The 72,089-nt window shown below is 42.3% G+C and overlaps 2 protein-coding genes, 2 long non-coding RNA genes and 2 pseudogenes across 4 annotated transcripts in view; 2 read left to right on the forward strand and 4 right to left on the reverse strand.

Moving 5' to 3' along the window:
• Positions 1-1,565: 1,565 nt before the first annotated feature.
• On the reverse strand, positions 1,566-14,600 carry LOC147302981 (uncharacterized; annotated as a pseudogene).
• A 560-nt stretch (positions 14,601-15,160) lies between these two features.
• On the reverse strand, positions 15,161-16,154 carry LOC147302982 (uncharacterized). The gene is made up of 4 exons (XR_015127096.1): positions 16,044-16,154; positions 15,857-15,967; positions 15,542-15,640; positions 15,161-15,449 (listed from the first exon to the last, which is right to left on the reverse strand). It is a non-coding gene; the product is annotated as an uncharacterized LOC147302982 (long non-coding RNA).
• Positions 16,155-16,456: 302 nt separating this feature from the next.
• On the reverse strand, positions 16,457-22,254 carry LOC147302983 (uncharacterized). The gene is made up of 5 exons (XR_015127175.1): positions 20,202-22,254; positions 17,231-17,346; positions 16,849-16,890; positions 16,665-16,736; positions 16,457-16,510 (listed from the first exon to the last, which is right to left on the reverse strand). It is a non-coding gene; the product is annotated as an uncharacterized LOC147302983 (long non-coding RNA).
• A 123-nt stretch (positions 22,255-22,377) lies between these two features.
• On the forward strand, positions 22,378-23,140 carry LOC147302984 (uncharacterized). Its single transcript, XM_086283331.1, has one exon. It carries the CDS (start codon positions 22,428-22,430, stop codon positions 23,034-23,036), a length of 609 nt encoding a protein of 202 aa, XP_086139457.1. The 5' UTR covers positions 22,378-22,427; the 3' UTR covers positions 23,037-23,140.
• Positions 23,141-41,608: 18,468 nt separating this feature from the next.
• LOC147302985 (uncharacterized) lies at positions 41,609-45,243 on the reverse strand (annotated as a pseudogene).
• Positions 45,244-65,388: 20,145 nt separating this feature from the next.
• The window catches only part of LOC147302986 (transmembrane protein 47-like), a 17,430-nt gene continuing 10,729 nt past the window's right edge, over positions 65,389-72,089 (forward strand). The window contains exon 1 of the mRNA XM_086282520.1: positions 65,389-65,799. Within this exon, the coding sequence (XP_086138646.1) occupies positions 65,571-65,799 (229 nt within the window). The 5' untranslated portion in view covers positions 65,389-65,570. The remainder of the gene's footprint in view (positions 65,800-72,089) is intronic.

Raw genomic sequence — 72,089 nt, forward strand, 5'->3', positions numbered from 1 at the left:
ACGGCTGATTCCAAAACCTCCGCCTCAGCTAAAGCCGCTGCAACTTCTTTCTCTTGCTTCAGTGTGGCCAGAGCAGCCTCCATGCGTGCCTCTTCTACTCTCAACTGGGCTTTTTCCACCATGAGTTCAGTTTCTTTTTTGACAAAGGTGGAGCGAGCACGCACTGCTTCAGCTCTTGCACGTGCTTTAGCAGCTGCTAGGCTGGCAGAAGACTTGCAGGAGCTGTTAGAAGAACTAGCAACAGATCTGGTCACATATGACTTCACAGATGTTCTTGGAGAGCTAGTCTTCTGTTGATCTTCTGTATCTGGCTTATTGTCCATGATGACTATTCGGCATGCAAGGTACAACTAAACAAGGCAGGAAGACTAATGAGCGTTAGCGGTCTCTGCTATCCAGACTTGCTGTATTATCCCTGGTGTGATGCTGTTTTTTCACTATTCTGTCCCCTGCGTGCGTGGTTCTGGTACACGAAGTGACAGATAGCTAAACATATGCCGTAAGCACTGAAAGCGTTGAATGATGAGTCAGGCGTGAAAGTAAAGTTGAGGGCTGTTTACTTGTTTGTCTTCATCAACGTACAACTTACAGTGATTTCCCAGAACTTGTGAAAAAACAAAGCTTCTCCATGGCATAACACAGGTGGATGCTTAAGGATTAAACAGGGAGACTTCTGGTACGCCTCATTGTGCAAATCCCAATACTAGAATGGCTTCCTGCATTACCCCACTCATGTGACTGTAAACATCCAATAGGAAACTCTTCCTGTATCACCCCACTCATGTGACTCTAAACATCCAATAGGAAACTCTTCCTGTATCACCCCACTCATGTGACTCTAAACATCCAATAGGAATACAAGCCAAACCACATAAAAATTCACTTGACCGCAGTCTCCAAGCTAACCACTAGGAGATGCTAAAATTCTCAATGTGCACATAACATTACACTTACTGTGCACTACACAAAATTAAATTTAAAAACGTATGTTAACACTTTTTGTCATTTGTGTTTGGTCAAAGTGATTATGGAATACACGCTGAGAAAAATATATCACAACCCTGCACACCCAGGGGGTTTAGGAGGTGTAAAGAAACTCGATATTGCTGTCAGTGAGGCAACAGGCTCTTCATAAACCTGCAAGGATACATTTCCCCAGAAATGGAGTTTTGGTTAACGGGATTGACAAACAGTTTCAAGCTGATTTGGTTGACATGTGTGAATATTCTGTGGATAATGATAATGTTAGGTATTTATTGACATGCATAGATGTGTTTTCGAAGTATGCATGGGTTAGGTGCCTGGAAAAACTCCAAACAGATTTAGGAAAGGAATTTTATAATAAACATTAAAAAAAAAAAACTCACCTTAAAGGGGAAAATGTGGAAATACTTAACATCAGAGAGCGGCCATTTGGCTTTTCTACCAAAAAAACCCCCCGCCTTCCAGCCTTTTAGCGAATATCCTTAATCACCTGTGAACTGCTGATTTTGTTATGTAAATAAGGTGGGGCCATGCTGAGCCACAAGGAAACTTGTGTTTCAGTTTGCCATCTTAGGGAGAAATCAACACACATGGGTGTATTTCCTTTGTTGCTGAGATTCATTGATAAAAACAGTACAAAAAAAACAAAACAAAAGGGTTGTCTGAAGCAACTGTTCTTTTCTTGCCTTCTTCCCAGCCATATGAGAGTTAGCCAACTCTCTTGCAAGCTCCACCAGGAAGTCCACCCGTCTTTCCTTCGTCCCGGTGCATACTTGATACAGCACATGTGCATTCAGTGCTGCCATGTCAATCATGTTATAGAACACGGCAACTGGCCAGTGCCGTGTTCCTCTGCGGACAGTGTAATCCCGCACCATCTGGTCCATCACATCCACGCCACACTTTGTGGTGTTGTAAAGGGTGACAGTGTTTGGCTTCCTTTTTTGTGGTGTTATCAGTCTGAACCACGCTGTGCATGCTGCTAAGAATATAGACTGTCTTCTTCCGTTTGGCCACATACGCCATCAGCGTGGCAGCAGTGGTGGAAAACACCTAAGAAATAAGAAATTATTTCCATAACACTTTTTTACACAAAATGAAACACAAACATCCATCCATCTTCATCCGCTTTGTCCGGGGCCGGGTCGCGGGGGCAGCAGCCTAAGCAAAGAGGCCCAGACCTCCCTCTCCCCAGCCACCTCCTCCAGCTTATCCGGGGGAACACCAAGGCGTTCCCAGGCCAGCCGAGATATAATCTCTCCAGCGTGTCCTGGGTCTGCCCCGGGGCCTCCTCCCGGTGGGACATGCCTGGAACACCTCACCCAGGAGGCATCCTTGTCAGATGCCCGAACCACCTCAGCTGGCTCCTTTCGATGTGGAGCAGCAGCTGCTCTACTCTGAGCCCCTCCCGGATGGCCGAACTTCTCACCCTATCTCTAAGGGAGAGGCCAGCCACCCTTCGGAGGAAGCTCATTTCTGCCGCTTGTATCCGCGATCTCGTTCTTTCGGTCACTACCCACAGCTCGTGGCCATAGGTGAGGGTAGGGACGTAGATCGACCAGTAAATTGAGAGCTTCGCTTTTACACTCAGCTCCCTCTTCACCACGACGGACCGGTGCAGCGTCCGCATTACTGCAGCTGCAGCCCCAATCCGTCTGTCGATCTCCGGCTCCCTTCTCCCATCACTCGCGAACAAGACCCCAAGATACTTGAGTTCCTCCACTTGGGGTAGGAACTCATCCCCGACCCGGAGAGGGCACTCCACCCTTTTCCAGCTGAGAACCATGGCCTCAGATTTGGAGGTGCTGATCCTCATTCCCGCTGCGTCATACTCGGCTGCGAACTGTTCCAGTGCAAGCTGGAGGCCCTCACCCGATGAAGCCAACAGAACCACATCATCCGCAAAAATCAGATGAGATTCTGAGGCCACCAAAGCGAAAGCCCTCCGCCACTTGGCTGTGCCTAGAAATCCTGTCCATAAAAATTATGAACAGAATTGGTGACAAAGGGCAGCCCTGGCGGAGCCCATCACCCACCAGGAACGAGTCCGACTTATTGCCGGCAACGTGAACCAAGCTCTTGCAACGGTTGTATAGGGATCGAATGGCCCGTAGCAATGGGCCAGACATCCCAAACTCCTGCAACACCTCCCACAGGACACCCGAGGGACACGGTCGAATGCCTTCTCCAAGTCCACAAAACACATGTAGACTGGTTGGGCAAACTCCCATGCACCCTCAAGTATCCTTGAGAGGATAAAGAGCTGGTCCAGTGTTCCACAACCAGGACGAAAACCGCATTGTTCCTCCTGTATCCGAGGTTCAACTAGTGGACGGACTCTCCTTTCCAGCACCCTGGCATAGACTTTCCCAGGGAGGCTGAGGAGTGATTTTTTTTTTTTTTTTTTTTTTTTTTTTTTTTTTTTTTTTTTTTCCCCCTGTAGTTGGAACACACCCTCCGGTCCTCCTTCTTAAAGATGGGGACCACCACCCCGGTCTGCCAGTCCACAGGTACTGCCCCTGATCTACACGCAACATTGCACAGGCGTGTCAACCAGGACAGCCCTACAACGTCCAGAGCCTTCAGGAACTCTGGGCGGACCTCATCAACACCAGGGGCTCTGCCACCAAGGAGTTGTTTAACTGCCTCAGTGAACTCGCCCCTGGAAATTGGTGGGTCATTCCCCTCATCCCCAGACTCTCCTTCCTCCTCGGAAGACGTGTCAGTGGGATTAAGGAGGTCCTCGAAGTATTCCTTCCACCGCCTGACAATTTTCTCAGTCGACGTCAGCAGCGCTCCGCCAGCACTATACACAGTGCAGGTAGAGCACCGCTTTCCCCTCCTGAGGCGCCTGACGGTTTGCCAGAATCTCTTCGAGGCGGTCCGAAAGTCTTTTTCCATGGCCTCTCCGAACTCCTCCCACACCCGAGTTTTTGCTTCAGCCACTGCCCGAGCCGCATTCCGCTTGGCCTGTCGATACCTGTCGACTGACTTTGAACAGCTTCTGAGTACTGGGGCAAAGCAAGTTATTTTGTGCTTTATACATTATCTGTGCCATTTTATATTCAACTAAATCATAAAATTTCAGGGTATTCAGATTAACAAACAAAATGTTAGTTGGTTCTATATAGTTTAATTGGTTTATAATTCTTATAGCTCTTTTTTGTAACTTGAAAATATGAAGAGTGTTCGTTTTATATGCATTACCCCATATCTCCAGACAGTAAGTCATATATGGAAGCAACAGAGTACAATAAAGTGTGTATAATGATTTTTTTGTTCAGGACATGCTTTGTTTTATAGAGAATAGCAATGGTTTTTGACATTTTTGTTTTCACGTGGTTTATATGAGACTTCCAACTCAGCTTATCATCAATTATCACTCCAAGAAATTTATTTTCGTACACTCTTTCAATTTCAATTCCATTAACCCTGATTTTAGATACATTTTTCATTTGTCTAGTGCCAAAAATAATCAATTTTGTTTTCTTTATATTTAATGATAACTTATTTACATCAAACCAGTTTTTTAATATATTTAACTCCTTTTCCGCTGTAGTCAGAAGCTGTTCTAGGTTTTTACCTGAGCAGTACAGAGTGGTATCATCAGCAAACAATACACATTTTAACAGTTTGGAAACACTACATATGTCATTTATATATAATATAAATAATTTAGGGCCCAGCACAGAGCCCTGAGGAACACCACAAGTTACCTTCAACTGCTTAGATTTTACATTATTGAATTCGACATATTGATATCTTTCATCCAGGTAACTTTTCATCCACTTGTATGCTATCCCTCTTATGCCATATCTCTCTAGTTTATTCATTAATATAGAATGATCAATTGTATCAAACGCCTTTTTTAAGTCTATAAAAACACCAACAGTATATTCCTTATTATCTATTGCATTAGATATCCCTTCAAGTTCCATCACTGCCATTGAAGTGGACCTTTTCACTCTAAAGCCATATTGTTTATCACTTAGGAGATTATGCTTCTCAATATATTTATCAAGTCTATTAACAAATAACTTTTCTAAAATTTTTGAGAACTGTGGGAGTAGTGATATTGGCCTGTAATTGGTAAACTGACATCTCTCTCCGTTTTTATGGATTGGAATAACTTTTGCTATTTTCATTTGTGAGGGAAACACACCAGTTTGAAAGGACAGATTACAAATGTATGCGAAAGGTTGCACTATATATTCTATAATACTTTTAACTAATATCATGTCAATACCAAAACAGTCAGTGGACTTTTTATTTTTAAATGTCTTCACAATGTTAATTATTTCTCTATGAGTTACAGCACCAATAAACATGGAGGACACATTCTGAGTAATATGTTTATTTAGGTCGTTATTATTTCTTGACTCTGGAATTTCTTTTGCTAAATTAAAGCCAATATTTACAAAGAAATCATTAAATTCATTTGCAATGTCTTTAGTTTTATCAAGCACAATATCTTTATCTTTTTTAAAATCTGGATAATTCTTATTTTTTTGAGCCCTTTTTGATTATACTGTTTAATATCCTCCATGTTTCTTGTGTGTTACTTCTACTTTGCTCGAATAATTTGTGGTAATATTCTTTCTTACTTGTTCTTATAATATTTACTAATCTATTTTTATATAACTTGTACTTTATTTCGGCATCTTTTGTCCTCTGTTTTATGAATCTCTTATATAGATTATTTTTCTTTTTACATGCATCTTCTATCCCCTTTGTGATCCATGGCTTATTTGATCTGTGATGCTTTCTAGTGATCTTCATTAAAGGACAATGTTTTTCATATAGTGAAATTACAGTTGATAAGAATGCATCATATGCACTATTTGAATCTTCATTTGCAAAAACCTCATTCCAATTGTGTTCCTTTAAGTCCACCTGGAGGGCAGCAATGGCTCTTGTTGTTCTGTCGTATCATATCAAATATTTGATTCTTTTGTGTAGTTTTAATCCCAAAATAATTTTGAAAAATTGCAAAAACAGGAAGATGATCGCTTATATCAGTTATAAGAAGTCCACCTACTATTTCATGGTCAATTTTATTTGTGAATATATTATCTATCAATGTAGCTGTATCAATTGTTATTCTACTTGGTTTTATAATTACAGGGAAAAGGGAGTTACTATACATTGTATTTATGAAATCCGTTGTTTTCTGATGTCCATTTGGGTTTAGCAAATCTATATTAAAATCACCACAAATTATTTGCACTTTTTTATCATTTAGGTTGCTAAACATAGCAGCAAGTTTTTCATTGAATATCCCAAGGCATGAACCTGGTGTCCTATAGATGCAACTTATAATTATATTGTTAGCTTTTTCAACATGAATTTCAATAGTGACACATTCCAATATGTTATCTATGGTGCTTGACATACATTCAGACTACATTTCAAAACTTTATCTACATATAAAGCAACACCGCCTCCTTTTTTATTCACCCTGTTCATTGTAAATAATTCGTATCCTTCCAGTCCCATTTCACTTTCTCATTATCGAGCCATGTTTCTGATATTGCAATTATATTAAACTTTTTTAACTTACTTAAACATTCTGTAATTTTAGAAAATTTTTTATACAGGCTTCTACTATTGAAATGTATGACCGACAATGCATTTGCCATTTTAATATTCACATTGAATTGGTCATCTGTATAGTACTCACAAGTATTATTGGTGTTATTGTAGAAGTGGGTATCTGGGTCAATGTTACTTTCAGGGTCATGCATGTTGTGCTCTGCATAGTTAAACGTTTTGAAGTTCGTTTTCTCAGCGTGTGTGGCAAAATAACCACCTTGACAGTCCTTTTCATAATCAAAGTCTTCCTCTTCAATATCTCCGAATGGAAACCTATAATCTGTGTCCAAACTTGTCATTTATGTGTTTTTGTTGTTGTTGTTTCCATTGTTTTTGAGCCATAAGGCCAGAAACACTTTCCATACCCATTGTTCATTATCCAATCGTCACTTTTCCAATAGATTCCATAGCAGATTCCTGATTATTTATATTGCTCTAAGTCTTTGAGTTCTCTTATCATCACAACTTTCGCTTCTTCGGGATTGCCATTTAGTCTTATCATTACTTTGCAGTTCCTCGTCCATGTCGCTTGTATCTTATTTTGTTTTCTCAGGCCTGTCTTGCAATTTCAGCAGTCTTTTTCGTTAAATGTTCATTTAAATACACACCAGTCCCTTTTAGCTTCTTACCCTGTTTCAGTAACTCAATCTTTGTTTTGTGACTCACAAACCGAAGAATGATTGCTGGCTTTGTTTTACTGTCTTTTCTGGGGAGCGTGTGGCATGCTGCAATATGATGGCTCTGAATACTTACATTCTTCGTTTGAAGGAATTTTATCACTTGCTGTTCAAGCGTTTGCAGCTCCTCTACCGGGGCATCTTCACCGTCTTTACCTCCGCCAGCTGTTACTCTGGCGTAGGTTCGGTGTTGCGTCTCCAGACCACTTATGACTAAATCATCCATTCTTGTGTATTGTTCAAGGTCCTCGATTCCAAGTCGTCTATTTTCTTGTCCTTGTCCTTTATGAGGTTTTTTAGTTGTTTTATTTCATCCATTAGGTCATGTAGCATACCTTGTTGTTTAGCCACTTTGCTCAGTTCATCAGACATGAAATTAAGCGATTTCCTAATCTCCTCCAACTCCTCTTCAACTCCTGGGTTTGCTTTTTTAGGTGACATTTTCAAAATGATGAGATTGGTATTTCCTTGTGATGGCCCGTTGAAGTCACTGTTGATTTACTTGTTGGTGCCTTGCTAGAGGAGCCTGGGCCCAGTGGCTGCTGGAGGATCCTACCTTGCTCAGGGGTACCTCAGGGTAGCCGTTCAGTGGAGTCGAACCCCCGACCTTCCGATCATGGGGCCACCACTCTACCTACTGAGCTATCCCTGCACTTATGGACACTCTTATACTCGAACAGGGTGTTCGTTATGGCCAAACTGATTAGCACAGAAGTCCAATAACAAAACACTGCTCGGGTTCAGATCAGGGAGTACCCGTTCCTCCCAATCACGCCCCTCCAGGTCTCGCTGTCGTTACCCACGTGAGCATTGAAGTCTCCCAGCAGGACAACAGTCTCCAGGTGGAGCACCTTCCAGCACCCCCCAAGGGACTCTAAGAAGGCTGGGTACTCCGAACTGCCACTCGGCGCATAAGCGCAGATGACAGTCAGGACCTGTTCCCCGACCGCAAGTCGCAGGGAACAAACCCTCTCATCCACCGGGAAAAACCCCAACGTACCGGCAGCAAGCCAAGGGGATATTAGAATACCCACCCAAGCCCGCCGCCTCTCACCAGGGGCAACTCCAGACTGAGACAGAGTCCAGCCCCTCTCCAGGAGACTGGTTCCAGAGCCCAAGCCATGCGTAGAGGTGAGCCTGACTATATCTAGCCGGTACCTCTCAACCTCACACACCAAGTCGGGCTCCTTCCCCACCAGAGAGGTGACATTCCATGTCCCTATTGCCAGTCTTGGCAGCCGGGGGTCAGTCCGCCAGGGCTTCCGCTCCTGGCTGCCACCTGGCACACAATGCACCCGACCCCTATGGTGCCTCCTGCGGGTGGTGGGCCTGCGGGAGGATGGGCCCATGTCTCCTCTTCGGGCTGTGCCCGGCCGGGCCCCATGGACTAAGGCCCGGCCACCAGACGCTCTCCCTCGGGCACCCTCCCCGGGCCTGGCTCCAGTAACCCTATCCCGGACAGGGTAAACTGTTCCTTCAATGTTCTTTTCATAAGGGTCTTCTGAATTGCTCTTTGTCTGGTCCCTCACCCAGGACCAATTTGCCATGGGAGACCCTACCAGGGGACAAAAGCCCCCAGACAACATAGCCCCTGGGATCCCTGGGACACACAAACCCCTCCACCATGATAAGGTAGCGATTCAAGGAGGAGAACCACAAAAGACCTGCAACATACCTGAGTGGTGAATTCATTGCGATCTGTGTGTCCAGCGGATTGAGGAATTTCCCGGCGAATCTTGTTGACTGTGCCAAGGATGGTGGTTTTCCGTCAAAGACGTTTTTGCGCAAGTGAAAGCGATGTGAAGAAATTGTCCGTGGTAACATTTCTGCCCTTGTCTAGGATCAATCAGCCTCATCACTACATTTTCAGACAGTCTCTCCCCACTGGATTGGGGTCCTTGCCAAGATATGGGAGGACATTGCAAATGTACTTGGATTTTAGGTCACAAGCCACCCAGAACTTGATCCCAAACTTGTCAGGTTTACTTGCAATATACTGCAGGAAACTGCACAGAGTCTTTGATGGGAAAAGCTGTTCATCAACAGTGATATGATCTCACTCACTATGTATTAATAGACCTCTCTGCATTGAATCATATCTGTTATTAACCTCTGTCTCTCTTCCACAGCATGTCTTTTATCCTGTCTTCCTTCTCTCACCCCAACCGGTCGCAGCAGATGGCCGCCCCTCCCTGAGCCTGGTTCTGCCAGAGGTTTCTTCCTGTTAAAAGGAGTTTTTCCTTCCCACTGTCGCCAAAGTGCTTGCTCATAGAGGGTCATATGATTGGTGGGTTTTTCTCTGTATCTATGAAGCGCCTTGAGGCGACCTTTGTTGTGATTTGGCGCTATATAAATAAAATTGAATTGAATATGTAGACCAGGGTTGTAGCACGTGATGCAGTTGGTGACAAATGATCCCCACACACTGGAAATTGCAGCGAACTTATCAGTCTTTGCTCAATCACCGCAGGTGGACCTGTCATCAAAAGCGTAGGTGTCGCATGATGTCTTGGAAGTGGTTTCGTGCCATAGTTCCAATTATCTGTGGGTTTCCCAGGTTTAGGGTTGCCAACTCCCTGAAAAATAAATAAGGGACACCTCGTGGCCAGGGCCGGGCAACCCAGTTGTCTTCACCCTTCCCAGCAAGGCTGGACTGGGACAAAAAATCAGCCCGGGCATTTTGACTAGAGACCGGCCCACCAGGATAAAGATTGAAATGTGACGTCATTCAGGGATAAAACCGCAAAGGATTCTGGGAACTTGTGGCAAGAGGTACTAGCGCACGCAGGCTTTCAATTGAACTCAGTTACACAGCGATAAAAAGAAACCCAAAAAATGGCAAGAAGCTGTTGTATTATTAACTGCAATAGCCGGTCGCATGACAGCCACGGGAAGCTGATGGGTAAAGAGATCCTTTTTTTTTTTTTTTTTTTTTTTTTATCGGATTACGTCGTTGAAGTGAAAAATTTTAAGCCATGTTTCCGAAGTAAGAGCCGACGGATGGTCTGGATATACCAAATATAACATCTCAGAACACTCCAGCTCACATGTTAGTCTGATCCAAGCATTCCCACAAAGGTCAGAGTTTTGTAGTAGTTAATGCGTCATTTTTCTTAACATAATTGGTGATATAGATTACAAGCAAGTCTGGCGCTGAACAGAAATTGTCGCGCTATGCTCCTTTGTTTATTGTGCATAAATAGTGAATTGTCCTGACACAATATTGCGTTTCGCTTCTGTTATAACCATGGTACACTGACAAAACCATATACTTTTATTCACAAGATAAAACAGTTGTTTTGTATCACTAATTGTCCATTGCGATTACAACATACAATATTATTGTCACTGCTACATTTCTGTAATGCTACTGTAACCGGTTTCTGCTTCATCCCGCTGCAACAGTTCGGCCCAAACAGACTCCTCGACTCTGCGTTGTGTAGTGTTTTTAAAAAGACAAGGAGTCTCTGATCGATCGTTGCCACTTTATTTCCTGAATGGAAACAACGGTGTATTATCAGTGCACAGGCTCGCCATACACCACTCCGCACAGCACACTCTCGTATGGCTACGGCAGACTGGCAGCGATTACTGCAGCAATATTACAATTTCTAATATACAATAAAATAACAGCAACAACAAATGATGTACCTGAATGGAAACAACGGTGTATTATCAGTGCACAGGCTCGCCACACACCACTCCGCACAGCACACTACGGCAGAACATCTCATTAGCATTCCGCTTTAGCATGCAGTTTCACACATTAATAAACAAATGAAAAGTACATAAAACTGGTGTTGGACATGTGTCCACTAAGCACTTATTACACTCGGTGCTCGTCAGCTAATCAAACATGTTTTATGTGTCTGTACTACTTAGCTATATTGTGTGCGGAACAATACAACTCACCTCTCGTATGGCTACGGCAGACTGGCAGCGATTACTGCAGCCAGCCACACCGAGAGGGGGGGCGCTGTTTCCCCATTACACTGATATTTGTGGCAAGTGGAATAATACCACAAACACTGTTACACTACCAGAAATTATTTCCACTACTAATTAATTACCGTTGAGCTCAAAGGTCCTATTAATAAACTGTTAATGAATGTGTATTTATGAAGACGATTTGTGAGACTGGTAAACTTATGATACGTACAATAGTCTTTCGTTCTACACGGTGCGTTTCAAGGTCCTGTACCCATCCGTCGGTAAACTGTACCTGGGCTTGTTGCAGTGACCTGAAGTTACTAAACTTCATGAGTGTATGCACTCACTCCAAGAAGCGTATAATTATAAATCTGAGCGTGGTGAAAGTTGGGCAGCACGCTGACGTCTTTTGTCCACTCTTTCACTCCTTTGATTTTTTCCTCGTATCTTTTCTTTGTCTTTTCGTCGAGTCTGTCTTTGTACGGACCGGCATTGTTCTCCTTTTGTTTTGTACATTCCTTTTTTGTGCGGCAAAGGAAAAAAAAGAAGGTATTGGAACCGGAGAATGAACGTTTTGCGGTGCTGCAAATGTTTGCATTTGATGCGGTACTTGGATTGTTTTGCCACGAGTTCCCGGCATGCAATGCGCGAAAATCACGTGATTGCTAAACAAGGGGGAGGGTGCATCCAGCCTCCTCGGCTGTAATTGGTCCAGCCCAGAGTCGATCATGACCAATTGGCCAATCCAACACCTTTCATTATATATACCCTTCCTAAAAAATAAAAAAATTAAAAAAATTAAAAATCCATCGGCCCATAAAAACAAAAAATCGCCAGCGGCCCACCGGGCATATGCCCGATGGCCAGTCCAGCTATGCTTCCCAGTGTGGTAGCTCTTTTTTTGTGTGTGAAATTATTTTTTTAACCATTTGACTTGAAGTTGATTTAAGCAGATGCATATTCTTTGTGATATGAACACATGGGAAACAAATGATCATTTAGCCATTTATTTTTAGCTCAAAATGACAACATTAACACAGTAAAACAGGTCTCTTTCTTAAACAGAAGCCTGTCATGCTTAACTTTTGAGAATATAAGTAAATCTTTCTTTAAAAGAACTCTGTCCTGCTTAACTTAAAATTATATAAATTAATAGAAAACAATAGAAAGAAAAATATTCTTGTAACTGTGCACATATAGTGCATTTAGTACAATTGGCTTCAGTTGAGGTATTATTTCAGCTTTTCTAATGCTAATCAGCTGCTCCTGTTTGTAAACCCGCCTGTTCCCATGATTACGCATCATAACTCATCATCATTATTCATCTATGTATTACTTTTATGTATTAGTCATCTATTTGTTGTAATCATCTATCCTTGCAGATGTTTATTACACAAAATAAGTTATATTATCACACTTCTGGCCACATAGCGCTGATATTCACTGCACATGCCCATATTAACTTTTTCCAGCCAGGTGTTTTCCTTTTCCCATTCCTCCCTGTACTTTTGCAGCCTTTTTTTTTTTTTTTTTCTTTCTCTGAGGGGAACAAACATTGCTGCTCTAATGCTGGGCTCACACTGTGCGGTTTTTGGCCCATTTTGAGATGATTTTTGAGTCGTGCGACCGATTTGGTGATCGGCCCGATTTTGGCCTTCATCGTGCGTCGTGTAGTATACATGGGGTAACGAGAAGCGATTAACACCTCACGACCAGCTCCCGATCATCAATCGCTCGTGAGGGTGTCACCACAGCCGCTCACACTGCGCACGCGCAAACACGTAAACGTCGGTGAAAAAGACGGAGCAGCACAGCTGTGCAGCGTGTGATCTGGACACAAGCCATGGAGGCACAACTTGTAGAACTTTAGAAAGCTCATCCGAGCCTTTTCGATGTGGCATCACAAAATTATCACGACCACAACAACCGTGAAAACAGTTGGATCTACACTGCTGCTTAATCACAGCTGCCTGATCAATGTTTTTCATTAGCAATTTAGCAAAGTTGATGGTGGTGGTGGTGGGTGTGTGTGTGTGTGTGTGTCTGTGTGAGTGAAAGACAGAGAGAGAAAGATTGTCTGTTATAACCTTCATGTTATGGAGGCACAGTGTGAGCTCTCAGGTCGCATCAGAGCATCGGGCGGTATAGTGTGAGACCTGCATCGTGACCTACCAACTTCTAACCCCTGCGAGTCAATCGTGCAGTTTGAAAATCGCACAGTGTCTGCCCAGCTTTAGGTGTACTGTCATCCGAGACTTGCACCGCAGTGTCGGCGTTTGTTTCCCTGTTGGCCATGCTTGTTGTTGTGGTCATCTGTTGTCTTCCGGTATTTTCTCTGTAAGCGACCTTTCCTCGACCAATGAGATAATCTGAATTGTCATACTCGAATTGTCATAAGTGTGCTGTCAGCTCATTGGTCACAAAGCAGGAGAGGGGCTGGGAATTGTTTTCAAACAAAGCGTTAATTCCATTAACATTTATAGACTACTTTTGATTCTCACTGTATTACGGGACAAAGTGCGTCCCTTATTAGCTCAATACGGGACGTGTACTTTTGTTTCGAAATACGGGACGATTCCGTATTTTAAGGGACGGTTGGCAACCCTACCCAGGTTTGCTGACCAGCAGTCACGTAGCGATGGAACCCTAGTAACCCCCCGCAAGATGACAATTGCAATAAATGCCATTAGTTCAGGGAGGTCCATGAACCAATGAACATGCTCCGTTTGCTGTGCATGTTGAATACTCCATTCTTGAATGCTATGAAGCATGTCAAGAGTGATGAAACACAGGAAGCTCTGAAGGCGACTCGAGATACTTTTCTTGGCCTTAGCCATTGGCTCTCCATCTGCAGAGTACGCTTCTATTGGGGTGAAAGGGAGACAGGGCCCCACCTGTTCTTCACGCCACACTGTGCCATCTTTCGCTGTCTCAGTCACCAAACAAGCTCTCTTTTTAGGTTGAGAAGCAGTCTCCTCATCTGCAGTGTGAACAAATTCAAATTGTGAGCAGTGGGAAGGTCAAACGAAATCACAAATGCATGCATAGAAACTAATTATAATTCCAGTATCTCCTCCTCTGTATCGGAATAATGTCTGAAATATCTTACTTACTATATCCACTTACTTGTTTGAAATGAAATGGGGTTAGCTAGTAACCTTAACACCTAACCCAGCACACACAAAAAGTGGAAACTATAAAAAAAAGGTAGAGTAGATATTTCTGTCACTCTGCTCTGCTTTTCTTTTAGTATTTTTCACTTGTTTGACATGAAATAGGTTTCATTTCATATTATTTCCTAACCTGAAGACTGATCAGACAGCTCTGAAATTCTAGGTCTTCTCCATCCGAGTCACAAGGGTTGACTTCACTCAGGATCATTTCCAAGGCCTGCTGAGTGGTGAGTCTTCTCTGCATTTTCTGTCCTTGGAGAGGAGGGTCGTGTGTTGTCTTCGTAGCGCTTGTTAAAAATAACACGGCATCCACTTATGCCTTGCGAGCTACTGCCCCAAACATTTTATTAACACCATTCATCCTCTCACACCACAGACCAGTCTTTTATGTGCTCCCCTGGAGGCATTCATGAGCTTTCTTAAATACAGCGCCCCCCTGCTGGTAAACCTTATCATTACATGAACACCTACATATCAACACATCCCCTTTCCTCTGAATTATATATAACATAGGTCTTATAAACTAACATATACACATAATTGTTCTACATTAATATCTGTGTGTGTGTATAGAGAGAGAGAGAGATCGAGAGAGATCTATATCTAATTTTTATTTATTTATTTTTTTAAAAGAAAAAAGAACATTCAGAAAAACAAAACTTTATTTACTATGTAAAATCTGTTAAAGTAAATGAAGATGCACCACAGAATTCGTCAGGGCAATGAAGGATTCGGCTAGGTGCAGTGAGATTGTATCCACTGTTCTGACAAAACGTCCTACCGTAGCGTAAATTTATGGTCTTGTCTATCAATCCGTGCTACCTTATCAGAATATGCTACCTTACGTAGTTAATGGCTCCGTCGTATGGGTAGGACGTTCAGATGGCCAAATCACACTATTAAAACGTGCCTCCAGCACACAATCATCTAATGTTGACAAAGAATGCAAAGAGACATAGAGGGGAAAAGACAGCTGTTTTTATTAGAAGTTGTTATGTGTTTTCCTTACATATTTTTGCATTTATGTTCTTGGTTGCTCTTTATATTTTGCACATGCAAAATGTGCCCATCTTTGGCAAGATTCACACTGCACCTGGAAAGGAAAAATAAATGGCTCATATGTTTGGTGAATACTATTAGTCAACATTTTAAACATGATTAGCAAGTAATGATACTAAGACTTACGTGTTTCTTTTGTTTGGTTTTGTTTTACCATTTCAATCATGCTGCGGTCAGCGTCCGTATCTAACATAGAGCAAACAATGCAGTAATCCTCAGCGTTCCCTGAAACACATTCATGGTTAGGTTTTACTCAAACATTATTTATTGATTAATTAAAAAAATAGTAGTAAATTTGTTCCACAAATACTTCATGGCAAATTAGTCCCCTGAATTTTTTTTAATTAGACTTAAAGAAGGGTCTTATTTGAAAGTGTTTAAAAAGCACTATTTAAAATGGAAGTACACACTCTAACGTGATAAGGACTTTACTGGACTTACCTCGATGTTCAAGTAGGGTGCAAGCTATCTGCATTCGCTCCAGCACAACTGCTTCTGTAGTGGTTAATACTTCACTGACCTCTCTCCAAAAGCAAGGTAGTGTTCTGCAAACTGAGATTTCTCATTATTGTAATATAAAGTCCTAATTGTAGCTAACAATAAATGGAATCATTTGAATAAGGGTTACCTTTAACAGCAAAACTCCGCAACTGCTGGAATCCTGTTGGTTGTTGTGTTGCATAGTCTGTAACTGCCACTCCATGGTGTCTTCATGCCCTCTCATCCTCAGAAAATTCCTAGTTGAACAAAAATGTTTGTAATGAAACAAGAAATGTTTTATCTAAGAATAATACCTCAGTATCATGCATACCTCCAGTTGCGCAGAATTTTCCTGTCATAAACACCTTCATTCCCCATGGGGTCTATGAGCAGTATTTTCTGTGCAGAAATGTTGACAATCTAAAGGAAAAAGTTAATAAATTAAAAATCACTATAGTTTTTGCCACTGAAAACCTATTTAAGAATAACACTGAGCAAGAAACTGCTTCACAACAAATTACGCAAATTAATAACTATATGAACACATACCACAAGAATCCAGTGCGTACCAAAGTTCACAGGGCACAACCACATGTCTTCAACTGGGAACTTCATCTGTGGGATTGGAAGTGCAGAGTAATTTCGATTTACTTGGGTACCATGCATCTCAGGGTGTTTTCAAATATAGTGTTGTTTAAAGGAACTGAACTCTGTCCTCAGAAATAGAAATGAGTCAACTTTTTGGACCACTTCTTAACTTTCAACTTACCTTGGTGAGGCATCTGAACTGCCCAGAAAACAACGAGCTTGCAACTACTGAACAGAGCAGGTGTACAGCATTCTGTAGAAGTATACAAAAATGTTACAGAACAGTAAATACATTTTTATTTATTTATTTATTTATTTATTTATTGTATTTCAATATAAGTGGGCAAAGGACATTTCTTACTTACCTTTCGTCTCTCAATGACACGGTGCAGGTATGCATCAATGACCTGTTTTGAAAAGTCAGAGTTTATAAACCAGCAGCAACAAATTCTGAAGTAACTGCTTGAGTGCTGTACACAAAAACTTGGAAAGGAATATAATTTCTGATAAAGGTTCTTTCTGCATAAACTGGGTATTATGATGTCACAGATGTCACAACATCTGTGTTGTTGTTGATAACAATCGTTCCTATTGAAGTGAGTGGGTGAAACTTTATCAGAGTTTTGCTATATAACCCCCCCCCCCCCCACACACCTACCTGCACATTTTAAACTATTAATGGTGCTTCAGATGCTTCAGAAGGAGCAGCACTTCAAAATCAGAATCAATAATGATAAGTTCTCTTACCTCATCAGAAAGCCACCGTGACCCCTGCAGTGTTCGTAAAGAGGAATCAAATAACTTGTATGGTCCAACAACTGACTCCAAGCGCCCAGTATCCTTTGCACGCCATAGCCTCTTTACTAAAAGAAAAATATGATAAGTTAGCTCAGTAGGGATGGGTATTGATAAGATTTTAACGATTCCGATTCCATTTTCGATTCTGTTTAACGATTCGATTCTTTATCGATTCTCTTATCGATTCTTTTTTTTTTTTTTTTTTAAAAAGGAGAACACTAAGGTCGATTAGCTCAGAGCTTTGTTTTATATCTTCTCTTTGAACAAGATAGAAATTTAGGAGTAACATGGCCTTACAAACCCAACAGTGAGATCTTGAGAGATCCAGCCTACGGCTCTTCAATGGGGTGTCACAGGGTCCCCAGGAAAAAAAAATTGTAAATGTAAAATGATAAAATAAATATTCTTGTGAGACATATCACATATTGACGGGGTCGGGTTATGTTAAAAAGTATAAATTGTTATACTTTGTTCATTGGTTCAAAGGTACCCCACACTTCTTTTTTTGTTTGCTTGTTTGTTCTGGTGTATTTTTCATTTGAACTGTTACTCTGCCAGAGTACTCATATTTACAAGATGGCATTGAACGCCCCATTGGTGTATCAGGAAAACTATTTTGTACGTATGTTCCTTGAAGGGGATTGAAGTCGTTCTTTTTTCCACCGCAGCGAAGGGCTAGGAGTAGGAGAGGAGCTGCTGTATGTTTTTGTTATCGAATCGATCTGATTGTGAAATAAAGCATATGCAGTGAGAAAGCAACTCCAGGAGTCATCCCTGCCTTAAAGCTGCAACATTCTTCTGTAGCAATAACAAAGTATAACATAAATTGTTCTGTGGCAATTACACAAGAATATCCAGTAATGTCCCTGCCTACAATTAAACACATTCACTTACCAAAAATCGGGGACATCTGCTGTGGCAAATGGGTGCAAGCCTTTGACCACAAACTTAGACACTGCTCGGTGACATTAGTCTATCCTGGCCTGAAAGGAGACGCTACCGGTAGACTGCAGCGAGAACTGCCAGCGAGCGCCAGCCAGACTCTGTCTGTCTCTCTCATCATGGTCACCTACATGTACAGTAATGGCAGGTCTTGTAATAAGGCAGATTGCGCTAACATAATATGCACTGTTAGTTGATTATTTACCTGCCGCATTAACGGGAGAGGACGTGCAAACGTTAGCGCTGCTGCTGGGTTGAGAGTCACGAGTCCGGAGCGGAATTAAAAACGCGTGTCACATCGCGTGTTTTGTGAGCAAATGCTTTTGCATATTCGTAGTGTTTCCTCCCTTAAATGAAATATCTACTTTGCAAGTTGCCCTGTTGTCATCGGTTCTCATAAAGTATAATCAAACTTTTGAGCGTTTGAGCCGCTTAGGCGCCATGTTTCCTGCCAGGTAAATGACGCTCCGCAACGTGGTGACGTCATTCGGGGCGACTGGAATCGATAAGGGAATCGTTTGCAAAAATGGCAAACGATTCCAAGGAATTGAAACAGTGGGAACCGGTTCTCAACAAGAACCGGTTTTCGATACCCATCCCTATAGCTCAGGCATGCATGAGATTTTTAGTGGAAAAGCCGGGTAAAGGCCAACGGGCCACAAATGGAAAAAAGTCAACACAATAAACATGCATTTTCACGCAGAGAAATAGGAAAGGTACAGCGGGTGGGCAAAAGAGAAAATTACTGACAGGCAGATCCATTTCCAGACTTCCACAAGCTCAGTGCATGTTGCATGTTTCTTTACATCCAATATGAGTTGAAGACTGCAAAATGCAAACAAAGTCATGCAATGATCAATCATGTTGCAACGCCAAACTGGCAACAAATGACCAACGGGCCAAAAAGAGTTGTTCACTATGCCACCTTCATTTTCTGAGCTTCGTGTCTGGGAGGGAAGTTCTTGTTCACGCGTTTCCGGTCCAGGAACAGAATTAAACTCCTTGTGGGAGAAACAACTTTTGTCAGCCGTTTTGGGTGCATAATGAATAATAGAGGGTCTGGTATCCTCTGGACTTTGCTGGCACTGAGGGTTAGCAGTAGGATGGCAGGGGGGCATCTTCAGGTCTGTGTTGCTGTTCACTGTCTGACTGTGAGTTGGGTATTTTTCATTGTCACTGACATTTACATGGTGGCTTCTTCTGTACGGCTTGATATGGTCAATGCTGTAGTGATTTTTTAAAGTTGCTCCTTCCGTGTTTTTTAATCTCACACATTTGCCAGCGATGTCTTGAATGGTGTAGGGTCCTGAAAAATCTGGATCAAACCTTCCTCCCTTCCTTCCACGTTTCCTCATGTTCAGGAGAAGAACTTCATCTCCAACGCTGTACACAAGGTTTCTGTATTTCTTCTGGACTCGTCTGGCATAGGCTTCCTTTTGTAAGTCTTGGGACTTTGCCATATTTTCCTCTACAGTTTTTTTTTAACTTGCTCTTGTGCGTCTCTTGTAGAAGATACAAAGTCACCGTAACTCGACTCCTCAGGGAGAATGGAGGACAGCTAAAATTTTCACATTTTAAATTACAATTAAAATCATAAAGACAAATAATGCATGTGAAACATGAACTGAAAATTCTAACTATAATAACTCATGTTTAAAAGTAAATATACTTATTATAAAGCTTTGAGCACAGAAAGCCACAAAGACTCATATCATTTTTTGTATAGTCATTTTTACACTTCCATAGGTGAACACATTATACTTAAAGGTCTCCTCAACATTTATTACTTTACATAAAGATGCAAATATAAAGAAGTAACTAGTCACTTTATCTTTTAAATGTATCTTGCATATAGAAGTTAAGCAGAGAAGATTAAAGCTGCAGCCAATATCAATATGCACAATTTCCAATTAAGATTACATTTAATTTATGCATTATCATAGTTGTTACATAAATAGAATTCCTTAATAACACTTACTGGGACTTCAACAGGAACTTCAGAAGGATATGTAGCTTCTCTCCCATACATTAAATGGAATGGTGTGTATTTGGTTGTGGTGTGGACCTTGGACCTCAAGGAAAACAGTGAAGCATCCAGATACACATCCCAGTCATTCTGTTGACTGTTGACTAATTTTCTCAGGGCTCTACATGTGGACATAAAAAAACCACAATAGTGACAGTGTCTTAAAAGCAAATGAAATGTTACATACAAATAAAACACACCTTTTTATGTTGTCATTTGTCTTTTCATCTAGGCCATTTGTCTGAGGGTGATACGCTGCTGTGACACTTACCGTATTTTCACAACCATAAGACGCACCATACTAAAAGGCACAGTCTCACTTATGTGTGCCATTACTGTATTTAACACACACATAAGGCACACCTGGTTATAGGGCGCATACAAGTATGCGTGTTTAAAAATAAAGCGGGAGCAAAACTGAGTTTTGTACTCACATTTTTATTACTGGTAATTGTCATCAATCAAACCCATCGAAGTCCTCATCCTCTGTGTCTGAATTGAACAGCTGCGCTAAATCTCCATCAAACATGCCAGGTTCACTTTCTTCACTGTCAGAGTCACTTTCAGTGCCGTGCGGCTCCTCGGAAATGATGCCGGCTTTTGCGAAAGCTCGAACAACAGTACCAGCAGATATGTTAGTCCAAGCATCTACAATCCATTCGCAAATTGTGGCGTAACTCGCCCGGCGCTGCCTTCCACTCTTAGTGAAACTGTGGTCTCCATCGGTCATCCATCGCTCCCACGCCACTCGCAGCCTTACTTTGAACGGCCGGTTCACACCGATGTCCAGCGGTTGGAGTTCCTTTGTCAGGCCTCCGGGAATGATAGCAAGCTCACAGTTCATTTGCATTTGAAAAAACCACCTGGTCTCCTTACATACACCTCCCTCAGCCACTCTTTCATCATTTCCTCATCCATCCAGCCCTTTTCATTTGCCTTAATGATGATTCCTGCTGGAAACTTCTCTTTAGGCAAAGTCTTTCTCTTAAAAATCACCATAGGCGGCAGTTTCTGTCCATTAGCATGGCAGCCAAGCACAACAGTGAAAGAAGACTTTTCGTGCCCCGTTGTGCGTATCGCTACCGTGCTGGTCCCCTTCTTCTCCACAGTGTGACTCACCGGGATGTCGAAAGTGAGCGGCACCTCGTCCATGTTAGTGATGTGGCTGGGCTGGATGTGTTTGTCGCCGATGTGTTTGCTGCAGTAGGAGCGGAAGATGGCCAGCTTTTCCTTATAATCCGCTGGAAGTTGCTGCGCTACCGTAGTCCTGGTCCGGATGGAAAAATGGCACAGTTTCATGAAACGAAAGCACCAAGACGGACCTCCTTGGAAATGTTCAATTTTCATTTCTTCTGCTAGCGAAACTGCTTTTAGTCGAATGGTGACCGTCGAAACGCTTCTCCCACTCGTTCTTTGCTCGATGATCCACCGCTCAAGTATTTCCTCCAACTCGGGCCACCTCGCCTTATGTCTGCGGAAACTCAGCTGCGTCTTCTTGACCTGTCGGAGCTTGTTTTCCAGCTTCCTCCACTTGCGAACCATCGATTCATTAATCTTAAATTCTCTCGCGGCTGCTCGATTTCCATGTTCCTCCGCGTAGCTGATGGCCTTCAGTTTAAACTGTGCTTCGTAAGCGTGTCTCTTTGCCATTTTCAGGGTTGTTAAAACAACGATGTCCTGCATAACGCACATACCTGTTCTTTTATACAGGTATGTGCCATTGTCTCGGTATATACAATCAACGCCCACACTTCACCCTTTAGCGTTCTCATGGTGTTCTCTTCTACGTCCTCCTTACAACACACAGGGCGCACTGCAGTATAGGGCGCGCCGCACTTTTTAAAGAAAATCTAAGGCTTTTATGTGCGCCTTATAGTTGCGAAAATACGGTATTTCTATTTTCATTAAGCTGCAAAGTCTTGAGTTGAGCTTCAAAGAAAAAAGAATTGTTTTTTAAAAACAATCACACAAAACCTTTGGCCTGGCAGCTACTTGGCACACTGTGGCCAAGTATTTACCTAAAGAGGTATCTCAGCTCTCAGCGAAGGCGGTCGCACTTCTCCTCTCCTCCTCACCCTTATCTTCCCTGCTTGCTTCTATGTCCTTGTCTTGTCTTGCGTGCATTACTTTCCCTGGAACAGTCTCTCACTGTCGTTCTCTAAAACCTAAAAGAGAATTATGGATTTGATCAACTGGTCTCTGAATGCTATTGACACCCTTTTCTCAACGAGAAGTCTGGGCTCGGGAGAGCCCGAGTGCCCTGGAGGGACTTTCCCTGCCGGTTACACGATGGACGGGTGGCAGAACTGGAGGACCGTGTGCCTGGCGGGACTGTCGATCGAGGACGCTGAAGATATCTACCTATTCGGAACCATGATAACAGGGTTCATGCTGATCGGCGTTGGCCTAGCCCTGCTTTATCAGAGAAATAAGAAAGCGGAACCGGCTGTTCAAACCCCCACATGTCTGCCCGCTGGATTCGAAGCGCCGGGACGAGGTGCGACCTCTCACAACGAACGTAATATGGTCAACACCTTGGAGACGCTTACAGCTGCTGTGAAGGCTCAAAACAACACCATTGAGCGTATGAGGGGAAACATCAGAGAGAGGCCTGCTCAAAATGAGACCCTTGAGCGACAGCTGGAAAACATCGCGGAACGGATCACTGCAGTTGTGAGGTCTCAGAATCAAAAGACTGACAACACCTTGGAACTGAAGTTTGATACCATCATGGGGAGGCTCGCGGCTCTCCAACGCGAAGTTGAGGGACCAGTCTCAGAGTGCTAAAATTCGAGCTGCTCACAAAACAGAAATCAACAATATTCAACATTCGGACACCACGGCGCCAGCTGCAGGCCCAAGGCTGGAGCCCACCAAAACAACTCCCTGATAACGACAGTGTGATGACTATTCTTCCCATCCCATGAAGGCCACCTGGGTTGGCTGGCAGACTGTTTACTTAGCCTGATAGTGCGAAGGACACTGTCTCCGCTGAACTCTGGACACACACACACACTTACACTGACAAGCACTCACTCATCCCCCTCCCTTTCCAACGCCTTCGATGCTTGTGCCCTACCGGGGATGATAGCAGTCAACTGGACCAGCACAGATGCTGCAGGACCGGATGCGCTGTCTACGCCGGCTCTCTCTTACCCTTTACCCGCCCCTGTTGCTTGTCTCGTGTTTCTATGGTGTATTGATAGTCATGTGCTTTTGTGCTGAGGTGTTTTTTCTGTTATCAAACTGTTCTCCCACCAGGAGCTCAGTCTGAGTGGAGTTTTTTTTTTTCTCCTCCTCTTACCTCATGTAGTGTATTTTCGTTGTTTTTTCCTATCAGCCTACCTTCTGACATGTCTGCCCAATGTGATGTTTGTGTAAAGTTGGTCAGAAGGTTCCTTTTGTGAGTGCGCATGCGCCATTAGCGTGCTGCCTGCTGTAACCCCTAATTTCCCTCGGGATGAATAAAGTATTCTGATTTCTGATGGAAAAGTAAACTTAACACTTACCTCGTTAACAAATTCTCTTCCTTGGTCGGATAAAATTCGTTTTGGGCAGCCATGTCTATATATGAGTGAGCACAACTGATGAGCTACCTCAGCAGCACTTTGGCTTTTTAATGGAAAAGCCTCAACCCTTTTTGGAAGAGGTCCAGTTAGATCTATTCCGATTAGCTCCCAGACATGTGACACCTGTCAATGATTAAAGAATCACATTAATATGTAATGTACATGGTAACATTACTATTTTCTACTAAAATGCTACTGATATTTACCTTTATACACTGCAGTGGTTGCACAGCAGCCAATGGTTTTCCCATTTTTTTGACACTGGTCACAAGCCAGGACCTTAATGGTTGCAGAATTCATATTTGATGGAAGTCTGCCCTTTCCTATACTCCTATAATTCCTATAATTTATAATCTTTATAATCTCTTCTGCTATTTGGACATTCTTTACTGTAAATTCCTAAGTTAATTTGTAAATTTTGTAGTAAACTGTAAATATTGTAAAACTTCTGTCATTTAATGGTCGGGCATTGTACAGCTACAAGCATTTCACCCCCGTGTCATTGTGTGTGTGTGTGTGTGTGTGTGTGTGTGTGTGTGTGTGTGTGTGTCAAATAAAATTTGAATTTGATTTCCAACAACGTTCTGTAAAAAACTGGTACTAGAATCGTCCAGAATTCTTTGTAGAATTCTGCAGGAAAGCAGTCTGGACCGGGAGCCTTATTATTGGGCATACTTATCAGGGCTTCCTGGAGTTCACCTGATGTCAGTGGCGAATCCACTCACATTGCTTGAGTGTCTAATACAGGGGTGTCAAACTCCAGGCCTCGAGGGCCGGTGTCCTGCAGGTTTTAGAACTCACCCTGGGTCAACACACCTGAATCAAATGATTAGTTCATTACCAGGCCTCTGGAGAAATCAGGACATGTTGAGGAGGTAATTTAGCCATTTGAATCAGCTGTGTTAGATCAAGGACTCATCTAAAACCTGCAGGACACCGGCCCTCGAGGCCTGGAGTCAGACACCTGTGGTCTAATAATTTTGGAAGAGTTATGTTGTCCAAAAACTGATCATTTCCTTTTTAGATGGGTTTATTTGTGGTGAATACAACGTTTTATAGAAATCCCTGAATGTTGTTTATTTGTTTCGGGTCATATATTGTGTTCCCAGATGAATCTTGAACAGCACCTTTTAGTTGTGTTTTCTTTATTTATTTTTAGCTGGTTTGCTAGAAATTGATTTATTACCATGTTCCTGATTTTGTAAGCGTAGTCTTTGTACTAAGAATTTATTTTTAATCAATTATCTCATTTAATTCTAGTTTTGTTTTGCATATTTTGTTCAATATTTCCTGATCTTGGTGGGATGCGTAGGCTTCTAGGGATTTGGTGTTTTTTTTGTTTGTTTTTTTTTCTTTCTAATTCCTGAATATTTTTGTTTTCTTTCTTTTTATGTGATGAGAAAATTATTTGACCTCTCATCACAGCTTTCCCTGCTTCCCATAGAACAGAAGCTGATGTTCCGGGAGTGTCATTATATTCTAAACATGAAGTCCAATCTTCTTTTTTTTCTTCTTTTTTTAAAATATTTAATAAAGTCTTCATCTTTAAGCAGCCATGTATTAAATCTCCAGTTCTTACTTGGTGTAGTAGTATTCTTGTTCATTAGTGTTAAAAATACAGGAGCATGATCGCTGACAGCTATAGGGTGAATCTCAGTGTCTGAAATGTCACTCAGCAGTTGAACTCCAGGGATTCTCGCAGAGATTTAAATTCCCGGTGTAAAATCTCCACCAGGGACAGTCTCTCATCGAAACTGGACAGTCTCTTGTCGATTGACTCCAGGATGTCTGCAATGTCTTTGCCGGAAGGCGATGTTGTGCCGGGGGAGTCTGCCGGGCGACATCTCTTCGATGATGGTGTCTCAATTTTGGCGGGGAAGATGCGCTCTGGGCCTTCTTCATGACTAAATCTTGGAAACAGTGGTCGATGTAATCTTGGAGAGCGTCTAAACTCTCCCCGTTGTCCTCCAGGGTGTTAGAGATGATAGGACAGATGTTGTTAGTTATATGACAATCAATTAGTATATTTGGTAATACTGAAGCTTAAAGAAACTTTGTTCAATTCTAAACTACCATTCGCTTTAATTTTCCGCCAAAATCTCCGGCGTCTGACGTCAGTTACAACATGAGTCACTTACCACCTCCTGTAGCCAAGCCCTAATCTCAAACGAACCCCGCCGCTCCTGTTATGAGCAACTGTGGCGATAAATTCAAGTTTCTGATGATATAGACTGGTCATTACTTTGAAGCACTTGCATGATTTCCTCAAGGAATAAATCTGTATTATAATCATCATCTGATTGTAACACACACTGCACATCACTGGTTAGGGATGGTCCTCGTAACACAACATTCAACATGCTCCCTGATGGGGCATCTTCTAGGGCTTGGTCAATTAAATTAGCTAAACTCTCTCGCACCCTGCCGGGAACCTGTTGCAGATTATCTAGACCGATCTCTTTAAAATCAAGACGCTGACGCAGTTCTCTGGAATTAAAATGAGGCATGTCCCTACTCCTAACCCCACCGCTACCATCACCACAGCTACCGCCAATCTGCACAGTGTCACTTTCATTCGTGTTATCTAATACATCAACAGCTGCATCAAAATCATCGCTAGAAGGTGGATGCTCATGAGTGTCAAAATGGTCAGCAGAGGACACAACATCAAGACTACCAATTGCATCAGAATGTGCAGTAGGTGACCACAGGAAGTCGTCAAATGTCAAAATTTCAATTTGGCCAACAGAGGACAGAGCAGTAAGACTGTCACCTGCATCAGAACCAAGACATCTGGCTAATACGTCGGATTCTGTGTCTGGCTCATAACTGGTAACTAGCTTTACTGTCGGGGTCAACTTTGCTAGTGACAGACAGAAGCACTTAAAGGCTTACTTTACAGTTTGTAAGTTTTGTAAGTAGAGAAATACATTTTGGGCATGTCATTTTAGAGCAGAATGCTCAGTAAACACTTGGGGGCTTAACAGGTTAATATACAAAGGATAACGGTAGGGGAAACCCAGCTGGGAATAATCGCACACGAGACAAGAAGGCAAAACTAGACACACTGAACACTAGATGAGGGATGATTAAAATAAAACAGAAGCATGAGACACTGACATGGAGACATGGGGGGAATAGTTGTGCAGTCAATGTTCCCTCTAAGCTGCGCAATTGCGCACTGCTGGCACGTCTCTGCGCAGAAAAAAAATCTGTGTTGCGCACAAAAAAAAATCGAACCTGAATTAAAATTAAAACTTTAACAACTCTGTTTTGCAGTGTGAGTCAGTAAGTGACTTGCTGCTCCCGTATGAGATTAGAACGATGCCACCTTATCCCATAGTCCAGCCAATGATGCGATTCACATTCGTATATACGCAGCTAATCAACGTCGCTGACAGGCTATGACAGCGTCCTTGTGTGCCGACACCGGTGTTTTAGCGAGCAAAGCGGCTGATGTGGAGTGAAGCCACGTTAATGACAATGTGTACAACCATTGGAGATGTGAGCAGGACAGACGGAACAATTGATGGAAAAAGTGTGGACTTTATACCAGTTTTTAAATTGTGTTGATCGGCCACGTAAAACCAGAGTTATGATAAAATATCTGCAATGTTTGGTTTCCTTCCTGAATACTGTAGTTGTTCATATTTACTGCAGGAAGAAACAGTAAAAACTGCGTTTTATAAGGAAAACGCTCAAAAGCCTGTGAGCAAAAACAAAACCAATACACCCATGCAATTGACAACCTCTTCTAAACAAGAAGCCTAGGCTCTGAAGAGCCCGAGTGTCCAGGAGGGACGTTCCATGCCGAATACACTATGGACAGGTGGAGGAATTGGAGGGTCATGTGCCAGGCGGGACTGTTGAACGAGGACATTGAACACATCTACCTTTTTGGAGCCATGATAACAGGGTTCTTGCTGCTCAGAGCTGGCTTGGCTCTGGCTTTTAAAAGATTAAAAAAGTGTAAACGGCTGTTCAAAACCCCACAAGGCTGCTCGCTGTGATTGAAATAGTGATGGGTCGTTCGCGAACGAAATGGCTCTTAGAGCCGGTTCTTTGACGTGAACGACGCGAGCCGGCTCCTTATCGCGAGCCGTCACGTGTTTTTTTTTTTTTTTTTTTTTTTTTTTTTTCTTTCTCTCAGCCTCTCTCTCGCACTTTTTTTCCGCTGCACTCTGCAAGCGAGCCTTGTGCTTTACGCTGGGCAGAGGGGGGGAGGGGCGGTAGTTACACTCAGTAGCACAGGAACAGAGCCAGAGAAAGAGAGGCAGGGACAACAACATTAGAAAGGTATAGTAATCATCCACAACTATTTTCGGTTGCAGATGGTAAAGGATTCAGAAAGTTTATTCATGCAGGCCCATATGACAGAGAATATGCATGTTCTTTTTGTTTTCATATTATTTATATTTAATTGTGTTGTGGTTTGCAGTGTTTTGTGTTGTTTTCACTTTAAATTTGTAAAAGGAAAAAAGCTGAAAATTTAAATAGTTAAAACTTGAAATGTGAATAGTTGATTTTTGTATTATGTGATTTATTTATTACATTTTATGTGGAGTGAATAAATAAAAGTATATTTACAGTGGCCCCTAGAGACAAAGCACGTACAAACTCCGAAGCACGTACAAACTCCGAAGCACGTACAAACTCCGAAGCACGTCAAAACTCAAAACACGTACAAAAGACAACATAAGTGCTCCAGGATGCTGGGCGCAGTGTTGAGCCTTTGTTATCTTGTGGCTACACAAGCCAGCAAGTACCAACGACCGGATTTGGTGTGTGGTAGTAACAGGTAAATGAACTTTTTTTTTAAATTATTTGAATATATATGAGTGCCTGTGTATAAATACACAAACAATACACACATGCTTTCAATTGTGTAATTTAAGTGATCTAGTAGCTCTGCTTTGGAAGTTCAGTTCATGCTAGAAATGTGTTTTGGAGTTTGTACGTGTTTTGTCTCTAGGGGCCACCACTTTTTTTACGTTAGTAATTCCTTTTGTGCATAATTTTATATTATTGTTAATAATAAATTAATTAAAGCAACAAAACAACCTGAAGAGCCGGTTCGGAGCCGAAAGAGCCGGCTCTTTTTAGTGAGCCGAACCGAAAGAGCCGGATCTGTAAAAAGAGCCGGAAATCCCATCACTAGATTGAAATGATTGGACGGCTCGTGGCTTCTCAAAATGTGCTCATTGAACGCAGCACAGAAATCTTTGAGAAGTTCACAGCAGTTGTGAGTACTCGGGCTAAGCACTTTGAGCGCAAAAATGATAACTAGTGATGGGTCGTTCGCGAACGAAATGGCTCTTAGACCCGACTCTTTGACATGAACGACGCGAGCCGGCACATGTTTTTTGTTGTTGTTTGTTTGTTTGTTTGTTTGTTTTCCTTTCTCTCAACCTCTCTCTCGCACTTTTTTCCCGCTTCACTCCGCAGGCGAGCGGTGTGCTTTACGCTAGGAAGAGGGGGAAGGGGCGGTAGGTACACTCAGCACAGGAACAGAGCGGGAGGGAGAGAAAGAGAGCCAGGGACAACGACGTCACATTAGAAAGGTATAGTAATCATCCACAACTATTTTCAGTTGCAGATGATAGAGGATGATAAAGGATTCAGAAAGTTTATTCATGCAGGTCCATATGACGAGGAATGTGCATCTTCTTGTCGAGGAGCGTGTCAGGTTACATTTCACTGTGTGTTATACTTGTATAACTATGCATGTGACAAATAATAAAGAACCTTGAACCTTTTTGTTTTCATATTTTAATTTATATTTAATTGTGTTGTGGTTTGCAGTGTTTTGTGTTGTTTCACTTTAAATTTGTAAAAGGAAAAAGCTGAAAATTTAAATAGTTAAAAGTTGAAATGTGAATAGTTGATTTTTGTATTATATGATTGATTTATTAAATTTTGTGTGGAGTGAATAAATAAAAGTATATTTACGGTGGCCCCTAGAGACAAATCACGTACAAACTCCAAAACACGTACAAACTCCGAAGCACATAAAAAATCAAAACACGTACAAAACACAACACAAGTGCTCTAGGATGCTAGGTGCAGTGTTGAGCTTTTGTTACCTACTGGCTACACAAGCCAGCAAGTACCAACGACCGGATTTGGTGTGTGGTAGTAACAGGTAAATGAACATTGTTTTTAAATTATTTTAATATATATGAGTGCCTGTGTATAAATACACAAGCAATACACATATGCTTTCATGCTTTCAAGTGTGTAATTTAAGTGATCTAGTAGCTCTGTTTTGGAAGTTCAGTTCATGCTAGAAATGTGTTTTGGAGTTTGTACGTGTTTTGTCTCTAGGGGCCACCGCATATATTTATATATAAACATATATAAATAAAACCACCTTTTTTTTACGTTAGTAATTCCTTTTGTGCATAATTTTGTATTATTGTTAATAATAAATTAATTAAAGCAACAAAACAACCTGAAGAGCTGGTTCGGAGCCGAAAGAGCCGGCTCTTTTTAGTGAGCCAAACCGAAAGAGCCGGATCTCTAAAAAGAGCCGGAAATCCCATCACTAATGATGGCCAACAAACGAGCAGTAGCAGCATTCTTAAAAAAAAAAAAGATAATAATAATTTCTTGGCGGTTAACCCCTTAGCAGTCCTACAAATTTTGCCTAAAATTTGTGAAAAAGGCATATCCAAAATAAATTGCATGCTGCTCTTGAACCATTTGGAGTATATGCATGGTTTTGGTCTCTTTTGAAAGGAGACAATCTGTAGTTTGTTCCTGAGGTGTCAGAATCACTTTATGTCATACTGCTATTGAGTAATAGAACTTTGAACACACTAAAAAAGAGAGAAAAAAAAATCCGCCCAAGTTTTTTTTTGTAAGGAATGCATGCAGATGCCTACCTTGTGAGGTATTAGCTGGAAAACACAACAGGATCAAAGCATGAAGCCTTACCAAGCCACAATTCAAATTTGATAACAATATCTTAGAAAATGAGTGTTCTATGCAAGTTTATTTAGGTCTATGTATAGGCGCTACCCAAAAAAGGCCACTTGGAGACTCCAAATGGCCCTTTGTAACAATCAACACATAAAAGGCTGTAATTCTTGAATGCTTTTATGTACAGTCCTAATTTTGGTCTCTAATTAAAGGTTACACTCAGAGCTATTCTTACATCCAGATTTATTGTCAATACTTTACAAAATTACAGGAGCATAAACATTATACAGTGTTTTTTTTTCAATTTCGAAACAAATGTAAAGGGAAAAAAAAGTATTATGGCATTAAAACTCACTATATATACACATTATGTATATGCATCTGTGGGTGTATAAATATATATATAGTTTTTCACACAAATGTATTTTTACAATTATATTTTTTAGAGATCATTGGCATCATGCCAGTCTTTATAACAATCTCGACTTGGCAAAAAGCACAAAGGCACATCACAGGAGGAGCACTTTACTGGTGTCTTTGCCTGGCAGTGTCTGCACCTCAGACGACCTGTGGTGCTGTGTCCACTGATATGCACAGGCTTGTGATGTGCTCTGTTTGGAGAGGGTGATGGTGCGGGCGATGGAGCAAGGCTGCCAGCTGCCGCTGCCAGCTCCTCAATAAGTGTCTCCCGAAAAGCCTTTTGGTGCATGGGTACCTCTCCTTTACCCTTTGTGATGCTCTTGTGAAGCAGGAAGGCATTCACAACAGCAATGTCCAGAAAATGATAAAAAAAATGTCTTATACCACCTCTGAGTCTTGTGGATGACTTTATAGTAGTTTATCAAGGCATCGGAGTGGTCCACCCCACCCATGCACCTGCATTGACAGAAAAAACAAGAACAAACAGAATTGAATAACAAGAACAAACAAAATTGGATTTCCAAAAAACAAAATAAATAACATAATAGTTATATAGATTGTTGAATATAAAATACATACCGATTATACTCCTTCACTGCTGGTGGAACAGAGATGTCTTTCAGCACCCAGTGTCCATCTGCATCTCTAACTCTCCTTTGAACAGTGTCCCCAGCATGGGCTGTGTGGAGGGTTGAGCACAGGAACACATCCCTTGTGTCTCGCCACTGAACGAAGAGAAGGGAGTCCTTTCGGATCCATCTTATGCTGCCACGGGGAGATTTAGAGTCCAGGCAATTTTTTTTGGTTTTTGGAAATCCAATTCTATTTGTTCGTATTGTTCCACATGCCCAGATCCTCTTCTGAAGGAGGTCACAGAAAAGGGAGGGACTACTATAAAAATTATCTACAAAAAGTTTGTATCCTGTGCCAAGCAACCGTGTATCGATAAGCTCCATCACGGATTCATAACTTAGTCCCTTGCCACTGTTTCCCTGCAGCTTCCCTTCATACACGAAAAAGTCCCATGTATATCCGTTGCTCGAATCTGCCAAAACAAAAAGTTTGTATCCCCAGCGAACAGGCTTATTTTTCATGTATTGCTTTATTCCAATACGTGCTTTGGAGGCAACCATTCGCTCGTCAATGGAAATTTCTTGGCCAGGGTTATAGTTTATTTTACAGACCTCCCTCATCTCCGTGTATAATGGTTTTATTTTGCAGAGACGGTCAAAATCTGCCGTACCTCTTCTCTGCTCATTAGCAGCATTGTCCTCCAAACTGCTTAGGTGAAGGGAGCGGCAGATCCTTTGAAACTTCTTACCAGACATTATTTTTTTAGGGAATGGAAGGCTGTACAGTTTACTACCTCGCCAGTAATCAGTGATTGCAGGGAGTTTGACCAGACCCATATAAATCACCATGGCCATAAAAGCATACATGTCCTGTAAAGTCAAGTCAATCCATGGGTTAGAGGGCTTGTGGCATGTTGATCCAAAGTCATTTGTGTTTTTAATTATTGTCAGCAACATGGAGTTTGTGAAATAAAGTTGAAAAAGCTGTAAAAGTGTGTATGAAGCTGTAGGTATGATCTGAGGTCCTGGTGATTTGATGGGCCTGAAGGTGGGCTGTGGTGGTATTATGTCTGGAGCATCTGTATCATTCCATCCCTCTTCAGATGTACTGGCTGGCATCTCAGCTTGACTGCTGCCAGTTCTCCCTCTTCCTCTTCCTCTCCCCCTCCCTCTTGGCCTTCTGCTTCCAGAAACTCTTTGGAAAGTGGAAGGATGTGGCTCCTCTTCTGACGAAATGCTGTCATCGTGTTCCTCTGTACTTGTCTTTTTACTGGCTGGCTCCCATAGTTCATCTGATTCTGATGATTGTCTGTGATATACAAAAAAACAACAACGATATAAGTTAGCAGGAACACCTCAAAACACACACAATATATATATATATATATATATATATATATACACACATTATATAAAGACACACGACGTGAGTTAGTAAGAACACAATCAAAACACAAAGATGCACACACACAAACAAACAATATAAACACAGCAGGAGTTAGTAAAAACGCATCAAACACACAGAGGAGCAGGCGCGCACACACACAAAGGCGCACACACACACAAAGGCACACATACAAACAGTAATATCATTGTATGATATAATAAACACTTACATGTCGAGAGTAGCGTCTCCTCCATCCAAAAAAATATCCTCTGCTACCGAGTCAACAAAGGAAACATCACTGTCTTCTTCGGAAATATCTTCCTCCGACTGATCACTGTCACGCCGAGTGCATTGTTCGAGGACTTCTTCCAGTGAGAAGTAAGTTTTCCTCTTTGCCATTTTGTACTTACAAAGCTCCTTTGGTCGCAAGTTCTCTCAAAATGCTGTATGAACACAGACGCTGTCGTCGCTATGAAAGTTTACGCAAAAGCGCACGAGTGACAAAAACCTTTTGCGCATGCAAATAAAAGGGGAAAAACAAGTGTCCTCCCCCTTAAGCTGCATATCAATCTTCTTTAAATCCTGTGTCACAATGTTAAAAGCCATCTTTTACTACCCAATCTAACAATGATAATTCCGGTCTCTATTTATCTTCAAGAAATGACAACTCTGTCCAACTTGTTGTGCCATAGAACAATTTAAATGTTCTGCTGCTTTTATTACCGTGTTGTTTCAGGAGTTAGCATGGATACATGTATGCACAGAAACTTGCAACAACAAAAAATGCACAACATCTCTACCACTGAGTGCTTGCTACGAGCAAACTTTAAAGTAAGAACTTTGCTTCCAAATGTGTTCAATGTGAAGCGGATGATGTGAAGACGTCCCTGGCCCCCTGTCTTTATCCTGATCAGTCTCATTCCCTTGTTTTTGTTGCCTCCATACCTGAATAAGGAGACTCACTCTCATCCCTTGAGGAATCTGAAACTTGCAGATCAAACTTTTCTAAAAGTTAAAAGAAAACAAAACACAGCCAGAGAATTTATAATTAAAAAAAATCTTAAATTCTAAACTTTTAATTATGTTTCAGAGCATCTTAATAAAATTTACACTCGGCGCTAATTTCAATTTTTGGTGTTTAAAGTGTTTGGCCTTTATAATGTGAAAGAGTTCCATTCTCCACTGCCAAAAGCAAGCTGAAGGGTTTCCTGAAGCAAGCGGTAATACTGCCTGTGCAAACGAATGTCATGACCCAGAAGGCCTGATAGTTGGTCTGCTTTATTTTCTTGAAGATGTAAAACCTGCAAAATTGTTGCTATACATTTTTGGAGCCTTGCTGAAGTTAAGGTGTTTTAGTTGAAAGACTTGTTACCAGTCTTTTGGCTACCTGCTGCAGATCGAATGCTTTGCTGGTCCTCAATTCATTATATAGCAGACAAATATTAACAATACGTAAACTATCTTTGAGTGCCATTACATCCTAAATTATACCGTACTTGTGCCATTGATCAAACATTATCTGGATTTCCTTTTCTAAGCTGCAAATTGTAAGTGCACCGTAATGTCAGGTTGAGAATTCATGTCAGGGGTATTTTCTGGCTGGGATTTTAGCTGTGAACAAGAGTGGTAAAAGGGATGTTGGTTTGTAAAAGAGAAAATAAAATGAGCAGGAACTAGAAAATCTTAATCTTCCCACCACCATATATGGCCACAGTGTTGCATATCCAATAGACGTAATACAACATTATGATCTAATATTATCATCAAATAAATTTGGACACAAGTCACTTGCACTTGCTAAATACTCAAGTACATCACTCACAAGAGTTCTGCCAGTCCCCGTGTCACCTTTGCATGTTTCATTAAAATCATGGTGTAATGTTTCTCTTTAGCATTTAGCTCGTCCTCCCCTGTGTCCGTAGTAGAATGTCCAACATAGGCTGATACCGACTCATTTTCCCACTCTGGGTCTCACACTTTCAAAAGCTAATTAAAAAGGCTTTTGCTTCTGACTCAGTCCATTTGCCAGGTGGCAGGTGTGACTGAACACATCTTCAAGAGAACTGAAATACAAAACAACACTTCCATGTCCACTGGCCATAGCCACAGAACTGCATGCATGAGAGTCGAGTAGTAATGTCAGAATGGACAGTATCCATTCTGAGAAATGACTGCACATGTGCTGCTACACAATGTCACAATACATGGCACACATCTTTTGTGCCATGTATAATACATGTCTGTAGGCTAGTGTCGATATGGTTGATGGTGAACTTATCAAGAATGGTGTGTACAGCTGACAAAACTTCTGCCCATCTACACAGGAACTTATAGGTAAATGAGGCACACACAACAGACTGGATGAGTTGCTGATCATGTTGCGGTCTCTCAAAACTACAGCTCTATCCAGATCGTTTTGTCTCCCTTGAAAAGACGCTATCAAATGTATGTTTTGAGAGGCTAGCCAAACCTACAGCCATACACTGAACTCCTCCATATTTAAATCCATCATCAGCCTGGTGAAATGATCCTTTCACACTCTTACTAATGGAACTTCTATCCTCTGCTCCAACTCCTATGCCAGCATTATCACTTCCAAGGTTGACAGATCTCTTATCAAGTGTAGCTGTAACATTCATGCCAACATCCACAAACACTGTACCACTCTGTCAACATCAGCGTGTCCTACCCTCACAGAAATGCTGCTAACAGGATACTGCTGCATCCATACAGTTTTTTTTTTTTTGTTTTGTTTTTTAAGTTTCCTGAAGTATCGGGTCATCAAGGCATGAACTGAAAACGGCCACTGGCATGCCAATCTCAAACACGAGGCCAGCTGCATCACATGTGTCACAGCCAACAGCATCTTTGTGATGAATGATGAGACTAATAGAAATTTCTGTTGTAACCTTTTGTGGGTATAAAAGTAAGGCCTCTATTTAATAGGGTCCTCTGAGCGATGGAAGGTTGAAACACTTTAGATAAGTTCATCACACCATCAATCACATTCTTATCACTAATCCCCTCCTGTTGTACAGGGCTTATGGGGATTCCCCATTTACATACATTTCCCAATGCTATAACATTGTTTCTGCAGTTCCATGTGACCAATGAAGGTCATCACCTTCTGTGGTGAACACATCTGGAGTGAGGGCCGGAATGTGGTCCTTTAAACCTGCAATAAAAGTGTTCAGGTGCAATAATGTGTCCTGTTCTACCTGAGGAAGGGCAGAAGAAAAGTTAATTTCAGGCACATAAATGTCAGCCTCAGGGAACTTTTCACGAGCTGCTCTCAGTGCCCTTTTCAGCTCCATTACTGGCACATTCTTCTCTTTGGGACCTGTTGTCAATCCCAAAGGATAGGACTAATTTTGTCACCGATGTGTCAGCGGTCGCTCTCTCCAGTAGGTTCTCCGCATGCCACCATTTGGCTCCTGGGAAGCTGCCAATTTGTAGGCTGTCAGCTGCAAAAGGAGGAAGTCTGCTGACATTGGAATCGTCGATGATGATGATCCAGGGCTCCTTAACATGTAGGTGCCAGTCCTTCAGCTTTCTGCGAGTGTTAGGATGTCTCGTCGGGGTCCGCACCTGCTGTTCTGATGAGGCTGGTGAAGGAGGAGAAGACGATGAAGAAGACTATTCCTCTGCTGCTCTTATTTGGAGTTTAGTCTGTCTAAGCTGCTGCGAGGCGGGCCCAGATAAGTCGCTGGTTGTGGTTTAGCCACTGTTACTGTGTTAACCCGCTTTGTCTTTTTGGGGGTGGATTCCCCCTGTGTGAGGTCAAGCCCCTCAGTGTTCATCTCCTCCACAGATTGTGGTGGGTGGATGGAGGGAGAAGGTGGTATCTCCTGGATTGGAGTCTCTTGGAGTGCGATGAGGATTCTCTTCACCCTCTGGTCCCTCGGTGCCGCCGGATTGGGTTCTGCCGTTTGTGTAGTCTCCAGAGGGGAGGTAAGTCTCGAGTCGCTCTCTTTTTCCTGCTCCCTCTCAGAAAAGGGTGACCAATCTCCAATGATGTGATCTGTCATTGTTGCAGTTGTTGTTTTAGATGTGGTGCTCGTTGCAGGTGGGTCATGGACCTGTGCAGAAACTGTTATCCTCCGGCTGGCCTCGGTCTGAGGTGGGGCGGGTTGTGTGTGTAGAACAGTTTGTTGTATTACCTCAGTAAGGGGTTCAATAGCGTCCAGTTGCCTCATCTCCCCGTTCCCCTGTGGCTGTCGCGCAGGTTCGCTGGCAGTATTCTCCTCCACTGTTCCAGTGGCTGCCCTGAGATCAGCCAGCTTCACCACAATCTCCGCTCGGGCCTGCTCCAGGGATTCAGGTTGCAGGCGACGGCCCAGGTTCCTCTTGGCCCAGGACGTTGCTATTTCGAATGGGCCCCCCCCCCCAGTCCTGTTTAGGGAACTCAGAAAGTGCTTTTATTTCCTTCTCTATGCTCTCAGTATAGTGATCCCGAAGGATCAAAATGGCTGTATGAGCCCAGTTTCTCGCGTTTCCCTCAATCATAGTCTGTGTCTTTCTGTTGGGGATGGCTGGTTTAATAACAGTCATTAGATTGTGGGCTATCTTATTTAGAGAAGGAGGATAAATGTCACTTGCCCCATTTTTCAGATGATGCACCGCTTTAATTAGTCTGTGAATAATGCGAACGTTCGCAGAAAAGTTTAATAGACTAATAGTGATGGGATTTCCGGCTCTTTTTAGAGAGCCGGCTCTTTCGGCTCCGAACCAGCTCTTCAGGTTGTTTTGTTGCTTTAATTAATTTATTATTAACAATAATATAAAATTATACACAAAAGGAATTACTAATGTAAAAAAAAAAGTGGTTTTATTTATGTTTATATATAAATATATGCGGTGGCCCCTAGAGACAAAGCATGTACAAATTCCAAAGCACGTACAAACTCCAAAACACATTTCTAGCGTTAACTGAACTTCAAAACAGAGCTACCTAGATCACTTAAATTACACAATTGAAAGCATATGTGTATTGTTTGTGTATTTATACACAAGCACTCATATATATTCAAATAATTTAAAAACAATATTCATTTACCTGTTACTACCACACACCAAATCCGGTCATTGGTACCTACTGGCTTGTGTAGCCCCACGGCTTGCGATAAGGAGCTGGCTCGCGTCGTTCACGTCAAAGATCCGGCTCTAAGAGCCATTTCGTTCGTGACCGACACATCACTAGCGACTAACTGCAATATGAAGATCCAACAGACACATTCCATCCCTCAACAGATGTTCCTGCAGCTTTTCATACAACATAGCCTCATATTTTTTTTTCTTTTTTTTTTCTTTTTTTTTTCCCCTGCCTGTCCCGTTAGGTTTTTTTTGCCACCAGAATCATTGTTTAAACGCAAAGATGCCCAACGGATTTACTTTACCAAATGGACCATCCTGGCCTTGCTGTATTGAGTCTATTTGATTCACCTTTGCTTTTATTGTTTATTTTTCACTGGGGGAAAGAAAAGGGAGAAAGAAAGAGGTAGGGAAAGAAAAACAACGGGGAACAGTGATAAAGGGCAAAAAACACAAAACAAACAGACAAAAAATACATATATCAATCACCTGTTGAGAAAGAAAAAAGAGAAAACAAGCAAGAAAAAAAGAGAAAACAAGCAAGAAAAAAAGAGAAAACAAGCAAAAAAAGAGAGAGCAATATAAGTGTGAATATACCAGTAAATACTAAATATTGAATATTATTGCGCAGCACGTAAGATCGACAGCGTACAGAGTGCTTCGAGATAGGAGCCAAAAAAGGTGCAGTTTGTGTCTGTGAGCACACGTGTATATACCTGTGAATCTCCAAAAGTTGATTCTGTTCACCTGGACGTGGCGTTTTGTGGGAGAAACGATTCAGAGATGGCATTTCCCTTTTCACGTAAATGGCGTCCTTGACTCAGAGCTCAAACCAGCGTACCTCCCTGTCCAAGATGTTACATCCTCATCCTTGAAAGAGTGTCCACTGGCCTGTAGGTGTAAATAGACTGCAGAGTCCTGGCCTGACGAGGTAGCTCTTCTGTGTTGTATACAGTAGAATAAAATATACAACAGGATAAAAATAGAATACAAATGCTGTATACAACTTTGTCAGAAAAGTCTTATTGCACATGTGTGGATGTGTGTGTTTGATCAGTTGGAGTCTTTGTTGTGGAGTCTGACAGCAGTGGGGAGGAAAGACCTGCGAAATCTCTCCGTCCCACACTGTGGGTGCCACAGCCTGCCACTGAAGGAGCTGCTCAGTGCTGTCACAGTCTCCTGCATGGGGTGGGAGATGTTGTCCATCAGAGATGACAGCTTAGCCACCATTCTCCTGTCACTCACCACCTCCACTGGGTCCAGAGGGCATCCTAGAACAGAGCTGGCCCTTCTGATCAGCCTGTTCAGTCTCTTCCTGTCCCCAGCAGAGATGTTGCCACCCCAGCAGACCACACCATAAAAGATAGCAGAAGCCACAACAGAGTCATAGAAGGTCTTCAGGAGTGGGCCCTCCACTCCAAACGACCTGAGTCTCCGCAGCAGGTACAGCTCTGCCCTTTCCTGTAGAGGGCGTCTGAGTTATGAGTCCAGTCCAGTTTGTTGTTCAGATGAACACCAAGGTACCTGTAGCTATCCACAGCTTCAATGTCCATACCTTGGATGTTCAGTGGTTGCAGTGATGGATGTTTGTGCCTGCGGAAGTCTACCACCAGCTACTTGGTTTTACTGGTGTTGATCTGGACGGAGTTCAGCTGGCACCAGTCCACAAAGTCTTGGGTCAGTCCTCTGTACTCCTTGTCGTCCCTGTCAGTGATGAGGCCGACTATTGCAGAGTCATCAGAGAACTTCTGCAGGAAGCACTGGGTGGAGTTGTGGGAGAAGTCTGCAGTGTAGTTGGTGAAGAACGAAGCCAGAACCGTTGCCTGTGGGGCCCCCGTACTGCAGACGACCCTGTCCGACACACAGCCCTGAGTCCTCACATACTGTGGTCGGTCGGTGAGGTAGTCCAAAATCAGGTAGTGAGGCGACGTTCCACTCCAGAGTTCTCCAGCTTGTCCTTCAGGACCGTGGGAAGAATAGTGTTGAAGGCACTGGAGAAATCAAAGAACATGATTCTCATAGTGCTTCCAGCGGTCTCCAGGTGAGCGAGGGAACGATGTAGGAGGTGAATGACGGCATCATCCACTCCAATGCCAGGCAAACTGAAATGGGTCCAGTGACGAGCTCACCAGGTGCCGAAGCTGAGCCAGGACCAACCACTCCAGGGTCTTCATTAGGTGGGATGTCAGAGCCACCGGCCTGTAGCTGTTGAGGTCCTTGGGGCGTGAAGTCTTTGGCACTGGTACAACACAGGAGGTTTTCCAGAGCTATGGGACTCTCCCTAGCCTCATTCTCAGGTTGAAGAGGTGCTCCATCACCCCACACAGTTGGTCCGCACAGGACCTGACGACTAGGGATGGGTATCGTTTAGGTTTTATCCGATACCGGTGCCAAACCGGTACTTTTAAAACTGTGCCGGTGCTTAAACTGTGCTCAAACCGGTGCTTAAAGAATGGAGAACACAAACTTGGTCCAAAAACCTCTCGTGTTCAGCTGTTTTTTTTGTAAACAGATAACAATGTTAGCCTTTTCTGCAGCTATAAGGGATTTATGGCATAACTCTTGGCTGGAAGCAGTGCTTAAACAATGGAAAAAACACAAACCTTGTCCAAAAACCTCTCATGTTTGGTCATTTTAGCCTTTTTGGCCAGGGTGAAAGGAGTATCTGCCATCAAACAAGAAGACAGCCGCATGTAACTACGACGGTGTTTGCTAGTTCACCTTACATGCATTAATGTAATAACGTGGTTAGCCTACTCAACGTAAATCACACACAAACAACATTAAGCTACTCACGCAGAGAAGAATGGCTGCTGCTGCATCATCATCCTCATCATTTCTGCTACACTGGCAGGGCTAGGGGCCAGGACTCTCCTCTTCGGGTTTTTGGGGGATGTTGCTAACTCCGGTCCGATAACAGGCACCACACCCGCAGTAGATGTGCTCCGTGTGAGGTCTCGCAGAAAGCTATCAAATACGGCGCATTTCTCGGCTTTTAAAAAAAAAATCAGATAAACACATCACAGAGCAATGTGGCACACTTAGCAAACTGTTACCAGGGGATGTAGTTTTGGCTGACAGAGGCTTTGACATCAGAGATGCAGTGGGAATAATGTGTGCAGAGGTTAAGATCCCAGCATTTACAAGGGGCTTCTGTCAACTAGATGCCAAGGACATTGAAAAAACACGAGCCATTGCACATCTAAGAATCCATGTTGAGCGAGTAATTGGTAGTTTGCGCAACAAGTTCAAAATGCTACATACCACCATGCCAGTCCGTTCTCTTCTTCCATGTGAGGGTGAAGACGTTACCTTTCTTGATAAAATTGTGGTGTTTGTTGCGTTTTTGTGAACATGTGCCCCAGTGTGGTAGTAAAACAGTAGTAAAGACATTTGTATATACACATGGTCATTACGTTATGTAACCATTTCTGTATCTGTATACTATAATTGACAGTTTGTCATCGCTTTGAAGTCTTTGTTTCACTAAAATGATGTTAAAATAAAAGCAAGATAACAACAACTTCATTTAGGTCTTTATTTTACACTTTCACATTTGTTACATGGTAAGTACTGCAGCTGTGAATTCAAGTTATGTACATTACAATGCACTTCAGACAAAAAATTACACCCCAGAAAGAAAACCTTTGTGAGCACTCAGGGCGGCATTTCGCATAGAGAAATGTTTTAGTTCAGGATGGCAAACCTTCTGAAAGAACTCCTGTGCTTTCTTTAAACATGGTTCCCAGAAGTGCACATCAGGGAAGATGCGTACAACTGCCATATCTTTTGGTGTCCATACCACGAGGTCACAGTGCTTTGCGTTGGCCACAAAGATTTGTGTTTGCACTTGTGAGTGAAAGGGGTGTGTCCTCTTTAGGTTAAGTCCACTTGCTGTCATCTCGAGGCAAAAGTCTTTGTCGTGCGCATCCAATGCTTGCTGAATGCTGTCAGATCTGTATTTAAATGGACATTTAATTTCCAGGCACCCCTTCCCACAACATGCACACATGGTTAGTCCCACAGGAGATGCTCCTACCTCAGGAAAAGCCGTGTTAACAAGAAAACCACATACGAACCTGTAGGTTTTGGTGACGTGCTGACATTATTTGGGTGTAGGCGTGTCGAGCATCCTGTTCATGCTCCAGTCCCCAAGTTGTTTGCACATTATAGACAGAGTTATCAGGGTAGCAAACACAATTAATGACACTTACGGCGGGTTTTTCTACACTGGTGGCAAACACAGCGTGCATCATTGAAGCTGTGATTCTCCCAGCACGCCAAACATACCATTCTGGGCTCTTGTGTTGTAGTCTTGTGCTTACCTCAATAGCTTCTGCCTGTTCTTGAGTAACTGTGGCTGCGTTTACGTACTTTTCACAATGCAGTTGTAGCTCGTTAAGGCCTAGGGACTGTGCACTTGTGTTGCGCAAACACACCAGAGACAGTGGTAATTTGGATGACTGTACAGTGTGTGCTGTGTAATGTGTCTCCAATCCAGACAAACCCACTGCTTTACTGTGTTTTTTCTAACAGTGGTGACAACTCCTCAAGCGTAGCAGTGGGAATCTTTCTTTTTGAAGGATGGCTTCTTCTGCCTTTCACCACAGATGGTCTGTTTATATTTTCATCAAGAGTCTTTTTTTTGTGCTGCTGAAGATGTAAAGTCAATGTTATGGCCACCCTCTGGCTGTATCTTGGTCGTCTTCCCAGGCAAAACCCAGTAGGCTGGTTCATCTGTGACAGTCTTTGCGCCTCGGATCCGCGCTGTTGCCTCCACTTTAAACAGAAGCGCAGCGACATGGGTGCAGGTCTCCGCTACTCTGGCCATACAGGTGCAGTGTGCGGCTTCGACCTTCCCCGTGGTGCTTACAATAACCTATGGCCGTAATGCAGGTTCATTCAGTCTTTGGGAGTACAGACTGGACACAAATTAGTATTAAGTAATATCTTGCCCGATTATCAAAGTGGTAGTTTGCATCTACTTTACAATTATGGACACATAATATGACAACAAGATTTTAGCAGTTCATTGATTAATGTATAACATTAATTGTGGTGGTGGGGTAAACAATGGCTATTACACTCGATGCACTCCAGCTGACTTAACTTGGTTTGAATGACGACGTACTCACATTTTGGCGGCTTGAAAATAGCCAAATCTTGCACCCAGCCGTTTGTAAATTGGATGTGCGCCTCCAGCAACTTGTAATTACGAAACTGGTTCGCAGTGTAAGCGCTTACTCCACAAACAAGATGCGTGAAGATATCGGGGTAGGACAGTGGGGGTAAGTCGTCGGGGTCTTTACTCCACTGCCGTATTTCATATGGGTCCAGATTTGCAATGCACTCTATTTTCTGCAAGTACCGCCGCTTCGCCTCTGGACGCAATTGGTCTCTATACAGTCCATTCTCTTTTGCGCTGCTTTTAAGCATCTTTCTTGTAGTCGTCGTTCCAACACAGTGTGTTTGTTTTGATTCGTAGACCCCGAAAATGGCGCCGCGCTCCCACAATGCATTGCGGTGTGACATCAACTCCAAAGCCCTAGCTTAGTGGAAGTTCCCCAAGGGATACCTGAGTGGGGGTGTCAGTGTTTGTAGCCTGATAACTATGTTTTGTAGGGGAGTTTGGTGTAGCTTGGGTGAGGGGAGATGACTTTATGACTGGCAGGAAGTCATGTCCACAGAGACACGTACGCGCACATGCAGGCACTCACGTGCTCGAACACACATACGGTGTTTTAGTTTTATGGCACATCATATAGGGTTTACAGCGGAGGTCGCTTCTATAATACTGCAGGTAATGGACAAAGGGTTGAGATTTGCAGAGGAATTGCCGGGGCCATGCACATCTCCCTTCTAGAAGCTGCATAAGTGATTGTGGATGAATAAAGTTTTGTGAAGTGACTATTGTCGTCTCTGGAGGCCTGAGAAATCCAAGAACTGGGGTTAAACTGTTTTGAGGTGACACTGATTTGGTAATGTGTACACAGCTTTTGCAGCCTAACAGTATTGCTGGTACAGAGAAATGGATGTCTGCAGATTCTTCATTAGAAACTATAAAACTTAGTGGATATAGGTTTCAATGTAATCCATGAAGTGGATCTTGCACTAGTAGTAATCCAGCATTAATTGAAATACAAAGCCAACAGCATGGTGGCATTGGCATGTACACTACAGTTTGGCATCAGAAAATATAATTATTCAGATACTAGATGCTAATTAAATTTTTTTTGGCTACATAAAAAAACAAAAAAAACAGTTGTAACAGGAGATTTCAAAGATAATGTTCTAAAATCTTAAAGCATTTGCAATTTTGTTACAGATAAGGGATTTGTTCAACATGTCACACAGCCGACCATAGAGAAAGGCACGTTAATTGATCATGATTATGTTTTGACAAAGTAGAGAAATCCAATTGCTAAAACTGATGAAGCATTGGACATGTCTAAAACATATGTAGAAGGGTGGCTGGAGCCTGCTTACATTTATCACAGGTAGGATCCAGATCTGATCTAAATCTGGACAGTTTAGTCTTTGACCAGTTTAGTCAAAGTACAATTTTAAACTGAATAACAGTATGATGTTGGCAAATTGAAGATGAATAGATCCTTCTTATCATTTTCAGCCAATCTTCTCCTGAAATTTCAACATTTAAATCTTTTTCCCACTTTAATTTTAGATAATTGAGAGTGGTTGAGCTGTGATGGATTAGTTTATTATAGATGTTACGAATAATTTGTTTCTGATCAAATGCAACTTTAAAAATATCATCTAGCAGAGAAACCGGTGGACGAGAGGGGAAGCAATCAGTATGTGAGGATACAAAGTTTCGTAGTTGTAAGTCTCTAAAAAAAAGTTAGATTTGGTGTTACATCCCCCAGGAGGATGTCTCTTCTCCCTACTAACTCTTTGTTTTGTCTAGGCTCCACCTCCTCTATCCTGATTGGATGCTGCTCAGAGTCCAGATAATTGTTAATCAGCGGAGCACTACTTAAGGCCTGTGGAGCTGTGTTTCTGTGCCCTCTGGCCATTTTGATTGCCATACCTGTGCAGGATTGCATACCTTTGACTTGTATGTGCATTTTTGTTTTCATGTTCAGACTGCTTGTAGGGGAGAGCTGCCTTTTGTTTTGACATCCCGTTTTCTCCTGTTTGTGTTGTTAGGTAGGTTATGGTTATAGGTTGTATATTTTGTTTTCTTTGGAGTTAGGTAAGTTTTTTTTATTTTTTACATCAGGGATGTTTTGTTTGTTATGTTGGCCTTGGCTCTCCCTGAAGTTATACCTCAGTCTGAACCCAAATCTCATCACCAGCATTAAATAAACCTTTTAAAGTTACCATCTTGGCGCCTCCTTCACTATCCACCTTTATGTTCGTCCCTTCAACCCCCCTAGACTAGCCAGGGGACGTAACATTTGGGTATGACGGTCTGGTGTAAAAATGGTATCCTGTCAATTCAAGACATTTACAGTGGGGCAAAAGTATTTAGTCAGCCACCGATGGTCAATAACAAAAATACAACTCAATACTTTGTAACATAACCTTTGTTGGCAATAACAGAGGTCAAACGTTTACTATAGGTCTTTACCAGGTTTGCACACACAGTAGCTGGTATTTTGGCCCATTCCTCCATGCAGATCTTCTCGAGAGCAGTGATGTTTTGGGGCTGTCGCCGAGCAACACGGACTTTCAACTCCCGCCACAGATTTTCTATGGGGTTGAGGTCTGGAGACTGGCTAGGCCACTCCAGGACTTTCAAATGCTTCTTACGGAGCCACTCCTTTGTTGCCCGGGCGGTGTGTTTTGGATCATTGTCCTGTTGGAAGACCCAGCCTCGTTTCATCTTCAAAGTTCTCACTGATGGAAGGAGGTTTTGGCTCAAAATCTCACGATACATGGCCCCATTCATTCTGTCCTTAACACGGATCAGTCGTCCTGTCCCCTTGGCAGAAAAACAGCCCCATAGCATGATGTTTCCACCCCCATGCTTCACAGTAGGTATGGTGTTCTTGGGATGCAACTCAGTATTCTTCTTCCTCCAAACACGACGAGTTGAGTTTATACCAAAAAGTTCTACTTTGGTTTCATCTGACCACATGACATTCTCCCAATCCTCTGCTGTATCATCCATGTGCTCTCTGGCAAACTTCAGACGGGCCTGGACATGCACTGGCTTCAGCAGCGGAACACGTCTGGCACTGCGGGATTTGATTCCCTGCCGTTGTAGTGTGTTACTGATGGTGACCTTTGTTACTTTGGTCCCAGCTCTCTGCAGGTCATTCACCAGGTCCCCCCGTGTGGTTCTGGGATCTTTGCTCACCGTTCTCATGATCATTTTGACCCCACGGGATGAGATCTTGCGTGGAGCCCCAGATCGAGGGAGATTATCAGTGGTCTTGTATGTCTTCCATTTTCTGATGATTGCTCCCACAGTTGATTTTTTCACACCAAGCTGCTTGCCTATTGTAGATTCACTCTTCCCAGTCTGGTGCAGGTCTACAATACTTTTCCTGGTGTCCTTCGAAAGCTCTTTGGTCTTGGCCATGGCGGAGTTTGGAGTCTGACTGTTTGCGGCTGTGGACAGGTGTCTTTTATACAGATGATGAGTTCAAACAGGTGCCATTCATACAGGTAACGAGTGGGGGACAGAAAAGCTTCTTACAGAAGACGTTACAGGTCTGTGAGAGCCAGAGATGTTCCTTGTTTGAGGTGACCAAATACTTATTTTCCACCCTGATTTACGAATAAATTCTTTACAAATCCTACCATGTGAATTCATGGATTTTTTTTCACATTCTGTCTCTCACAGTTGAAGTGTACCTCTGGTGCAAATTACTGACCTCTGTCATCATTTTAAGTGGGGGAACTTACACAATCGGTGGCTGACTAAATACTTTTTTGCCCCACTGTACATAAGCAACAATTTGCCTCTTTTGAGCAGCTGGTAAACAGGTTCTCCATACCCTCTCTCATTTTGCTGGTAGAGACATACCCGAAAAGTCTGGCAGCTGGAACTGCAGCAAAAAGTGGTTCTACAAAGTATTGACTCAGGGGGCTGAATAATTACGCACACCCCACTTTTCAGTTATTTATTTGTAAAAACTATTTTGGAATCATGAATGATTTTTGTTCCACTTCTCACATGTACACCACTTTGTGTTGGTCTTTCACGTGGAATTCCAATAAAATTGATTCATGTTTGTGGCTGTAATGTGACAAAATGTGGGAAAGTTCAAGGGGGCCGAATACTTCTGCAAGCCACTGTATTATTTTCCTTTCCCACATAAACAAGTGCTTGGTTCTTTGAAGTATTAAGAATTACTGCTGCAGCTCTTCTGCATGATCACTGCGTATATTTGTGTATGTGCATACACCTATCAAAACTCCCTCTGGTGAACATGACAGGAGAGATGAGGAGAAAGAACGAGCTGTTCAGTCCTTAATCTTCTCCCACCTGTTACTACCTAAAATCTCGGTTCTGAAACAGAAAAAAAATGTGTTTGTGTGTTTGCATGCGAGACGTTGTCAACAGAATTAATTCTGTTGATTACTGTCTTGGTTGCAATTCTTTGTATAGCTGAGTGTTTGATAAGGTAGCACTTTGTCTGACAGAGGGCAAGCATGCATTTTTCTTTACCATTTGAAGCAGATTTGATGTCTCGGCACATTGCGGGTATATGATATTACTAGTGTGTGTTTTCATTTAAAGGTGTTATTACAGTGTTTGTAGCTCTTATTTTTATCTTTGTTGGGAATGATCTTGCTGAATGATGAAAAAAATATTGTTTCCATGTTTACCACATGTTTTGTTAGTCATGAAGCTCTCCTCAGCCAGCACCTGTGTCTCATCTCTTCTGCTGATTGAGACAGAAAGCTGGGAATGCCTGGCAGCAGGATATGAAATATGCTAATGAACTTATATAATAATGACCTGTCATCACACATGCAGTGGAAAGAAAATGAAAAATTTTGCAAAGGATTGTCTCATTGTAACCTTAATTCAAGACAAAACTGAAATTATCCCCTCCCAGGGCAATATTTGCTTGTTGTGAGAAATTGCATTTATGTGAGGCTAGTCTAGGCTGTGTAAAGACATCAATCATAAAGAAAACAGGTTTGTTTTTTTTTATGGGATGCTCTCCAAGTTTTCATATACATTAATAACATTTCTGGCTTATATCCAGACAAAGAAGTAGTGATGCATGAATCATGAACGAATCGTTCAATACTCGAGAATCACTTTACTGACTCAGAATTGGGACCTTCAACACTGTGGACATCGTGTTGTATATAGTTGCAACATTTTTCACGTTTTCACTCAAAAATAAATTTGATGTTTTGTTTTAAGGGTCTTTCTGTAAGTCCTGTGGCACAACAACATGAGATAGGAGTTTCTCTCTGTTAATTTAGGACTGTATTCATCACCTTTGTCCCCACTTAGTTGTGGTGTACCTCAGGGTTCTATATTGGGGCCCATTCTCTTTATTTCTGCTTCCCATGGGGTCCATTTTTAAAAAGCATAACATCACATTTCATTACTTTGTATATGACCTACAGAAACTAGATTCAACCAGGGCCCATAATCTTTGGAAGGATCATCATGCTTCTGTTCAGGCAACAGTAAACTGCCAGATATGTACAATCATGTTTGGAAATAAACTCTCTCAATCAATGAACAAAAACAAAACAGTAATTATTTTCTTTGGGAAACCATCCCATTAGTTGGTTATGACAGTGTCATTTGTCCCTTAGCCTCTTACTGAGTTTTCAAAAAATAAAAGACAGTGTTCGTCTATATTTGAATTAAAAAGAGATCATGTTGCAATGAATGTTCATGTAAAATGTGCTCAAAACAAACGTAATTGAAGCAGGATAAATAAACTGAATTATATCCATATGTGATTAAATGTTTAAATGTAATGTCTAATTTTCCTTTGTTAAAAAATAACAAAGAATGTAATTCAGTGATTTTCAAGTTTAAATGTTTAAACCTTGTGTTAAATCTTGTAAGTGAGATAGGGAGAGATAGAGTGGATGATTAAATGTCAACTACTAAATTGGATGGCCAAAATGTGAAGATGTGGCATCGAGTAGGAGAAGTGGGAGAAATGTGTAAAAGTGAGGTGAAGAAAAGAGTCGAGGTTCCTCCCTCTTGTCTTCTGCGAGATGAGCAGTACAGGAGATTGGATCTGAGAGGTTGACAGCTGAAACTTCCAGCAGAGATACTGGGGGAACCGCAGTCCAACCTGTGAATTGATTTTTGGCTTTTCATCTGCTCCTTTTGAAAGATTTTGATCTACATCACTGAATGTCCAACTGATTTCCTGTTGGGTAATTATCATCATCCCGGAAGAAGTGCATCTTTGGATCCATTTGTGCTCATCCTTCCTCCAACCTCTCTTCACCAAAGATAAGAACAAAATCACCATGAGCTCAGAGTAGGTTAGTTAGATAAGTATAGTTTAAATGATTTGACTATTGTTTTGTGACTTTTTTAAAAATCTCCTTCAATCAAAGTCTAAATTGTGGACATTCACTTTTTAACCTTTTGTGAAACAGTAACGGTAAAAGTATTTATTAGTGCCAATCGCTCTTACAGGTTACCCTACCCATAATAATAAAAATAATCTTCCTGAACGCTTCCTGTAGGTTCCAATGAGAGTCTGGATTGTGGTTGAAGGTATTTTGGACCATTCCTCTTTACAAAACATCTCTAGTTCATTCAGGTTTGATGGCTTCCGAGCATGAAGAGCTCACACCACAGATTTTCAATAATATTCAGGTCTGGGCTGAGATGGCCGTTCCAGAACGTTGTACTTGTTCCTCTGCATGAATGCCTTAGTGGATTTTGAGCAGTGTTTCGGGTCGTTGTCTTGTTGAAAGATCCAGCGCAGCTTCAGCTTTGTCACTGATTCCTGGACATTAGTCTCCAGAATCTGTTGATACTGAGTGGAATCCATGTGTCCCACAACTTTGACAAGATTCCCAGTCCCTGCACTGGCCACACAGCCCCACAGCATGATGGAACCACCATATTTACTGTAGGTAGCAGGTGTTTATCTGGGAATGCTGTGTTCTGTTTCCTCCATGCATAACGCCCCTTGTTATGCCCAAATAACTTAATTTTAGTTTCATCAGTCCACAGCACCTTTTTCCAGAATGAAGCTGGCTTGTCTAAATGGGTTTTAGCAAACCTCAAGCGTCTCTGTTTGTGCTGTGGGCGGAGAAAAGGCTTCCTCTGCATCACTCTCGCATACAGCATCTCCTTGTGTAAAGTGCGCCAAATGGTTGAACGATGCACAGCGACTCCATCTGCTGCAAGATGATGTTGCAGGTCTTTGGTGCTGGTCTGTGGGTTGACTCTGACTGTTCTCACCATTCGTCGCTTCAGTCTGTCCGAGATTTTTCTTGGTCTGCCACTTCAGAATCAGAATCAGAATGGGTTTTATTGCCAAATGTTGAGCAGGTTTACAACATTAGGAAATTGCTGCGGTGCTTCAGTGCAAACATGCTGTCATAAATTGCGCTTAAATAGACATGAAAAAATAAAAGTAAGAATAAGAATTAAAAGTGCTACGTAGAAAGATATATACATGAGTGCAGGTGGTGATCAGTGCCAAAACATGGAATCATGCAGTGAACACAGCGTAGGGTCATGTGTTAGTGGTGGGGACAGTCGTACGTTTATTGTTCATGTGTCCAACAACAGAGGGGAAGAAACTGTTCTTATGGCGAGAGGTTCTGGTGCGAATGGACCGGAGCCTCCTGCCTGAGGGGAGCAGGTCAAACAGACTGTGTCCAGGGTGAGAAGGGTCAGCTGAGATCTGAGCTGCACGCCGCAATGTCCTGGAGGTGTACAGGTCCTGCAGAGATGGGAGTCTGCAGCCTTCGAGCCTTAACTTGAACTGAGTCGGTGGTCTTCCTTTTTCTCAAAATGTTCCTAACTGTGGAACCAGACAGCTTAAATCTCTGAGACAGCTTTCTGTATCCTTCCCCTAAACCATGATGGTGAACAATCTTTGTCTTCAGGTCATTTGAGAGTTGTTTTGAGATCCACATGTTGCTACTCTTCAGAAAAAATTAAAAGAGGGAAACTTACAATTGACCCCCTTAAATACTCTTTTCACATTATTGGATTCACCTGTGTATGTAGGTCAGGGATCACTGAGGTTACCAAGCCAATTTGAGTTCCAGTAATTAGTTCTAAAGGTTTTTGAATTAATAAAATGACAACGGTGCCCAAATTTATGCACCTGCCTGATTTTGTTTAAACAATTATTGCACACTTTCTGTAAATCCAATAAACTTCATTTCACTTCTCAAATATCAGTGTGTGTGTCTCCTATATGATATATTTAACTGACATTTTTTATTGTAACAACCAACGATTTATACAGGAAAATAATGACTATTAACAAGGTTACCCAAACTTTTGCATCCCACTGTAGATATTGACAATAGGACATTGGTGTATGACAGCAATATAGATCCTGATTGTAATCTCTTTAAAGAAAAAAATATAAATGAATGCAATTATTATACAAATTACAAATTTAAAGAGAAAATATAGTAATGTAGTTAGAAATGGTATAACAATTATTCACTTTAATAGTAGAAGCCTATATGCAAACTTTCAATCCATCAAGGAATACATAACATAGTTTGAACAGCCATTCAACATAATAGCCATATCGGAGACCTGAATAACTCCTGAAAAAGGAGAAGACTTTGAAATAAATGGATATGAATTCCTTCATTTAGACAGGATCAACAAAAAAGGAGGTGGGGTGGCACTTTACATTGATAAAAACCCTGGAACAAAGATCGAGATATTTAAGGACAGCATGGAGAACCTATTTACAAATCTCAATCAGAAAGGAATGTTTATTTGTGGGGACTTTAATGCTGACTTGAATCCAAATCATAATAAGAGTACAGAAGAATTTACTGATTCCATGTGAAGCATGGGTTTATTTCCACTGATAACAAGACTGACCAGAATAACATCTCAACTCTATTAGATAATATATTTAGAAATATAATTGTCACAGGCTGGGTCTCTGACCCAGCGCTCTGAGTTCATGTTTGTATTTGTCTCATTTTGTTATGTGATTAGTTTTGTGTCATTTCCTATCTGTCTTTAGTTTGGGCAGTTATTGTTTATTGTTCCTCTGGTTTTCTATGTTTTGGGGTTTTGTATTTATTCATCACGTATTAGGTCTGTTAAGTTGTGTTGTCATGTTTAGTTTTAGTATTTCCTGTTTTATTCTGACAGTGTCATGTGTTCTTTGTTCATTGTATTTAGCTTTCCTCTCCTGGTCCTGTCATTAGGTTTATGTCAGTCAGCTGTTCCCCCATGTGTCTCCACTTCCCCTGATCACCTCATGTATGTATTTAAGCCCTTTGTTTTCTGCATGCCATTGTCGGGTCGTCTGTTTATTTTGACCTTAGTCTTAGTTAGGTTTCCTCACCCTCACCCTCAGTCATAGTTATGGTTTTCGTCTGTCAGTTCTACATTAGTCTTAGTCATAGTCTTTGCCTGTTATTTTCCACCACAGTTATAGTTATAGTTTTTGGTCTTAGTACCTTTTAGTGTTTTGTTTCTTAGTGTTTTGCCAGTTTGTTTTGGTAATTCATAAATATAGGGCCAAAAGTGGCAGAGGAAATAAAGGTCGATGGAATAGAAAGGGACACTGAAGAAGATATTGAAAGGAATAGAAGCTCAATGTTTTTAAGAGCAGTGGAAGAAAAAGAGATTTATGACATCGTTATTGGACTTAAAAACAAAACCAGTACAGATTGGAATGATATTGATATGGTATTAGTGAAGAGAGTTATTGATGGTATACAGGGAGTGCAGAATTATTAGCCAAGTGAGTATTTTGTCCACATCATCCTCTTCATGCATGTTGTCTTACTCCAAGCTGTATAGGCTCAAAAGCCTACTACCAATTAAGCATATTAGGTGATGTGCATCTCTGTAATGAGAAGGGGTGTGGTCTAATGACATCAACATCCTATATCAGGTGTGCATAATTATTAGGCAACTTCCTTTCCTTTGGCAAAATGGGTCAAAAGAAGGACTTGACAGGCTCAGAAAAGTCAAAAATAGTGAGATATCTTGCAGAGGGATGCAGCAGTCTCATCGAACAATCAAGCGTTTCATTCAAAATAGTCAACAGGGTCGCAAGAAGCGTGTGGAAAAACCAAGGCGCAAAATAACTGCCCATGAACTGAGAAAAGTCAAGCGTGCAGCTGCCAAGATGCTACTTGCCACCAGTTTGGCCATATTTCAGAGCTGCAACATCACTGGAGTGCCCAAAAGCACAAGGTGTGCAATACTCAGAGACATGGCCAAGGTAAGAAAGGCTGAAAGACGACCACCACTGAACAAGACACACAAGCTGAAACGTCAAGACTGGGCCAAGAAATATCTCAAGACTGGTTTTTCTAAGGTTTTATGGACTGATGAAATGAGAGTGAGTCTTGATGGGCCAGATGGATGGGCCCGTGGCTGGATTGGTAAAGGGCAGAGAGCTCCAGTCCCACTCAGACGCCAGCAAGGTGGAGGTGGAGTACTGGTTTGGGCTGGTATCATCAAAGATGAGCTTGTGGGGCCTTTTCGGGTTGAGGATGGAGTCAAGCTCAACTCCCAGTCCTACTGCCAGTTTCTGGAAGACACCTTCTTCAAGCAGTGGTACAGGAAGAAGTCTGCATCCTTCAAGAAAAACATGATTTTCATGCAGGACAATGCTCCATCACACGCGTCCAAGCACTCCACAGCGTGGCTGGCAAGAAAGGGTATAAAAGAAGAAAAACTAATGACATGGCCTCCTTGTTCACCTGATCTGAACCCCATTGAGAACCTGTGGTCCATCATCAAATGTGAGATTTACAAGGAGGGAAAACAGTACACCTCTCTGAACAGTGTCTGGGAGGCTGTGGTTGCTGCTGCACGCAATGTTGATGGTGAACAGATCAAAACACTGACAGAATCCATGGATGGCAGGCTTTTGAGTGTCCTTGCAAAGAAAGGTGGCTATATTGGTCGCTGATTTGTTTTTGTTTTGTTTTTGAATGTCAGAAATGTATATTTGTGAATGTGGAGATGTTATATTGGTTTCACTGGTAAAAATAAATAATTGAAATGGGTATATATTTGTTTTTTGTTAAGTTGCCTAATAATTATGCACAGTAATAGTCACCTGCACACACAGATATCCCCCTAAAATAACTAAAACTAAAAACAAACTAAAAACTACTTCCAAAAACATTCAGCTTTGATATTAATGAGTTTTTTGGGTTCATTGAGAACATGGTTGTTGTTCAATAATAAAATTATTCCTCAAAAATACAACTTGCCTAATAATTCTGCACTCCCTGTAGTAAAACCATTAAAATACATATTCAACTTGTCCAACTCTTTATACTGGAGACCCTTTCTTGGCACTATGACAGTTACTGGTTCTTATGGCTGTTTAACTTGTAGCCAAGCATCTCACTGATCACTGCTGCCGTGGTGTAGATCAGCTGGTTAGTCTTAGTAATGGTGGTGATAGGTATTGCCCGTAGCACTGCATTCACATCATCTAGTACATCTTCTGAGGGTACTTCACGCTATGGAGGATCCAGGTTTCAAGTTTTGCCATGATCATTCATATATATATATATATATATATATAGATAGATATAGATATCCTAGATATCTATATATATATAGATAGATAGATAGTAGTGGTGCAACAATACACAAAATTCACGGTTCGGTTCGATATTTTTTCGATACAAAAAAATGTTCATGCCTTTTTAATTTGTCATTTATTAAAATTATAAATATATATTTTAACTCAAAAGTACAGTTATAAATAAATAAATCTATCTGATGGAGAAATCACTCCTCTTTGGAAAAGAGGAGTGAGACCTGCTGATGGTTCCAACACCATCATTAAGTTTGCAGATGACACCACGGTGATTGGCCTCATCAGTGACAACGATGAGGCCGCCTACAGGGAGGAAGTGGATCGTCTGGCTGAGTGGTGCGACAGAAACAACCTGCTGCTTAACACCGAGAAGACCAAGGAGCTCATCGACCAAGGAACCACCTGTCCTCAGACATCCTGGTGAACTTCTATCGCTGCACCATCGAGAGCATCCTGACCAACTGTATAACAGTCTGGTACGGGAACTGCTCTGCCTCGGACCGGAAGGCGTTGCAGAGGGTCGTGAAAACTGCCCAGCGCATCGCCGGAGCACCACTTCCTGCCATAAAAGACATCTACAGGAAACGGTGTCTGAAAAGGGCTGGGAAAATCATCAAAGACCCCAGTCACCCATCACATGGACTCTTCACCCTCCTGCCCTCTGGGAGGCGCCACAGGAGCCTCCAGACTAAGACCACCAGGTACCGGAACAGCTTCTTCCCCACAGCTGTCAGACTCCTGAACTCTGCCTCCTGACATCTGACCCACGTTAAACTCATGGACTGAACATACACACACCCACAATGGACAACTGTACCCTCAAACACAATAATAACATGGACTGAACCACCACTCACAACCACTAGCACTTTATATAGCCTCTGTAGAAACTATCTACACCCTCACTTATCTTAACTGCACTACTGTATAGCTCTGTGTAAATAATCATTCTGTACATTCGATAATTTTTAATCCTACAACTGTTTACAACTTGCATAGTTCCCATTTCTGTATAGCTGTATATCCCAGATTCTGTATAGTTTTTCATATTTATATCCTGTTCATAGCCTGTACATAGCTTGTACTCACTACAGCCTGTACATACTTATAGTTATAGAATATTCACAACATACTTCATACCGTGTACATTATAACATACCATAATAGACCCATTTCTGTAATATACTCACATATCTATATTATTGCTAATATATATTGTAATATATCTATATCACTAAAGCACTTCTGGATGGATGCAAACTGCATTTCGTTGCCCTGTACCTGTGCATGTGCAATGACAATAAAGTTGAATTCTATTCTATTCTATTCTAAAAGAGAGTTTATTACAGAGAAATGTCTCTTTCCAAAATAAAAGCTATACTATACGCTTCTTCTGGGCTATATTCTCAGCAGCATATTAAACATATCAGGTCCCCATAAGGAGAATCCTGTGCTAACGGCTGTCTAAATGACTCGGGTAAAGTTTGTAGCATGCGTGCTTGTTGTTTTTGTCTGCTTCCACTTGTCTTTGCACTAGGATGATGTCAGCGTAAGTGTGCAGTCATATTCATTGTGTTCTCACTAGTGCTGTCAGCATTAATCTCGTTAAAATTACATTAACGCCATAACGCCGCAAATCTTCGTTAACGAGTTACCGCAGATCGCCCCGTGCATGGGGCTGGATAGCGTCAACACGTTAACAAGCTAACTTCGCTAACACACTATTTCCCACCAGTTGAGCATTGTGTGGCACATCCAACATACTGTTTTACTTTTGTCCATGACTCGCTTACATCAGAGTCATACTTCACATGAAAAGCAAAATAGTTCCAAATGCCAGATCTGAATGAGGGTGGGGGAGGTTCAATTTCAGGTAGCGTTGAGGCAGTTGCCATGTTGCAACGAGCTTAGCTTCTGTCTCGCTAGCTTGCGCTGCACTCGACTACTCCGCCTAGGCTGCACTGTCGAGCGCAGATCCACTGAGCTCTCAACACAGACAACATCGTCAGAAGAAAAGTTGATAAAATAAATTAAAAATTTTGTATTGTTCGATACATATGCGTTGTAATGAACCGCTGATCTGTACCATAATACTGATGGGTCGTTCGCGAACGAAATGGCTCTTAGAGCCGGCTCTTTGACGTGAACGACGCGAGCCGGCTCCTTATCGCGTGAACGACGCGAGCCGGCTCCTTATCGCGAACCGTCACGTGGGGTTTTTTTTTTCTCTCACCCTCTCTCTCTCTCTCTCTCGCACTTTTTTTCCGCTTCACTCTGCACGTGAGCCTTGTGCTTTACGCTGGGCAGAGGGGGGAGGGGCAGTAGTTATACTCAGTAGCACAGGAACAGAGCCAGAGGGAGAGAGAGAGAAAGAGAGCCAGGGACAACAACATCATATTTTAATTTATATTTAATTGTGTTGTGGTTTGCAGTGTTTTGTGTTGTTTTCACTTTAAATTTGTAAAAGGAAAAAGCTGAAAATTTAAATAGTTAAAAGTTGAAATGTGAATAGTTGATTTTTGTATTATATGATTTATTTATTACATTTTATGTGGAGTGAATAAATAAAAGTATATTTATGGTGGCCCCTAGAGACGAAGCACATATAAACTTCAAATCACGTACGAACTCTGAAGCATGTACAAACTCCAAAACACGTAAAAACACGTACAAACTCCAAAACACGTAAAAACTCATAAGCACGTAAAAACTTAGAAGCATATAAAAACTCAAAACACGTACAAAAGACAACAGAAGTGCTCCAGGATGCTGGGCGCAGTGTTGAGCTTTTGTTATCTTGTGGCTACACAAGCCAGCAAGTACCAACGACTGGATTTGATGTGTGGTAGTAACAGGTAAATGAACTTTTTTTTAAATTATTTGAATATATATGAGTGCTTGTGTATGAATACACAAACAATACATACATGCTTTCAATTGTGTAATTTAAGTGATCTAGTAGCTTTGCTTTGGAAGTTCAGTTCATGCTAGAAATGTGTTTTGGAGTTTGTACGTGTTTTGTCTCTAGGTGCCACCGCATATATTTATATATAAACATATATATATAAAACCACTTTTTTTACGTTAGTAATTCCTTTTGTGCATAATTTTAAATTATTGTTAATAATAAATTAATTAAAGCAACAAAACAATCTGAAGAGCCGGTTCGGAGCCGAAAGAGCCGGCTCTTTTTAGTGAGCCAAACCGAAAGAGCCGGATCTCTAAAAAGAGCCGGAAATCCCATCACTATACCATAAGTCATCCTTGCGGGGGTTGTCGGAACTGTATGCGCAGTCGCACTAAGGACAGATGTGCTCAGAGGCATGCCCCGTAACGTGTATGGGAGCAGTCTGTCGCGGCAGGAATAAGTTGTACAAAGTCCATGTAAGTTACGATAATACTTTGATAAGTATGATAAGTGTGTTTCTAATGTAAGGTATGATGCTGCGTTTGCATTGTGAGCTATCTGAAAACCTTTTTATTCTGTACTTACATTACTTACATCCATGTGCTATTTTTTAGCTAGACATGTGTGTCATGCAAGCTAGCAGCACCCCATGAGAAACGGACCGAAGTGTTTAAGTGTTTACCGGAGTTTTGCACCCTTGGCAAGCGGACTGAGGTATGTGATGAGAGGTGATCTGTTGTTATATTTTATTTAACCGAACTGTGTAACCCCTTTTGTTTTATTTAATCTGTGACTGTATATCTCAGAATTACTTGTTTTGAACTTACCTGAATTAACTTAAGCTCATTGTTGTTATTGCTCATTGTTATTAGTTCAAAAAGTCCTGTATGGGTATCAATTTTTTCTTATTTTATAGTTTTCACGGTGCTCAACGTCCAGAGAATGAGCCGTGTGTGGAGAGGAAATAAATGGCTGCACCCGTTAGAGACTCTTCTGTCGTTCTTGATGCCAAGGGCTGCTACATGCGTACCAAACCGAAAGCACTGTATCGAACGGTTCAATATCGATACGAGTATTGTTGCACCCCTAATATATATATATATATATATATATAGAGAGAGAGAGAGAGAGAGAGAGAGAGATATATATATATATATAGAGATATCAGTGATCTACAAGATGGCGCCGATTATGGCAGCCTCGTCGCGAGCTCCCCCAAGCAACAGCTTTTTTCTGTGTTTAATTTTACTTTTCCTTCATTTTTTCGCGAGTAGCACATGTCTCCTTGTGTACGACCGACAAACCTTACTGGACATAAAAGACGGTCTTTCTTATAACTTTCCGGAGTTCAAGTTTTGCAACACGGACGCTCCGTTTGCAGACCCCCCATTCATCTCACCTGAGACGCCTTTGTTCTCTGGCCCTGGAGGCCGCAAACGGCGCACTAACAGACCACCGTTACCCAGTTTATTACTGGCTAATGTGCAGTCTCTGGAGAACAAGCTGTGCGAGCTTTGGGCACGGATCTCATTCCAGCGAGAGATGCGGGACTGCTGCGTGATCTGCCTCACAGAAACCTGGCTATCGGACAAGGTACCGGACTCCGCAATACAACTACCGGGGTTCTCCGTGCATCGCACGGACAGGTCACAGGATCTTACTGGGAAAAGCAGAGGCGGTGGTGTGTGTTTCATGATCAACAACAGCTGGTGTGATTATGCGAACGTGCACCCGGTCAAATCCTTCTGCTCACCGGACCTGGAGTACCTGATGATTAAGTGCCGGCCATTCTGGCTACCGAGGGAATTTACAGCAGTGATTATTACGGCTGTTTACATTCCCCCACAAGCCGACACTGACCGAGCACTCAGGGAACACCATGAGACCGGACAGTGTGCGCACCGCGGATGACGTCAGTGCGCACACTGTGTCTGAGGAGGATGTGCGGAGGTGCTTCAGGAAGGTGAACGCACGCAAAGCTACTGGTCCGGACGGGATTCCCGGCCGCGTCCTCAAGTCATGCGCGGCTCAGCTGGCTGGAGTGTTCACGCACATCTTCAACCTTTCCCTCTCTCTGTCTGTAGTCCCAGCCTGCTTCAAAATGGCCACCATCGTCTCTGTACCCAAATCCTCCACCATCTCCTCATTGAACGACTGGCGACCTGTAGCCCTGACCCCCATCGTAAGCAAATGCTTCGAGAAGCTGGTCAGGGACTTCATCTGCTCTGCACTACCCGACTCACTGGACCCTCTACAGTCCGCATACCGCCACAACAGGTCCACTGATGATGCCATAGCCCTGACACTACATACTGCCCTGTCACACCTGGAGAAGAGAGACACGTATGTGAGGATGCTGTTTGTAGATTACAGCTCAGCATTCAATACCATCGTTCCCTCGAAGCTGGACAGGAAACTGCAGGATCTAGGACTGAGCAGCTCCCTCTGCAGCTGGATCCTTAGCTTCCTGTCTGACAGACGCCAAGTGGTCAGACTGGGCAGCATCACCTCATCCCCCATCACACTGAACACTGGTGCTCCACAGGGGTGTGTACTGAGCCCTCTCCTGTACTCACTCTACACCTACGACTGCACAGCCACTAACAACTCCAACATCATTGTGAAGTTTGCGGACGACACTACAGTGGTGGGTCTTATCACCAATGGTGATGAGACGGCTTACAGGGAGGAGGTCAGCGCCCTGACCCACTGGTGTCAAGACAACCATCGCACCCTCAACGTCGCAAAGACAAAGGAGTTGATAGTGGACTTCCGGAGGTGCAGAGAAGTACACACCCCCATCACCATCAACGGCGCTGCTGTGGAGAGAGTGAGCAGCTTCCGGTTCCTTGGCGTACATCTGGCTGAGGATCTTACGTGGTCAGTACACACAAACAAAACAGTGAAGGCGGCGCAGCAGCGCCTCTTCTTTCTCAGGAGACTGAAAAGATTCGGCATGAGCCCCCGCATCCTCAGGACCTTCTATCACTGTGCCATTGAGAGCATCCTCACTGGATGCATCACCACCTGGTATGGCAACAGCACCGCCTACAACTGCAAAGCTCTCCAGCGAGTAGTGCGGTGCTCTGAACGGATAATTGGAGGTGAGCTTCCCTCCCTCCAAGACATCTACAGGAAGCGGTGCCTGAGGAAAGCGGGGAGGATCATCAAGGACTCCAGTCACCCCAGCCATAAACTGTTCAGACTACTTCCATCAGGAAGGAGGTTCTGCAGCATCCGGTCCCGTACCAGCAGACTGAGAAACAGCTTCTTCCATCAGGCCATCAGACTGCTGAACACGTCATAGACACCTCACCTTCACTACTGGAACTTTAACATTATGCACTCCATACTGTACAGTGATGCCACTGTTTTGCACGTCTCAACTCTGTATATTTTTATATATTTTATTTATTGTTTACTCTATTTAATTTGTAAAATATGTGTACACACACACACACACACACACGTAGAAAAATATTTAGTATACACATCCAGAAATGCATATACTATTATATATTGTACATATATTTATTAGTTTCAGATTTAGCCATTCTTGTATTTTGCTTGTTTACATTATTGTATTTTTGCACAACTCTGTTGCTTGTGAAGCTCGCACACAAGAATTTCACTCACATGTGCTGTACCAATGTACCTGCACATGTGATGTGACAGTAAAAGTGATTTGATTTGATTTGATTTGATTAGATATATTTTCTAAGGTATGCTGCATTTATTCATTTATTGCTGCCCTGTATACTTTGCTACTGTAAAAATATGAACTTCCCTCCATCTAGTTTTTTCCTGCTCACTGCTTACCACCAGATCACTGCACAAAAGGTCAGACATCTTGGTTTGCCTACTTCATCTCACGCCTTGACACTCCCGTGGTTGCTTCCCCTCAGAGAGTACTACCCCCTGCTTTCTCAGTAAGCATTATCTCTAGTAAATACTCAGCTCACTTCAAATTTAATACTCACTCCCTTCCTGATTCCTGAGTCAATAAAGCCTTGTATTCTTGTGAAAACTACTGTCTGCCTTTGGATCCACACCACACCACGCACCAGTCTCTCAGCCTTCTGACAGGTTGTGCACTCAATAAGCTCCAACTGTGAAAATCTGTCATCAATAGAAGATACCCACCTCTAAAAATAGCCAGTATATAGCAGGGGCCAGTATCTGTAGAACAAGTTGTCTGCCACTCAGAACATCAGTGGACTGATCCCCGACTCCTCTATGTGTGGAAGTATCCTTGGGCAAGAGCCCCGAGATTTCCCTGATGCATCTGTGGGGATGTGCATGTGAATTTTACATAACAAGTAGTCAAAGTTTATGACTATGACTCTTTGACTTATGCTGTATGATTAGGTAAATGCGACTTACACACCTGGCGAAGATCAAGGACAAAACTCAAGTATCTAGTCACTAATGTACAGCTGTTCAGCTCTTTTTCTAAAAGTTTGCTTTCACCAGACTGTAAGCATAGTAATCACCCAAAAGAATATCTCTCTCTTCTCTCTCTCTTGCTATATATATCTGTATATAGAGATATATCCAAAACACTGCTTAATTACTTTTTGTTTTGTTCAATGTAAAAAAGTTGCTGTCTGGTTGACAAATTGTAACAAGGGCAAAAGTATATTCATGGTAAATGGACTGGTTCTTATATAGCGCCTTTCTACTATAACTGAGCACTCAAATTGCTTCATACAACTTGTGCTTTACACATCCAATCATCCACACACCGGTGATGGCAGCTACATTGTAGCCACAGCCACCCTGGGGCGCACTGACAGAGGCGAGGCTGCCGGACACTGGCGCCACCGGGCCCTCTGACCACCACCAGTAGGCAACGGGTGAAATGTCTCGCCCAAGGACACAACAACTGAGACTGTCCAAGCTGGGGCTCGAACCGGCAACCTTCCGATTACAAGACGAACTCCCAACTCTTGAGCCACGATCGCACTTTGGCTCAAGCACTTTTTTCTTTGCTCTTTCCAGGTAAGTGCTTTTTATCATTCATCTAACATTCACACACATTCATACTCCAGGCTTTGAGGTCAATGTATTTTTTTTCTGATGACATTTTCACTTATTTTAAATATGAATTACACTGTGATATGGTCTCGTTCTAACGTAGCACCTCCCTACTCTATCTAAGCACTCAAACTGCTTTAAACAACATGTCTCATTCACCCATTCAAAGAAGCACTTTTTTCTATGCTGAAGTGCTTTCTGTCTAACATTCACATTTATACTCTGATGGATACAGAAAGCAACTTAGTATCTTGCACAAACATATTTGGCAGGCAGACTAGAACAGGGATCGAAACATAAACCTTCTAATTAGTAGGTGGCCCGCTCTCTCGTTGGCTAGGATTGCATATTATTGCCTGTATGAGTCCTCATTTGTAAGTGTAACAAAACCTGTTTCATTCTCACCATTGGGTGAGATGTGGGCCTCGCCTCTCACCCTATGGTAGCTAGGATGGGTTCCAGGTTCAACAGTAAGTGCAGTCATTAAGTAAGGTGCGTCAATGTCGGAAAAAATGTGTGTCATTCCTCTAGCCTTTGCATCCCTCCTTCTCTTTCACCTCTGTCTGGTGGCCTCCCTCTTTTCTCTTCTGTGCTTTGCTACCCAGCCTTCTTCTGTCTCTTCCTTCATTATGCCTCATTATTATCCTGATGAAGAGTAAGTAAGGCCATTCTTCCCTTCCATCCATGTCTCTGTCCCTCCTTTCTTTCCAGTTAAATAAACATATGGGTGGCTCTGCCTTCATGAACCTGCTCACCTCTGCTTTCTTGTTTTTCTGGCTCATTAGTATGCAAAAGAAACAATAATATTCCTTGATGTGCCTCCCACATCCTCCTGCTCACTACTGAGCAATTTGTTCACCCTTTCCCTTCTGCTCTTTACTTTTTCTTCCACTGTAAACGAAGTCCATAATGTAATAACCAATACCAAAATTTAATTTCTCTGAGGCCATGTGGGAATAAAGAGTTAATGAGATCAGATAACAGATGTTGTTTCCAGTGGTTGTTTTTGCCCAGTCCATAGGGATTGTCTTTATTTTGCCTTTTTCAAAATTACACTACTCTTGTCTGACTTTATTTCACTTTTGAATTAAGGAGCAAAATGAAAAGCGGTTTCACAAATCATTAAAATCATATCAGTAAATAGAATTAGTACAAAATTGGTGATGTTGCATAGTTCAGTTTACTAATGTAAACTTGAAGTAGATAAATGACAGAGATGTAACCTGAGCCAATTGATCTTTAGGTCTTTATAACTCGTTAATTTCCGGTGTCAGAGCCAGACCTGAGCCTTAGTCATAGACTGTATTAAAAATGGCCACTATGACATTGCATAGTAGTCTGTAGATGATTGTATTCAAGTCTCAGGTTTGGCAAAATGTGGCAATATTTACAATATTTATTCATATATTTATGATGAGATGGCTGAGCTTTGGTTTTATCAGTAAATACTAGTTTAGAGTATTGTGTCCATCCATACATCCATAAATTGTGTCATAAAACGTGATGCTGACTTTAGCTAAAAAAAGAACAAGCTTAAAACAAAAGCTGTTTACTGAAGTAACTAAACAGACAGGAGTATATTTTAGTAAATCTAACTAGTTATCAAGATGGACTGTCAAATAACCTGTTTTGTGTGTGTGCGTGTGTTTATGTTGCTGTAGACTGTATTTTTAAAACAAGTCATTGTAATGAACTTGTTTTATAAATGCAGTCTGAATGTTTGTTTTATTTAAATAAAGGTTGAAAACTGAACAGAGGGTGAACATACTGACCAGGTGATTATATGTCAGGGTTGTGTTTTTGTATCTGCTGCCCCCGAGTGGCCAAATTAAGTTGGGTCAAATAAAATGACTGTCAACCAATGAAACGTCAACAATTATCAGCTTGTTTACTGGGCATTTGACAGCTGAAACTGGCTAACCTGTGTTTTTTGTGATTTTTTTTTTTATATCTAAAGATTTAGTGTAAGATTTCTTGAGCCTAACCAGGCTCCTCGTTCACACAGCATGTCTATACCGTAATTAATAGAGGTCTCTCTCTCTCTCTAGGACCCGTATCACCTGCTGATTCCCCCAAGCCTTGACGTCAGCGCTATAAGCGATAGAGATCGCCGGTGTTCTGGGAATCCATCCTACCTGACAAACCATCCTACCCGTTGTTTCTACGCATGCGCACAACACGAAATTCAGTGGCGAAGCATCCTACCTCTGTGAATATGAGCTAGAAGCATAATTTTACAGCTAGAATTCAGTGGCAATCATCTTACTTTTGTTAATAACAGCTACACACATACCATGCTACCTTTGTGAATGTGACCTACAAGCATACTTTAACGGCTAAAATGAAGTGGCAAACCGTCCTGGCTTTATAATTACGAGCTACAAGCATACTCTGATGGGCAAAGTTAAGTGGCAAACCGTCATACCTACTTATATTTGTGCTGGAATGACCCTGTGACAGCAGAAATGTGCATAAACTACTTACAGTAGGACGTTTTGCCAAAGTAGGACGTTTTGTCAGAACCAGCACTCGGCGGCGGCTGTTCCCACAGGCGCAGCGTCTGGCTGCAGTAACAACACTGCTGGGACTTGCCCGACCGACTTTCGCATTCGACCTCCAAACAGCGTGAGGGACGGATACATCAAAACATTCATAGGACACCCACACACACCCTCCCCTTGTTTCGAGCCCTCTTCGCCTCTCCAGTCCCGCCATGGCGTCTGCTGTACCCGAGACGGAGGGGTCAGCGCGAAGCTCCCCACTGACACCGCTGAAGCTTGTCGGGCTGGTGTGCGTCTTCCTGGCGCTTTGCTTGGACATAGGAGCCGTGATGAGCCCGGCTTGGGTGACTGCCGACGACCAGTACTACCTGTCCTTGTGGGAGTCCTGCTGGAAGCCAGCGAGTAGCGAGAACTGGCAGTGCAGCAGCACGCTGGACTCAGGTAATGAATGGAAGGGGGTATCGATGTTGTTTGGGTTTATGAAAAAATAAATAAATAAAATCACCTGTTTCAGGTAAGATGTTAGAGCGTGGTTATCTTTTCTAATGTGCACTAACAGGAGCTTTGTGTAACAAAGAGCTGTTCGTAATAACAGCGAAAACTGATGCTGAAGCTGATCATAATAAAGGAGTTGTGGTGGAGAATACCCAGATCCTGTCGACTCTAATAGCCAGAGAAAGTTATCATCCTGGCTCGTACTCTGACTGCCCACTGCCATAAGACAGCGTCCCCCTGACACAGCTCGCCAGTCTCTGTCTCTTCTGAGATCTCCAGATGAATTATTGTGAGGGTAAAGTGGATGTCTTATGTACGGTTAGAGCTCACTTCACAATGCGTTTGTAAATGCGATAGCTTAAACGTGATAACTAAGATGTTGTTCAGCACACACGATAGCTGGAACCAACAAGTCAGGGAGCTGTATAAAATTACATTAGACTTAAAACAATAAAGATTAATGATCTGAAACTTACTCGACAACTATTTTTGATAATCTGAAAATAATATACTATTAAACTGCAAAACACCCACTAGCTTTTTATTCTTTACTGTAAGCATTTGTTTTCTTTGTCTGTTTTTTAGGCAATTAATTTGCGTGATTTCGAAAGTGCCACAGCTGTCACCTGCACTTATGGATGTTGCCACTTGTCAGTTCTAAATGAATTAATTTGTCAACAATATACAAAAAAGGAAGGTGTAGTGGAGGGGAGAAGTGCTGGCTCACAGCTAATGACTTCATCCTATCTCACTCTTTTAATTTTTATCCCCATTCTATAGTTGTTGGGAACGCGTCCTTGTTCTCAGGTCCAGGAGAGGTCTTGCACTTCTTGGCAAGAGAGTATTGGTTGATCATCAATGTTGGATTTGTTTCCAGGGCAACAACAGTTCACACGCATTGTTTTAACTATATTGAAAGTGGCTGTATTTACAGCCAGTGTGAAAGCAGGAGCTTACTGGGGTATTAAAAAATCTTCAAAATCTTCTGTCGCATAGATACATCTACGCTGCTCTCTCTGTGGGTGGGATGAGATCACGAGTGTGTGTGTGTGTGTGATGGATTGTGTGTCTGTCTTTGTGTGACAAAAAAATCTGTATGTCAGCGTTTAAATCAGTGTGTGTGTTTTGGGCCAATCAGAAGCTACCATGTTGAGATGACCTATTTCTGGACATTCTCCTCAGAAGCCCAGCTGAATATTTCATGTCACACTCTGATTTCTCTGTAGTTGCATCTCCATTCCATCTCCCCCTGGACCTGGGAACACACACATTCACTTAATGTTTGTGTGAGTGTCTCATCTTTTCTTCACACACACACACACACACACACACACACCTACACACCTATTCACTCTCAGAGACCTAACCAGTTCTCCTTAATTAGATATCCATTGCGAAGGTTCTGTGTCGTATGAGTATCTTTCCACCACAAATATTGATCTTAAATATACATCACACCCTTTATGTGTCAGTTGCTCTTGCTTTCCCTTGCAGTTTCTCTTTTCTGCTCGTCATTTACAATCACGTTTTAATTTCTTTTCATATTGAAGTAAATCTGAACTCATCATTGGGAAAATGCTTTCTTCGCCTCCTTTGTTCTTGAATATGTAGCTACAGTGGGCAGATTTGCAGCATACTCACTGAGTTGGATGTCGACATTTCACAAAGTTAGCTGAGTTGAATAGTATGATTAAATCTGCCTGATCTACTCAAAAAGAAAAACAGATACAGCATCAAAATCACCTGCCAATGTATGTGTAGGTCCACCTCACCCACACACAGTTCTGTAACCTGGATAAACCTCCTTGTTCTCCTCTGAAACTCAACCTGCATCACTGACATTCAACCATATCTCCTATTGGGCTCCATCTCCTTCATCGCAGCCTTCCCTTCTTTTGGTTGTACCCTTCTCAAGCTCCTTGTGGAGTCCCATCTAATCTGCCGATGCTGTCCACCAGCACCAGCAAAACCCACTTAAGGATCCCATCTCCTCAACACTGGCAGAGGAGATGGGACCCTCCTGTCTCCAGCTAAGCTCCCAGGTGGGCCGTGCTGCTTGCATTTGTCCAGCCTCCCCAGTCAGTAAGCCCACCTTGTGGTTGTGTCTCCACTGCTGGTTTTCACCTTTGCTTCCCTTTTGCTGCCTCCCAGCCAAGTGGGCCCCCTTTTCTCATGTTACGGGAAGTCTTCGCTGCCTCCATCAACAGTTACAAGAGGGACCTCTGGAGAGACCTCTGCTCCGCCTCCAGATTCTCCCCAAAAACAGCTCAGTCTCCACTGCTGGCCTCCTAGCCTGCGCTCAGAACTGGTGATATGTCTTTTATTTACATAAAATACTTTTAATTCAAACATTGATTTGGGTCCAGATTGAAATTTTCTCAAATTTGATGGATGTTTGACAATTATGACACATGGGTTGATACAGTTAGCTGTATCAATAATTGCAGTTGCAATTATAAGCATATCCCTTCTGTCATAGTTTGGTCAGGATTCCCTTGTGTCTTAGTGCAATGCACTAAGTGACCCTTCAAGATAATTTCACAACCTGGAATATGGTCGTAAGCTCTTCAGCAGAACTCCCTCACTGTCTGAGAGAGAGAGAGTGCAAGAGCACATGAAACTGGAAAATGTAGGGGAAGCTCACTGCAAATTGGAAAAGTTTCCCATGTGATCAAGACATCATCAGAAGCACGTTCTGAAAAGTCAAAAACCAAAGTCTAAAAATGGCAGATGCTTTGAGGATTGCTACTGGGTCACATGTTGTCATGAACTTTATTGACTCAGAATTAGCTCTGCAGCTCTTTCTGAATCTGGACCCCTTACCTCATGCCCTGCGTGTCGCCGCCTTGTCAGGACAGTGTCTTCCCGACATTACGCACGTTTCCAAAACCTGGCACACTGTCAGAGATTTGTTTTTTGTTTTCCGAGCCACTCAAACACCACTAGTTTTGGGGCATCCCTGGCTTCAACAACACAACCCACATATCAATTGGCAGAAGGGATGCATCACTGGGTGGGCGGAGGAGTGCCACATGACTTGCCTAAAAACTACCTCCACTTCCAGCTGGGTGGCCTCTCCATCGGAGCCGCCAGCGTCTTCCGACTTAGCCAACGTTCCCTCGGTTTATCATGACCTTGCTGAGGGTTTTCGCAAAGATCTTGCACAGTCACTCCCTCTGCACCATCCTTACAACTGTGCTATTGACCTGCTCCCCGGCGCTCCATTGCCAACCAGTCGTCTCTATAGCCTCTCCCTCCCTGAGCGAGAGGCTATGGAGAAATACATCTATAAATCCCAGATAACACACACCAATTAGTTAAACTGCAGGAATGTCTTAAAGACATAAAGACCTGGATGGCCGCTAACTTTCTGCTTCTTAATTCAGATCAAACTGAGGTTATTGTACTCGGCCCTGAAAATCTTAGAAATATGGTATCTAACAAATATGTAAGACTTTCTTACATTTCTTTCTTCCATTTGTGCAACATCTCTAAAGTTAGAAATATCCTGTCTCAGAGTGACGCTGAAAAACTAGTTCATGCATTTATTACTTCCAGGCTGGACGACTGCAATTCATTATTATCAGGAAGTCCTAAAAACTCACTGAAAAGCCTTCAGTTAATCCAAAATGCTGCAGCAAGAGTCCTGACAGGGACTAGAAAGAGAGAGCAGATTTCTCCAGTATTGGCTTCCCTTCATTGGGATTCGGGAGACAGACACTATCTCTACTTTTAAGTAGGGCTGGGTATCGCCACTGATTTTTAGAATCGATTCGATTCCGATTCACAAGGTCCCGAATCAATTCGATCCACAATACAATTCGATTCGATTTGAATCGGGGAAATTTTGCCTCAGACAGTCAGAAATATTATAATTCTGATCACATATCAGTACATTTCCATATTTTATATATCTATAAAAAGAAAGCTGACATTTGCGAGACTTTATCAAAGGTGTAAGCAACACAGCAAATGCCTTTGTGTAGCTGAGGATAAAACACAGAAAAACGTGAAGGAGATTTTCCTGGCCTGGGATTTTATACAAATATTCTGCAGTAGATCAAAAACGAAAGAAAACCATTACCGTAATCAACATATGAACATTAGCTGATGCTGCTGAAGTGAAGCAGAGCAAAGTTGCAGAGGCTTTATTAGAGACACAGCCAAGTGTTTTGCAGTTTTGCGTAATTTTAAAAAGTTTAAATTTGTTCAGCAGCCTATTGAATGGTAGAAATGAGGCTTTCTTTTCAGAAGTAAGTAAAAGGAAAAAAACAGCGGCCGACAGCGCTGTAAACAACAGAAGACTTGTGCATAATAAGCAAACAAATAATGCAGAAAACTGATTTTTAGACGGGAAACTGTTCTTGAGGTACAGAGAGAGAGAGGGAGAGACCCCGAGCTCTGCATGAAGTGTGATTTTATCCTGGTGGAAGCAAAACAGCAAAAGTCAGAGGGAATTCACGACGATGTCTATGTGAAGCGTAGTTTGGATCTTCTTTTGCTGCTGGTTCAGTCAATATTGTTTGGAGAGAGATAAAACTAACAGCTTCAGAATCGGCGCAAAAAGGACAGAAACACAAAGTGCAGACACACCGAAACATCAGAATCAGCGGTTCTGCTGGAGGTTTCTTCCTGTTAAAAGGGAGTTTTTCCTTCCCACTGTCACCAAAGTGCTTGCTCATAGGGGGTCATATGATTGGTGGGTTTTTCTCTGTACATGTCCAATATAAAGCGCCTTTAGGCGACTGCTGTTGTGATTTGGCGCTATATAAATAAAATTGAATTGAACTGAATTATATACCTAATGTATACAAAATAGCAGAACTTGAGCCTAGATTACTATAGTCACTTAATTGTAGTGATTTAATTGGAAATCAGATTTGTCTTGTTTCACAATAAGTCAGTGTGAAGACGTAAAACCTTGTATAAATGCTGTCTGGCTCTTTGTTGTGTTATATTTTCCTTTGCTTCATCATTACTGTCCTTTCCTCCCTAAAGGATTTAGCGATACATTTCTAATGTTAATCATTACCCCTTTGTAGTTTTACCATTCTTCCCTTCCCTCACCCCTCCCATCTCCATTTCTCTGTTCTGTTTTCTCGTGGGTCAAACTTCTCTAGTATTTCCTTCACACCCTTCTCTCTTTCCCCTTCCACTCTCCTTCTTCAGCTCCATCTCTGCTCTCAGTGAGCCCCCCAGAGACGCCTGTTCTATTTGTAGTGGCTGAATGAAGAATGGGAAATGATGTGGCATACAGCTCTATGGCAGACAGACAGTGAATCCACCACCTAAAACCCCAACTACCATAGTCAACACATCTGCACACACACACACACACACACACACACACACACACTCTGGGAGTATGTTAGGAAAAGGCATTTGCACGGACCGAAAACACACTCGAGCTTTGTGTGGTGTCATAAATGACACAAAGATGGGGGGGTGGAGGAATGCTAGCGGCTGAAGGCTAAAATCTCTCTCCCTCTCGCTCTCTCATTCATATATATTGTTCTGCCTTTTATAAGGTAAACTGGTTATTACGGTTGTAAACTGCCCTAGAGCTCCCTCTAGTGGCTGCTTTGTAATATAGGTTTGACTACTTTGGGAAAGGAAAAATGAGACCGTGAAAAATTCAAAGATGGCAGAAAGTGATGCAGAAATGTTATTGTTCTAAGCTGATACAGACCTTAAAATGTTTATGCCTTGGACAACATATGTCTGTAAGTATGAGTGACGATAAAATTATTATTATCTTTTGTTTTGTGTAAAAATGGTACGATAATTTGTACATTTGAAAGTTTTATCTTGTTAGCTTGCAGTAAGAGTGTAACAAGCTAGTTTATACACACACCCAGCACGCCCCTGCGGGCGGTTTATCCTTCAAGCTCGGGTCCTCTACCAGAGGCCTGGGAGCTTGAGGGTCCTGCGCAGTATCTTAGCTGTTCCCAGGACTGCGCTCTTCTGGACAGAGATCTCCGATGTTGTTCCCGGGATCTGCTGGAGCCACTCGCCTAGCTTGGGAGTCACCGCACCTAGTGCTCCGATTACCACGGGGACCACCGTTACCTTCACCCTCCACATCCTCTCGAGCTCTTCTCTGAGCCCTTGGTATTTCTCCAGCTTCTCGTGTTCCTTCTTCCTGATATTGCTGTCATTCGGAACCGCTACATCGATCACTACGGCCGTCTTCTTCTGTTTGTCTACCACCACTATGTCCGGTTGGTTAGCCACCA

The sequence above is a fragment of the Aulonocara sp. 'chitande type north' Nkhata Bay genome, linkage group LG23, assembly GCF_057382095.1.
Source record: "Aulonocara sp. 'chitande type north' Nkhata Bay isolate Kocher_YH1m ecotype deep benthic linkage group LG23, A_spYH_male_GT1.1, whole genome shotgun sequence".
NCBI lineage: Eukaryota > Metazoa > Chordata > Actinopteri > Cichliformes > Cichlidae > Aulonocara > Aulonocara sp. 'chitande type north' Nkhata Bay.

What these genes read in the sequence shown, in the direction of transcription:
- LOC147302984 (XM_086283331.1), top strand. Translation starts at nt 22,428, where the DNA reads ATGGATTTGATCAACTGGTCTCTGAATGCTATTGACACCCTTTTCTCA.